At 37.8% G+C, this 72,089-nt stretch overlaps 1 protein-coding gene and 2 long non-coding RNA genes across 7 annotated transcripts; 1 reads left to right on the top strand and 2 right to left on the bottom strand.

The window, feature by feature from the left end:
- The first annotated feature begins 1,098 nt into the window (after positions 1-1,098).
- On the top strand, positions 1,099-3,695 carry LOC113071869 (uncharacterized). Its single transcript, XR_003280255.1, has 4 exons — positions 1,099-1,227; positions 2,181-2,201; positions 2,308-2,367; positions 3,682-3,695. It is a non-coding gene; the product is annotated as an uncharacterized LOC113071869 (long non-coding RNA).
- A 28,302-nt stretch (positions 3,696-31,997) lies between these two features.
- Positions 31,998-36,818, bottom strand: LOC113071870 (uncharacterized). Its single transcript, XR_003280256.1, has 5 exons — positions 36,711-36,818; positions 34,151-34,217; positions 33,980-34,051; positions 33,516-33,572; positions 31,998-33,106 (listed from the first exon to the last, which is right to left on the bottom strand). It is a non-coding gene; the product is annotated as an uncharacterized LOC113071870 (long non-coding RNA).
- A 2,056-nt stretch (positions 36,819-38,874) lies between these two features.
- Positions 38,875-53,155, bottom strand: LOC113071872 (regulator of G-protein signaling 14-like). 5 transcript variants are annotated; one of them, XM_026245167.1, is made up of 10 exons: positions 52,697-53,103; positions 52,303-52,470; positions 50,801-50,879; positions 50,353-50,456; positions 49,657-49,872; positions 43,526-43,599; positions 43,156-43,282; positions 42,974-43,055; positions 41,983-42,057; positions 38,875-39,406 (listed from the first exon to the last, which is right to left on the bottom strand). In XM_026245167.1, the coding sequence occupies exons 1-10, from the start codon at positions 52,754-52,756 to the stop codon at positions 39,243-39,245; spliced, it is 1,149 nt and encodes a 382-aa protein (XP_026100952.1). In that variant the 5' UTR covers positions 52,757-53,103; the 3' UTR covers positions 38,875-39,242. The 5 variants fall into 5 exon arrangements, with proteins under 5 accessions (XP_026100952.1, XP_026100955.1, XP_026100953.1 ...); XM_026245170.1 differs by having other exon boundaries at positions 39,252-39,406; positions 42,996-43,055; positions 52,697-53,114; XM_026245168.1 differs by having other exon boundaries at positions 39,252-39,406; positions 41,957-42,057; positions 52,697-53,111.
- Positions 53,156-72,089: the final 18,934 nt, after the last annotated feature.

The following is a 72,089-nucleotide window of genomic DNA, read 5'->3' on the forward strand; positions in this document are numbered from 1 at the left end:
AAGTATTACATTAAGGCAAAATCAAGCATCATTAAAAATTTTAAAACCTGTCCTCTGCACACAAATTTACATAATGTGGTCTGCACATTCCATACCTTCTGCACAGTGCCATTCAGCTATTTAAATTATATTTTTACACACACAATTATTAACTGTAGTGTCAGCAAAGTAAGTCTGACACCTGGAGAGCACTATCCATTAGCATCCATTCATCTCACTGGCAGTCTACCTGTGTGTTTGAGTTTATTTTAGTGAGTCAATGTGCCTATAAAAACAACTGATGTGCTGTTTCCACAGTCTCCAGATAATTAGCATTCAGTCCGTCAGCCCTAGCATGGAGCGCTACCTGGGAATTTCCGTCACTGTTTCGTCATCTGGTTTTCAGAATGGAGCTTACTGAATACTGCACAATACACTGTTAGACTTTGCCGCAATTTTACAGTAACTTACCACAAAAAAGCCCAGTAAAATACCATTTATATTATTTACGGTAAACTACTGTAATATGCACTGCATTGTGGGTATTTTGTATGAATTTTACAGTAACTTACTGTATATGGTAATTTACAGTACTTTACTGTTTACGCAAAAGCAGTAGTGCTACTGTAAATGAAGAAGACCGATTTCTATACATACAATTAAATTGTAATCACTGCCTTTGTCATTGTGTCCACAACTTGTATTTTAGGCCTATTAAAATGTCATATGATAATGTTTTATAGTTTTTTCTGTCTTGTTCTGCAGATGAAAATCATAAAATCATTCTCATTTCACACACTGGATGTTAATTTTAATAGTAGCATTTTCTCCAATAAAAAAAAAACTACAACAACAACAATAATGATAAACATAATAATAATAATAATAATAATAATAATAATAATAATAATAAACGGAGCATAAACAACAGGGTCCTCTCACCATTGGTGCTCCTATAGTAATAGTAATGGACAACTGGTTCCCATAGAGGCAAATTAGGCATTTTTTGTTTTATTTTTATGCCAGGTAAAAGAGCACAGGTGTGGTGATATTTAAATAGCAATAATAATAATAATTATAATAACTTTGCTTAAACCTCACAAATTTTAAATTGTTGCTCACGTGCAAAGCCCACGCAACAACCTGGCAGAATGTAAACTGATGTTTGTGTGACGTGTTGAGTGCGAGCAAAACTGACGTCTCTCAGAGTGGATCACTACCTAGACGCCAGCTGCGAGATTTTCTGAGGTAAGTACCTTTTACTTAACACATTTATTTTATAAGTTACTTTAACAACGTAAACCATTACCAATATCAATTAAATATAGCTAAATTTATGAAGAAAGTAAATAATACAATCTAATAGGCTATTACTAACAGGACAGTCTGAAGGAACTTTTAGTTTTCCTCAAAAACTGCCGCTTTCATATCCCATTATGTCATACAGTTAACTGACTGCCTTTTCCAGTTGGACCCAATGTAGTATTTACACAAACAATGGTTTTCCGTATTTTTTTACGACCAGTTATGGTATATTTTACTCGTCATTTAAATGAATGCCGTTAAATGTGTGACGTTAGGCTATTTAAAGTAACGTTGGCGCGAATTCTCAAACGCACTCTCTCGCAGTCTCTCTCCCACAGTCCACCGCAAGCAAGAGCACACACTCATATTGTTACTGAAATAATGTATTGACGCAATAGATTTGGCAAACGCTCCAGTGTATATTAGTGCTTATTTGTGTTCACTCTCTGGAGAATGGCAAATTAATCTTACAACGCGTTTTGCTGCGGTGAGCATCAATGTAGCCATTCACAGACATAACGTTAACGTTAGTTGTCTGGTCTCTTGAACGCAATGACCTATCAAATGTGTTCAAGTTAGTCAGAATCTACTCACTGCTCATAACGCCATTTTAATTCAGTTCCGAATTATGCAGGCTCGCGAATCCTCTCATCAACAAAGTCTAGACAAGATGTAAGAGGTTTTTTTGACCGACAGCCAACTGAATGCTGCAAACTGTCTGGTTCACCGTGCGATTCACTCTGCACGTGACAGAAATATGACATGTTAAAATAGTAACGCTTTTACAGCAATGTAAAGGCAGACCAATAGATTAACTGAAACATATTAATTGCAAAATATTTTAGATATTCTATGCTAATTATTGGTAAAACTGATATTCTTCTCCCTTTTTTCAGTGTTGATTGTCATCTGATTGTGTAAGTGATCCCAGATCTGTGATTTAACATGTTCATATAGTCATTAGCCAATAATCATTGACGAAAAATAATGTTTCTTCTTTTTCTCTTTTCCCTGTGTCAACAGGAGCTAACTACAGCCCAAAGGCTCTTTTAAGAGCCACAAGCACTGAGGATCTTTGGCTTTGTAAGTATATGTTTTGACTATCAGATGCATTACGTGATTAACATATTGTAATGCATAACTTGCAGGGCTTTACACTTACATTTCCTTTTAGGAGCACATTGGTCATTTTTTTATTTTTTTTATCTAACCTTAATAAAAATTAAATAAAAAATAAAGTAAAACCCTGCCCTCTATTTAATATTCAGTTTCACATGGAAATACTTCACAACACTGGAGAAAAGTTGTTTGCAACTTTCTGTTCACTGGGACTTTAATGAGGCTCTGAAGGGGCAAGAATGCATTTAAATTTATGATAACAATATGCTATGAGTTTAATGTTTTAAATGGAAGGTTTTTAATATAGAAATATTAAATGGTTTAATAAAAAATACTTTAAAAATTAAACTAAAACTGCCAGTAGGGGACGGCAAGTCATTGTCTTTGTCACTGAATGATTCATTCAGTCAGTTCATTCAAATGGCAGATTTATTCAGGAACAAAGCAAGCGACTTTTTGAATGGGTCATTGACTCACTAAATTTGTTTGAAAAGGCAGATTCATTCATAAACGAAACACCGCTGTGTAGTAGTGGGAAGTTTGGATCATTTTACTGACTCGGATATTTGAGTCTCGTTCAGCAAAATTAAACAATCTTTTTCGAGTCATTTCGTTCATTTCGGAATAATATAAATGAAATGGTTTGTTAAATATCCCAACACATCTAGAACTTACGAAAATGTTGATTACATTAGTAAAAAGAATACAAAATAAACTATAGGTTAATGCACCCAAAGCCAAATAATAAGAAACCAAAATGTTTTATTAATGATTAGTTGTTAGGTCTTAAGTTCAGTCTGACTCTGTTAGTTCACCTCACCTCCTGATCCGAGGCATTCTTTCCTTTGCAACTTCATATTTATCACGTTTGTTCTAGTTTGTTCAGTTGTCTGCTCGTCAGTGTCTGACTCTGATCTGTCTGCTGGCCTGTGCCATGTGTGAAACAGAAACGATTAGTTAATCTTTTCGAGTCTCGGGTTCAGGTCTGAGTCTTTCGTTCTTCCTCAGTCCCATAGAGGATATGCTGTCAATACCGGAAAGAGAAATGTTTCGTTCATATCTCGAGTCTTCGGGTTTGAGTCCTTCGTTTTTTTGTCACATGACCGCTGGTATCTCACATCACAACATTAGATTCGTATTATTGACTGCGTCTGACTGTATATTGTTTTATATTTAGGAATTAAAATACAAAATATTTGCAATAAACATTATCTGAAAAATAAAAGTTCCATCTATTTATCATTCAATATCTGAGAATCTTTTTTCTTTTTCTTTCAGCCAACCTCAACCAACGGTTGAGCAGGAGATGACATTGCCTACCACACCACAGGTGATCATGCTAGGTACGAGAAATAATTGTTGAGAATTCTATTACAAGAAACAATTTAGCTGAAGATGCCTTTGTTTTAGGGAGTAGTCTGCTGTTTGCAACCTACTGGATGGTCAGAATTGAGGGGAAGGTCTTCTATGAAGCTAACCAACTTCATAACTTTGCCAGTGCTTTCGCTGTCTTTTTCAGCTCCTTTTATGTGTTCAATCTGGAGTATCAGGAGCCAGCATCCACTACGCTGGAGACGGTACAGAGGTGAGTAATTCACCACAAAAAAACTTATGTTACTTATGGATTAGTTAACCCAAAATTAAAATTAATGTATATCATGTATTCACACCCCATGTCATTCCAAACCTGTATGACTTTCTTTTGTGTAATACAAAAAGAAGATAATTTGAAGAATGTTGATCGTATATATATAGTATTTTCCGGACTATAAGTCGCACTTTTTTTCATAGTTTGGCTGGTCCTGTGACTTATAGTCAGGTGCGACTTATTTATAAAAATTTATTTGACATGAACAGAGAGAGATGAACCAAGAGAAAACATTATCGTACCGCGAGAGGGCGCTCTAAATAAATGCGACCTATAGTCCAGTGCGACTTATATATGTTTTTTTTCCTCGTCATGATGTATTTTTGGACTGATGCGAGTTATATCTTATATCTGGTGCTGGTGCTACAATCTGTAGAACTTGCTGTGTGAGTGTGTTACTCCAAGGATGTAATTGTTTTGTTTTGTTTTCTTTATTTATTTATTTCCCCCTTTCTCCCTGTTTCTCTCTCTACATCCCATTTGCAGAAAGGAATTGATGCCACCTGACACCAGTGATCTGCTGTGATTGGTGGAGTAGAAGTTTGGAACTGTTTCTGAAGTGTATTTTTATTGTGATTTTTTTTATTTTATTTGTTTTGTTTTGTTTTGTAACTTAGTTTTGTTTTAATTAGATTATTTGTTTAAAATAAAATATTTTGTTTGACAAAAAAGCACAATAAAGAATATGTTGATGTACATGGACTCAAGTCACTTTTTTGGGAATTTGTTAAATTCAATAGCATTAATGTAAAATATAAATATTAAAATATTTTTAATAAATTACAATAAAATGACTAATATACTGTAAAATGAAATTGCAGTAAGGGAATCATACTGTAAAATTAAATCACGGTAAGGGCATTTTACTGTAAAATGTAATCACGGTAAGGGCATCTTACTGTAAAATGAAATTGCGGTAAGGGCATCTTACTGTAAAATGAAATTGCGGTAAGGGCATCTTACCGTAAAACACATTTACAGGTAAGCTACTGTAAAGGGGAACTTACAGTAACTTACTGGCAATAGTGCTGCCAGTAAGTTACCGCAAAAATACGATAAAAAGTCTAACAGTGTACTATATGCTGCATACAACCTTTAAATATAACATGAGAAACAGAATGTATTATACTTATATATAAACAAAATATAAACAGTACCTGTTGTTTAGAGCCAACATCTAAAGCCATGTCTTAGCTGGTTTGAGGGTTTTAGCTGGTCTCTTGGAAAATTTGAAATGGGTTTTGGGAACTTTTAAACTGGGTTTACGCTATGTTAGTTGTCAAATAAATTCAATGCAGATTTTACAGCATAGAAGAATATTTACACCACAATATAACATGCATGCTTGTATATGTTTAAAAAGTTCAGGTCTGTTCCTCAACACTTAACTAAAATGATGTGTTGTTTACTATATGAACTATATTTACTATATGAACAATACTTTTTTTGAGTGTTTTTGAGTGAATTGGCTATTTTTCTGAAATCAAAATACGTTTCTTGGAATTTCAACATTTTGTTAAAATATTCAGCTTTACAAAACAAATGCAGAAGGTTAAATACTTTAAAACTATTTTCCGTTGTGATTCATTGTCTCATTAACATATTTTAAAGAAAATAAAAAGCAAACTATTTGGTTTTTAAAATCTGCATTTTTCATGACACAAGGCATGTTGGGATGGCCCTGACTTATTATGTTTGTGTCATAAAGAGCCGTCTGTCGATGCAAATTTTCAAACTGCTTATTCAGCAAGATTTACGAAGAGCTGGAGATAATAAACATTCATGCTTGACTGCAGGACAAAATAACAAAATGTTCACCCAGATTCCTCAGAGACATGATGGCCTCAAGATAAAGCTTCATATAATTCTCTGAACTTGTTTTTGAAAATATTATGGTGATATGACCGGTCAGCTGCCTCCTATGAAGGTAAATCAGTAGCTAAACTCGAGAGGTTGAAAATCTGAATGTGAGAACTTGTCATATTAATATTTATATTTGTATGTTGAAATTTACACTCACAGCTCTTATGTGAAAAGCTGAATCTTTCAATTTGCACACACAGACAATGATCAAAACACCCATGTTTTGAGTAGGAAGTTGTAGATTAATAGTTACAAATGTGTAAAATTACATTCACACAAAGAAAATGACATACACCAATATTTACGACATATTTACTTTGGCACTTTCCTTCAGTTTTGCTGCACACGTGGCTTTCTAAGGAAAGATTGCTATCAAATAGCACACCTAGGTTCCTAACTGATGACGAAGAATTGACAGAGCAGCCATCAACTCTTAGACAGCGTTTCTAAGATATTACATGCAAAGTTTTTTGGTCCTACAACTTACACCTCCGTTTTTTTTAAATTTCGCAGTAAGAAATTACTTGTCATCCAGTTTTTTTTATATCAACTATGCATTCCGTTGTGTGATGAGTGGGGCGGGGCCGAGAGACGTGGGAACGAGGAGTGAGGCCAGGTGTAGTGATTGGAGATGCGCTGCACCTGCGCCCCACCGCCGGTCTCAAATCCCACGTAGGAGATGGAAGGATATAAAACTGGAGCGACGACCGTGAAGGACGACAGAGGACCGGCCTGGGCCATATTTTATGTGTTTGCTTTTTATTTATGCGCATCGGTCGTCCGTGAGGGGCTGGTGCGCTGTTTTGTGTTTATTTTGAATAATTAAAGTTTCGCTTTGATTGTGCGCCGGTTCCCGCCTCCTTCTTCCCAATGAGTATGGAGATTTTATTATTACAGTGGTGCCGAAGCCCGGGAGAAGGAGGGACGCGCTGCCGAAGATCCCTCGCCACTGTGGTGAATCCGCTGTGCCATCGAGCAGGCGAGGAGTGTGCCGCCATGGACGCTCGAGGCGGTGGGCTGGAGCGAGTTGCCGGGGACGGGCGAGCTCGCTGCCGGCCGCCCACGATATGGAGGGGCGGCTGCCGTCCGTGAGAGCGGAGGAGTCGGCGCCGTTCGCCAGGGGGCTGGAGCCTGCTGCCTCCGTGAAGGAATCCGGAGGGGCAGGGAACGGGGGACTCCTGCCGGCTGCCCAAAACCGGAGGAGCCGTCGCCATCCACCGGCAGTGGAGGAGTGTCGTGCCGTCCGCCGAGGGCCGTCCAGTGCCACCGCCAGTCACCGCGGAGGAGATCACCCAGCTGGTGGAGGGCCGAGCAGCAGTGCGTCTGGGAACTGGAATTTTTTTTTTTCCTCTCTCCCCTCTCTCGTCCCTGTCGCTCATCCTTCCATCTCCTTTTCTCTCACCTCATCTGTTCTACCCCCAGGTTTCCACAGGTCCCCGTGAGCGGTCCCCCCCCGGAGGGAAGGGGGGGGTAGAGCTCAGTCTCGAGGGTACACCCCGGCCGGCGAGGGGCGATGGGGGTATGTGACGAGTGGGGCGGGGGCCGAGAGACGTGGGAACGAGGAGTGAGGCCAGGTGTAGTGATTGGAGATGCGCTGCACCTGCGCCCCACCACTGGTCTCGAGTCCCACGTAGGAGATGGAAGGATATAAAACTGGAGCGACGCCTGTGAAGGACGAGAGAGGACCAGGCCTGGGCCATATTTTATGTGTTTGCTTTTTATTTATGCGCACCAGTCGTCCGTGAGGGGCTGGTGCGCTGTTGTGTGTTTATTTTGAATTATTAAATTTCATTTTGATTGTGCGCCGGTTCCCGCCTCCTTCTTCCCGATGAGTATGGAGATTTTATTATTACAGTTAGTTTTCTCAAATAGGTAAGTTTTACCGGGCCACAAACAAATGTAGAGCTGAGTATCATCAGCATAACGGTGAAAGCGAACACCTTGTTTGCTGATAATATCTCTCAAGGGTAACATGTAAAGCGTGAAGAGTAATAGTACTGAGCCTTGGGGTACTACATATTGCACTTGTGATCGATATGATACCTCTACGTTCGCTGCTACGAATTGATGGCGGTCATATAAGTATGATTCAAACCATGCTAATGCATTTCCATCAATGCCAACAAAGTTTTCTAGTCTATGCAAAAGAATGTTGTGGTCAATAGTGTCGAATGCAGCGCTAAGATCCAATAGCACTAATAGAGAGATACAACCACGATCAGATGAAAAGAGCAGGTAATTTGTAACTCTAAGGAGAGCAGTCTCAGTACTATGATACGATCTAAATCCTGACTGGAAATCCTTACAGATACCATTTTTTCTCTGAGAAGGAATATGATTGTGAGGATACTATATTTTCTAGTATCTTGGACAGAAAAGGGAGATTCGAGATCAGTCTGTAATTAGCTAGTTATTTGGGGTCAAGTTGTGGTTTTTTGATGAGAGGCTTAATAACAGCCAGTTTGAAGGTTTTGGGGACATATCCTAATGAAAATGAGTAATTAATAATAGTCAGAAGAGGATCTATGACTTCTGGAAGCACCTCTTTTAGGAGCTTAGATGGTATAGGGTCTAACATACATGTTGTTGGTTTAGATGATTTAACAATTTCATGCAATTCTTCCTCACCTGGTGGCCTGTATACAGTAGCCAATACAAACATCACAGGGGATTTATCATTAACACTTGTTTCTCTGGATAATGTTATATGAAGCACCATTACTTTAAACAAGTTATACTTGATGCCCGCCGTCTGAGAAATACTGAATACATTGTTATAAACACCTCCCCCTTTAACTTTTGGACGGGACTTGTGTTTATAACAGTAATCTAGGGGAGTAGACTCATGTAATCATAATAATGTATCAATGTAAAATAATGTAATCATCAGGTTTTAGCCAGGTTTCTGTCAAACAGAGTACATCTATAGATGACAGAAACCTATAGGTTATGATCAGTGATCATATCATTTTAAAAAAGTGCTTTTCATCTCTTTGTGCAGAGAATTAACTGACTTCTGTGACGTGAGGTGGCTAGCAGATGGTTGGTTTAGTCAGTCTGTCTGCTTCCTGACTGTCCAGTGACACCTAAACTCTTCAGGGGCTTTAATACATGATGATCTCCTTAGTAACTGTAATCACAAAGACACAGAGGGATCCCCATTGCCTGAAAAGTTAATAATTATCACAATCACGGGGCAGCTGATGAATCATTTCCAGATAATGGGTGTAAATTAATGATAAAAAATTTGAACGGGAATGTACCATCATTTTGCCTGATTTGACAGAAGTGCAGTTAATATTTAATTTGAGACAAAAGCACCATTAGTGACCAGTTCACTCCCACATTTGGTATACATTTGAACATTTTTGAAGAAAACACCAGGGTGAACATCAAAAATTCAAGTTTAATCAGAACTACTTATTGTTTGTTATTAATTTATAATGAAACAAAGCTGCTGAATCGTCACACATGGTTTTGTAAAAGTCTTGCAGTTAAAAGGGTACCATGTAAAAAATAATAACTTTTTGAACTTAGTTTAAAAAAAAAGCTAGAAGTTTTCTAGCTTGTTTTTAGAGGTTGCACATCAAACCATAAAAATACAATCCCCTAGATTGATTTTCAAAATCAATAGTTTAGCTAAAAAAATACAATCAATTCTGCTGGTTCCCTTTCAAGGGAACTTCGAACTGCATCCTCAAGGAGTCGCTATGGGGAACACCTCGTTGTGACCCATGTCTGAAGCATACATTGAAAAAACACCAACGAGTTGGCCGGCGACAGCCCTTGACGTCACTACCGGCACAACTATGGATAAATAGGGGCTGGGAGAACACGTCATTCTCTTCTTCATCTTCACTGACTGTTTTGTTTGAAGTGTGCATCTGAACGAACTGGTAAGAGCGATCTTTTTCTGTCTATCATAGCGACTACTAGCAAAGCATTTAGACAGTGTGTGCATCCGTGTCTGCTTGACACACAATGACACACACAGTGTGTAATTACTAAATTACAATATCACTTGCAATTGCCACTGGAATGTTGGGAAATTCAAACAAAAAGTAATACAAATTTCAACAAAATAAAAAATAAAGACTGCAAGTGATGACACAAGCGGAAGTGCAAGTGTCTGAAAGTGCAAGTCTGAGAATGCAAGTGCAAATGTGCAGCCAAACCCTCTTGGCATTATTACCACAGATCAAGTTGATGACTCTCAAATATATTGTTTTGGGATGCACCATTCCATCTATGAGCTGCTCTATTAGAGTGCCATGACAGCCCCCTCCTTAGAACAGTATTTAAAATCCCTGTTATGGTAAGTGTGCTGGTGAAGTCTTCGCACGCTAGGGCTCTGCATGCTTTCTAAAATCCTATGTGGTGAGGGCTTTGCACGGTTACTTCGTGCCCTTTCTTGAGTTGGTAAAAGTGCTTTTCATCTTGGGCCCCACTTCACCTGTGTATTCTCGGATACCTATCTAAATAGGGTGTTGCTACTAGGGATCTGTTGAGACAGATCCTTCAGCAAGCTTATGCAAGCGCAAGCGGTAGCTCCTGTGTGACAGGCAACACTTAGTATAAAATTCTAGGTTCTTTGCCGTATCCCTTTAACAGAATATTTCTTGATTCCAAGCCTTCAGCTCTACCAGAGGCCCTAACAAGTAAGTTGGGTATGTAGCCTAGGCCTTTGGCCGTAATGAAATGTGGGCCAAATGTTGGCCAGATCTGGGCCGAAACTGCTTGCTGTCTGGGATAATGTCAAGGACAGCCAGCTAAAGTCCCAGGGGCAACTCCCATGGAAATGGTAGAGTTGGTACGTAGTGTTCGCCATGACTCTGGCCTGCACTCCCCTCAGCATGACAGTGTGGGTATACTGTTCCCCATTGCGACCCCTAGAGGACACAGTTTGACGTTCCCTTGAAAGACGAGACACTGCATCCTCTAGCTCTCTGCCATGCTTCGGGCGAAAGCTTCAGACGAAGAAGTCAATGACATGTTCTTCCGATGCCTATTTATCCATAGCCATGCCGGTTGTGACGTTAGGGTCTGTCGCTGGCCAACTGGTGTTTTTTCAATTTATGCTTCAGACACGGGTCACGACGAGGTGTTACCCGTAGTGAACCCTAAAGGATGCAGTATCTCGTTCCCTAATCAGGGAACCATGGATACATTTGTAACCTGAGTCACTTTTTGTGTACTTGACTGTTGCATGCTAATTGTTTACATTCCTGGCCTACATTATGAACATATAAAAAGCCTTTTTGAACCCAGTGGATGTATTATTAATGTGTTTTTGAACAATATTGTGCTGCTGCCATGTCAGCAATGAGCTTTTGTTGGCAGGGTCACTTCTAATAAAACAAGCTGTTGAAGAAGTCATTCATTAGAGATTTATCTATGAGTGGAGTCATAGCAGAGGTGAAAACAGAGCTGCTCTGGATGATAACGTTCATTCCTGCTCCAATCAACAGATATCCTGACAGCCAGCCGAGAGTGTACGGGAAATCTAAATAAAGGTTAAAAATTGACACAAAAGACACAGCTATTGACCTACAGTAAGAATAAAGAGTTGTGTGCTTAAATGAAATAAAAATTACAAATGATTAGGAATGTAATAGTACAAAAAAATATGTATGTGTGTGTGTGTGTGTGTGTGTGTGTGTGTGTATACTGTACATATATACATACGTACCTTGGTTTTGAATTCAGGGTTCAGAATTCAGAGCAACAAACTGTGGCTCTGAATTCAAATAAATGTATTAATAATTACATTTTTAAAGAAAAAAAAAATCAGCTAATAGTGTAAATATATACACACTAAATGAGTTGACTTACTGTAGGTAAATTATTACATAAATGTAATTCTCTATGAGGTTTTGTTTGTTTTCACTTATACAGTGATCTGTCACACCACATCAAAGAGCATCAAAATGGAATTTATAGGATATCACACTGTATAATAACTAGTGAAGTTTTACTCACACATCAGCTGAAGCAGTGTAGACTACCATTGCACTGTACAATAACCCCTACTACACCTCTATTGTAAATACTACAGTAAGACTTGTCATTCTCTGGCTCTCCCACCTCCAGCCCTATGGCTGCTTACCTGTGTTGATGACCAATTCGATGACCTTTGCAACTTGAACTCTGTTGAAAGGGTTCAGGACTTTGACGATCAGCACCAGGCAGGTGCACAGCACCAGCAGAGAGCTGGCTAACAGAATGATCCCCAGATGGCCTGGAGAAACGAGAGGGGAAAATTAAGACAAAATATATGTATTAATGAACAGGGATGCATTAAAATTAATGGGTATCAGAAAATGCAAAAGCAAAGATAACCAAAAATGTCAGTGGTTCATGATAAAAGACTAAATAAAAAAAATGAATGATTGCTGTTTTTTTTTATACAAATACATGAATGAAGAATAATTACATAAAAGTACATAAAATGCAAATACACAAAGAAAAGGAATACATGGATATAAATAAATAAAATAATAAAGATAGATAGATAGAGAGAGACTGACCGACTAACTGATAATAAATGAAACTAATTATTAAAAACAAAATACCAATAAATAAAAAATCAAAGAAAGAAAAAATGTATTACATAAAAAGTACATAAAATATGTACTTAAGTACATAATGTTATTTAGTCATTTATCATTAGCTGAGATAGACCAACTGACCGACCGATCAATAGATAGATAGATAGATAGATAGATAGATAGATAGATAGATAATAAATTAAACAAATTAATAAAAAAATACAAATAAATATAAATAAAAAGAAAGAAAAAATAATTAATTAAAAAGATCATAAAATACAAAAAAGACTGAGAATAAAAAAATAGAATGTAAATAAATAGGTATAAATAAAAATATAAAAAATAATGAATACAAAAATAATTTAAACATATATAAACAAATAAGTAAAAATAACAAGGAAAGAGAAAAAAATTAAATTATTAGAAAGTACATGAAATACAAAAATTAACACCAGTAAAAATATAATAATAAAAAATATAAATACAAATGAATAAATATACAAAAACACACACACCACAAACACATCTACACACATACATGCACACTTATAAATGACATTTAAGAGGACTCTCCATAGACACAATGGTTTTTTATGCTGCAAAAACTGCTATTTTTCTATCCCGTTGTGTGTGTGTGTGCTCGGTTTATGGGGACACAAATGTGTCTTATGACTTGTGTATTACTACATAAATATTGTTAATGAGGTTTAAACTTCCTGTGTCCTTATAAAACAAAAGATTTAAAAACATACTAAACTGTGATTTTCATTTTTTTTTTTTTTTTTTTTTTTCTGAAGTGTGAATATTTCTGAAAGAAATGCCAGTAGTTTTGTGTGTGAGGGGGTAGGTTTAAGGTTAGGGTTAGGGTTAGGGTTATCCTGGACAGGACAAATTAGGCATTTCAATTTTAAATGACTCTGAAATTGCACGCACATTTCTCTGCATGTGTTGATATGCGAGGTGATATCACTGTACTTCCCACAATGCAGCTGCTGTCACATTCACTGAGGACTGGAGCAGATGACAAGTAGCAGAGTGACTGACAGCAGATCATCTGGAGAGGAGATGTGTTTTCTCAATAGTCTGTAAGAGCCTGAAAAGTCCTAGACACGACTGACCAGGAAAAGTTTACTCATGAAGCGTTGTACTGACTACAAAATTTAGTCTAGCACAAAATGTATAAGGGTGAAACTCATAAACCCTGTCAGAAACATGCCCAGGTCTCATTTCACCCCAAAACTAATAAAATGAGAAATATATATATATATATATATATATATATATATATATATATATATATATATATATATATATTAGGGGTGTAACGGTTCACAAAATTCACGGTTCGGTTCGATACGATACACTGATGTCACGGTTCGGTTCGGTTCGGTTCGGTACGTTTTAGATACAGCAAAATGTAAAAACATCTCAACTTTTCAGAATGCTGCAAGCGCACCGCGGGTCATGTGACAAGAACTAACCAATCAGCTTCATCCTTTCCTGTAACAACGTTGAAAACTCAGCCAAGATGAAGGAACAGCTGTTCACAGTTGTATATGGATTGCAATTTTGAAATAAATTTAGTAGCAGAGCTACTGCAAGCGATTTTTAGAGCTGCAAATCCATTTATCATTCGCTGAAATTTCCGCGTCTCATGGAGAGAGCACGTCATTGTTGCTTAGCAAAGACAGACGCCTCATGAGCGCTTCTGCCCGAGCGCTTTGGAAAGAAGGAGAAAGACGCGCTTAGCGTTTTCCATGCGTTTTTAGGCACGATATGTGAACGGCCCCTAAGGCGCTCGCTCACTCAGCACGCGCTGAAGGCTCGTTGCAAAATGTCTAATGCATTTAACAGACCAGAAATATAAGATCCTAAAATAACCAACAGGTCTGGTGTGGGTGCACTTTGGATTCCCTGTAAGCTATAATACCGGTGTCTAAATGCTGCAGGAATAGTTTGTTGCGTGCTTGTTTCTCATTTTTTTCGTCTTTTCCCAGATACTGACACAATAAGGTGATGTCAGCGTAAATGAGTTGACATGTTTCAAGTATTCCCGCTGGTGTTTTTTTTTTTTTTTTTTTTTTGTATTCCCGCTGGTGTACCCTGTCATGTTGCAGATGCGACATACCGTTGTTTTTTTATCCACCACTCTCTTGCCATCACCATTATAGCTTAAAGGGAATCCAAAGTGCACCCAAACACCAGACCTGTTGGTTACTGGAGTATCTTCTTTTTTCTGGTATGTTAAACACATTGGCCATTTTGCAACGAGCCTTCAGCGCGTACTGAGTGAGCGAGCGCCTGACTGAGTAGTACCCTAACATAAACATATAAGTTGGTGTTTTTTTCTTCTTCGGGAGTGTCAGGGGCGTTGCCTGTTACGTCGTTTGGGTTATTGGGCTACCTTGTTGAACGCATATCATTATATTTCTCTTTTTTTTTTTTTTTTTTTTTTTTTTTAATATAATGAATTAGTCCAACGAACCGTTCGGTATACATAATGCGTACCGCGTACCGAACCGAAAGCGTCGTACCGAACGGTTCAATACGAATACGCGTATCGTTACACCCCTAATATATATTCATAGAGAAGAAAAAGAAACTCCAGATTAATGGGAAAAATTATAGGTAAATGTTAAGTATGTTATTTAAATTAGTGAGGGGTGCAAATTAGGATCATGAAAAATGCTAGTGTCAGGAAAAAGTTACCACAAAGATTCTAGGCTTGCACCAGACTTTCACGAGGTTGTGATTCCTCATGGACTCGTCGTCAAGGGCAGGGCAAGATGCCACAGTCAGTATCAGACCCTCTGTGTCACTGTAGGCGAGTACTGACAGAAATAACAGCCTGACACAAAATGTTCTGCATATCTCTACACTCAAAGAAACATGAGCGAGTCTAAAAACATATTGCATGCGCACACACACCTGTATAATGAGTTTGGTGAAGGGTTCAGTGAGCGTCTTTAGTACGTAGATCAGATGCTTCTTCTCCGCTGTGCAGCTGAAAGCTGCTGACGGTGACTCTGGCCAGATAACTCACCTCAAACAACAGTACCAGCACAGACAGACAGTTAAAACAGTCACGGATCATCGCCCCAGCAAACGCCCTTGAAAACGAAGAGCACGGAGGTAAAACATTTTTTTTAGATAATAATAACAATAATGAAATAGGGTGAAACTCTGTGACAGAACAAAAAGGACAGGAGGTTGGTGGATTGACTGATTGATTGATTGATTGATTGATTGATTGATTGATTGATTTGACACACTCATGCAACCCCATACCATCAGAGATGCAGGCTTCTGAACTGAGCGCTGATAACAACTTGGGTTGTCCTTGTCCTCTTTAGTCGGGATGACATGGCGTCACAGTTTTCCAAAAAGAACTTCATATTTTGATTCGTCTGACCACAGAACAGTTTTCCACTTTGCCACAGTCCATTTTAAATGAGCCTTGGCCCAGAGAAAACAACTGCGCTTCTGGATCATCTTTAGATATGGCTTCTTTTTTGACCTATAGAGTTTTAGCCTGCAACTGCGAATGGCACGGTGGATTGTGTTCACTGACAATGTTTTCTGGAAGTATTCCTGAACCCATGTTGTGATTTCCATTACAGTAGCATTCCTTTATGTGATGCAATGCTGTCTAAGGGCCCAAAGATCACGTGCATCCAGTATGGTTTTCCGGCCTTGACCCTTATGACAGAGATTGTTGCAGATTCTCCAGATCTTTAGATTATATTATGCACTGTAGATGATGACAACTTCAAAACTCTTTTCAATTTTTCTCTGAGAAACTAATTTCTGATATTGCTCCAATATTCGCCGCAGCAATGGGGGAATTGGTGATCCTCTGCCCATCTTGACTTCTGAGAGACACTGCCACTCTGAGATGCTTTTTTTTATATAATCATGTTGCCAATTGACCTAATAAGTTGCAAATTGGTCCTCCAGCTGTTCCTTATATGTACATTGAACTTTTCTGGCCTCTTATTGCTACCTGTCCCAACTTTTTTATAGCTCTCATGAAATCCAAAATGAGCCAATATTTGGCATGAAATTTTAAAAATGTCTCACTTTCAACATTTGATATGTTATCTATATTCTATTGTGAATAAAATATAAGTTTATGAGATTTGTAAATTATTCCATTCCTTTTTTACTCACAATTTGTACAGTGTCCCGACTTTTTTGAAATCGGGTTTGTAAACTAATGGATACTTTAAGTGATCAGTATGGTTGCATGCCAGTTTGATATTGATGAAAAAGGTGAAGGTGTAAACTCGTTCTCTCCTGCCTGCATCCGGGCAACAATGGTGTTGGTGACAGATGTGCCGATGTTGGAGCCCATAATGATGGGGACGGCTGACTTCACTTTAAGCACTAAACACACATACATCACATAAATCATAAAGCATGAGCAATAGTGATGCTTGCTTTAGCAAATACAACTAAATATCATCCATCTCCTCTGTTCTGTGATGGCAGATCATCATTTCTTTCTCATTTGTTTCTTGAATAATCATTAGAATCAAGTCAAGTCTCCATTCAGAAACTATGAATTGGTAGTTTAGCATCAGTAATTGCAGTAATTACTGTCCCTTACACTGCTGGGGTTTACAGCTGGAGTAAAACATGGCTCATGTTTTAGCTGAAGGGTGAATAGACGCACACCCACTCCTGACATCCATCAGCTTCAATTCATTTACTCAGAGAAAATGTGCTTAAAATATATACTAACACTCAGGCCATGCAAGATGTAGATGAGTTGATTTCTTCATCAGATTTGGAGAAATGTAGCATTACATCAGTTGCTCACCAGTGGATCCTCTGCAGTGAATGGGTGCCGTCAGAATGAGTCCAAACCGCTGATAAAAACATCTCAATGTAATCCACACCACTCCAGTCCATTAATTAACATCTTGTGAAGTGAAAAGCTGTGTGTTTGCAAAAAAAAAAAAAAAAAAAAAAAAAAAACCCATCATTAAGATTTTTAAACTTTAAACAATTCCTACTGCTAAAAATATGAGGCCATAATCAATAATATCACTTCCTCCAAAGAAAAAGTCCATCCTTTGTTGTCCACACACATCAAAATCCAACAACATATTTACCGGTATTTAGAACTGTTCCGGGCTGTTTTCACTTGTAAATAGTGCTTGATCTGTGCATATTTCTCAGAAAGTTTTTTCACAGAAAGCTATATTTTTGGATAAAGCACTCATATGTTAGCCAGAAACCATGGTTTAAAGTTAAAATGTCTATTCCTTTAATCCATTTACTATTTGAGTAAAAAGTAGCATAGTAGCATCTTTATATTAAACCCCTTTATTGTGTCAAACATAAACTCATTAACCCAAACAAAACCTCCTAATTAAATTGTTGCATCTGTTGTGGTTCCACCTGAACCCTGATGTTTAGTTGGAATGAGCTCTGACAGTCACACTTCACAAGCTTCTCAGACTCTGAGGCCACTGCTGCATATGTCCAAACTAATTAGCTCATGCATGAGAAATGCCACTTGATTAAAGCAGGAATACGTCTAGATTCGATGATATGAAATAAAAACAAATAATATATTTACTTAAGGAAATGTTTTGTCTAAAATAAATAAATATTTTGAATTGCCATATCATGGCTCAGTCAGTAAGATTTTTTTTTTTTATTTTACATGGAAACAAATCACAATTGACCCCAAAAATTTGCTTAATTGTCATGACAATATAGTGTAAAAGTAAAAAAATAAAAATAATAATAATAACCTTTAATGTTTTTAAAAAACATTAAAGCAAGTAAAATGCCAATGTGCTTGAAGAACAGATGTGGTTAACAGATGCAAAAAGTGTAGTAAAGGACCATTAAGGATGAATAATTACCTCCAGCCAGCTGAAAAGCAGAGCTTAGTACATCCAGTGAACACACAAACCCATAGAGCAAATGCAAGAGGAGAGGAATCCTCAGTAAACTAATGACCTGTGAAGACATTCTTTCCACGTTTGTCCTCGCTGGTTTTAGTGGGCACTACCAGAGCAGAATAAAAACCTCTTCAGATATACTAATATATTTTCTGACTTTTTCAAAACAAACTTTAAATGAAATGTTTTCTTGTAAAGTGTGCTTCTATTCTATCTTCTATCTTATTTTTTGTAAAATAATGCAACAACATGGTGACATATTAAGTGTGACAATACTTTAAGGGGGCCTGACATGTGATATATGTATATGCCCATACGGAAATGCAATATGTCATGCTCTATATTAAAATTTATATTGCCATACACAGGAAAACTTAAAGGGGGGGTGAAATGCTATTTCATGCATACTGAGTTTTTTACACTGTTAAAGAGTTGGATTCCCATGCTAAACATGGACAAAGTTTCAAAAATTAAGTTGTACATTTGAAGGAGTATTTTTGTTCCCAAAATACTCCTTCCGGTTCGTCACAAGTTTCGTAAAGTTTTTTTCTAGTATGGCTCTGTGTGACGTTAGATGGAGCGGAATTTCCTTATATGGGTCCTGACGCACTTCTGCCGGAAGAGCGCGCGCTCCCGTATAGCGAGGCTGAGCAGCACAGACATTTCACTGATCAGAGCGATTCACTGATCAGGTCGAGAGCGTCGCGAAAAGTCACAAAAGAAGTGTGTTCTTGGTTGCCAGGGCAAGACAACCCTGCACAGATTACCAAAAAAAAAAAAAAAAAAACAGCATTAAGGGAGCAGTGGATGGAGTTTATTTTTACAGAGCATCAACGGAGCTGTGCAAGTGTTTTTGTTTGTTCCCTGCATTTCGAAGATGCTTGTTTTACAAACAAGGCCCAGTTTGACGACGGATTTGCGTATCGTTTATTTCTTAAGGATGATGCAATCCCAACGAAAAAGGGTCACGATCGTGTGTTGAAACCGCAGGCGGTGAGTAAAACTGCTTCAAATATCTCTGCCTCCTTGTTAGTGCGTCCACCTCCCATGCCGGAGACCCGGGTTCGAGTCCCGCTAGGAGCGAGTCGTTGCTGCTGCTGCTTCCCCCCCCCCCCCCCCCCCTTAACAGGACACATAGGAAATTGAATGCATGTACAGTACATTTGCCTATGGATACTTTGAGGTTTGGGGACAGTTAAGATTTTTGTATATTTTTAAAGAAGTCTCTTATGCTCACAAAGGCTATATTTATTGTATTAATGCATCCAGTAACTGAAATATAATAATTATTGAAATTTAAAATAACGTTTTCTATTTTTATTTTTATTGTAAATGTATTACTGTGATGCAAAGCTAAATTTTGAGCATCATTACTCCAGTCTTCAGTGTCAGAAATCTTTTTAATATGTTGATTTGCTGCTTAATAAACATTATTATTGAAATCCTGACGATTTAACTTGAAAATAAATGTCAAAATGTTTCTGACATCTTATCATTGAAGCTGATAGTTTGCTCTGCAGTGGTGATTCTGACTGGCAATGAGGACATGTTGCAGTCTGTGTAGAGATCAAAATATATCCCATGACCGTTTCCATTTGTTGCACATTGATCTTTGACTAGAAGGTGTTCAGTTTTTTTTGTTTTTTTTTCAGTTAAAGGTTACAGTAACAACAAAGAGGATTTCCATGTTTAAATTAATTTACAAATGATAATAGTCTTCTACAGCATACAGATTTGGAACAACAGGAGGATGATGAATACATAATAAAATGCTAGCTTTCGGTGAACAACTATTTTTTCAAACATAAAAATGAATAGCCTGCTATTTTTTCAGGTCCATTATTGTCTACTTAATCTATTGCTTATTTGCTTTTTCCTGACGATCTTTTATATAAGTGAATGCTTGTCAAGATACTGAAGAAGACAGCACATTTGTGGCATTCCCATCTGAATGCCTCCACAGCCATCAGCTTTGTTTCACAGGTTCTCTGTTTTAATAACAGGTAAATGTGCTTTTTATGTCAAGGTTACTGTCGAACACCCAGTCTGTCTGGAAAGAGCTCTCACAGGAAGACATACTAATGCGTTTCTGAAAGCAGGAGCTCTAGAATGTCAGAGCAATTAAGGTGAATGACAGATTATGTTCTTGTTCAGTGGACACAACATCATCACAGGTGCCACTTCTTCTGTTCGTGGCTGTTCTTCTGTTCAAGGAACACATTTATTCAAAGTTTTAGTTTAAAGGCACTGTATGAAAGTTTTATTATACAATGAAATCTCAGTTTCAACGTCGAATAACTTCTGCTTCTTTCCCGTTCTCTATGAGGCTCTGCCCCTTTATAGAGGTGCACTCGTTGTATTCTGTATAGCCTACTCCATTTGTATTTCCACAACATAAAGGGAAGGTCATAAAAACTTATGAACTGTTCATTTTAAAACTTCTTGGTTTACTGAAAATTTTCATGACATCCGTTTCAAACATCGCAGTGCTAATATCTTTCATTAAACCCTACAAAAAGTAAATCTACTTCACCATCTAATTACTCTAAAAGGGTAATTCTGTAGAGCTACCGCAAAAATTTTAAGTTTGCAGCCAGAATTCAAAGATTGGCTGCACAATTGTTTCTCCAGCACATAAGGTATCTATAACATCTAATCTGGGACGGGGATTATGTTTGTCAACAGGGTAAGACATTAAAGCAGTCTTTAACTGGGAAATCAAATATGCCTTGATATTTTGACATAACAGTCACTACAAAAACATCCTTTAAGTTTCAAAACTTTTGCATAAGTAAAAAACAAAACAAAAAAAACTTTTTTTTGAAACCCACTTCAGAAAACTACTCATTTTGGAATGTGCTATTTTATGACGATATGATGTGGCTAAGCCCCACCTCCACAGAACAAGATCAAAGCCTCTTTAGCCCCGCCCACTGATACGTGCTTGTAATAGCAGAAGAGGAAATACTAGAGACACAAACCCAGGATTACTCCAGCAGAACCATACAGATGACATTACTAGATAAAATACATTGTGGGTCAGGGTTTGGGGATGAAGGGATGAGGCAAGGACTCACTGATGCAGGAGATTGGATTTTATTAATAAAATAATACTAAAACTATCCCATGGAGGAAAAACATTCTGGCGTGACAAGGGAAATCAAAACACGGAAACAAAGAGGGGAAGGAGGGGAGCCAAGCCAGTCAACAGGAAAGCCCAGACAATCCTTAAAAGGACCAGGGAGGGACAAGAGGGTTGGCTGTTCAGGAGTTCTGGCTGAAGGGAAATACCATGAAGGTGACAGTCCCAAGAGGAGTTCTGCCAGTGTAGTGGGCATGGGTCTGGCTAGCCTTCAGAGAATGCAAAAGAGACATTTTGGAGTAATAATGAACTCTTGAGGCCCGGGGCTGGAGAAAACTCTGGGACAGCATGTGTGGTCATGACTGAGAAAACATACTGCTCTGGGACAGCCTCTATGTCCACAGAAGACTCTGGCTGGCAGTCTTGTCCATAGTCAGAGGAAGACGTGTGCATTTTCCAGGCAAGCAGAACAGCCTAAACACAGGTAAAGACAGCCCTCTTGGCCATGGTAGGACTGTCTGGGATAACGGGTGACTCTGGAACAACCTCCAGGCCGGGAGCGGGCTCTGGAATGGCCTCTGGAGCACCAACAGGACTGGAGGAAGCCAGCTAAACAGTGTATGCAGCCCAGACACACATATAAGGAGGCTGTCGAGGGCATCTCTTTCGACAGTAACAGTGGGCTGCTCAGGGACCACCTCCATGGCCATAGAAGGGAGCTCTTGTACTACTACACTTGAGGGCTCTGGGACTACTGGTGTCAGATCCTCCTGTACCCCCAGATTAGGGGAAGCTACAGGAGTCCTCTTTTTCCTGCGCTTGTGAGGGCGAGGCGGTGGCATGGAGCTTACCACCTCTGGGGATACTGCAGCATCTTCAGCCACCACTAGGGGCACTGCAGCCTCATCAGCATTTCTAGGGGTGTTGCAGCAATAGATGGTTCATCGGATGCACATGTCTTGCCCCAAAGTTAACTTCCGGTCTGTGTTTGTTTATCAGTCTGGATATGGCACCATCTACAAACGCTGTTAAAGTTAAGGTGATAAGTAGACTGAAGTTGGGCTCAGGTTGTTGTGCTGTGGGATGTGCTTTCCATACATTCCCACTACTGTTGTTTTTAATTTTATTTGGAAGTCTACCCGGAAGTTAAGTTAGGGCCATAAAAGCACGCATGTACAGGTACGTTTGTTCATGTTGCTGCCATGAAAACCATCTATATCAGGCACCTCAGGGGGGGGGGGGGCTGCCTCTGGTGGTGCTGTGGCAGGTTCACAGTAATGGGGAAGATGAGGAGGACCTGTTCTTCCTCCACTGTTGGTGGGTCTAGATAGTTTGTGAGGGTCAAGAGGAAGGAGGCCACCCACTTCTCGAAACATGGTAGACATACCCCACAAACTGCCAGAAGGACAGTGTCCCCAGCATTTGCATCTCCCAGGCTTGGGCAGGCTCATTAAGGCTGGTGTTAAAGATGTCCTTAAGCTCTGCATCACTGATGTTGAGTCCCTCCGCTACAAACAGGAACTGGTATGCAAAATCGTTCACACTGGATCCCCCTAGCTGAAGAGAAAGGAGCCTCCTGCGTTAAGCAGCTATTTGATGAGCAGAGTGTCGGAGATTGGAAGAGGAAAATGCCCATTGTTCAGCTGAGTCCTCTATTGGCCAGTTCATACTGTCAGGGTTTGGGGATGAGGCGAGGACTCACTGATGCAGGAGATGGGCTTTTATGAATAAAATAAAACAATAACAAAAACTACCCCATGTGGGAAAACCCATGTGGGATGGCACACAGAAAACAAAAACACAAGCACATGGCAAGCAAAACAATCACAAACCATGTGCTTGAACAAAACATGACATGAACATACAGCTAATGAGAAAACAGGACATAAAAGCATGCAACCAATAATACGAGCTGTCTGCAACAACAACACAAGACAACAATAAAAGCATGCGGCTGAACACAAACTGTGTGCTACACAAAACACAACACACATGGACAGAAGAGCGTGGTCGAGCAAACTCAAAACCGGAACTCAACAAAACATGAGTGCCGGGATCCGAACTTTTTATACATTTTAATCTGGACTACAACATGCTCTAAAAGATATTGTTTGAAAGTGTTTTGATTCTTTATTGTTCATTCACACTTTACATTGGGGCTTCATTAGTTAACATTAGTTAAAGCTGTGGTAGGGAACTTTTGACGCTCTAGCGGTTAATAAACAGAACTGCTTGCGTCTTGCGGAAGAACATTGAAGCCGGATCTACTTCTCTCTGTTTATGTCTATGAAGAATCACAAAGGTACTGGGTTACTCCGCCGCGGTATCCCCGAAGCAATCTAAAATAGTCCGAATATAAACACTTATTATAGGTGAACCCTAGTGATTCAGGACAAGCTAAAAACACGGTTTGGAAAATGGATTCATGGTGTACTCGCTTATTATATACATTTTTCTACATTTTGAACACAAAAAAAAAGTTACAAACCGGACATCTTATTGGTTGTTTTTTACCGGGAGTGATGTATTTCTGCAACTGGCAATAGGAGCACTGGGAGGAGCCAGAGGAGCTTGATTTTTTTTCACAGATTATCTGTCTCATATTCTACTGTCAAGACATAATGACAGGTTTAACAAATATGTCAAAAATATATTTTTACAAAAGTTACCTACTGCAGCTTTAATTAATTAGTTAACAAACTGCCAATGAAAAATTCGTTTTTTTTTTTTTTTTAACAAAGATTAATAACTTCTGTAGCAAATGTAGCTATTGCTCATTGTGAATGTTAATGGTTAACTAATGAGGTCTTATTATAAAGTGGTACCTATTGGTCTTTATAGTTATTTTGCACTTAATTCTGTGTAAAACTTTTAACTTTATATAGTTTTTCTGTATTGCTTTATTGTATTTAAATGTTCAGTTATTTTTGTTATTAGAAAAAAATATATTAAACATGTTATACTGCATTATGACCAATTGCATTATGATAAATTTCAATACTGTGATAATACCATGATAAAAACATGAGCAATTAATTGCAACATGAAAATACCGGCATATCTCTACTCACAATGTGTGTTTTTTGTTTGTAATTTCACAGCTGAATTTCAGCTGAATTTACATGCCTCTGTTGGGTCAAAAAATTTAGCCAATCAGCATCGAGTGTTCACTCTTTTGAGAAAAGAAATATATATATATATATATATATATATATATATATATATATATATATATATATATAGGGGTTAAAGTGGGCCTTCCGGCACATCGGTTAAATGGTAAATGGACTGCATTTATTAATTTAATTTATATTAAATTAATAAATAAATAGATTCATTCATATCAATGACAGAGCGATGGTACGCTTCATGTGCACTGTCAAATTGCAGTGCAGTGCTTCTGATCTGTAGGAGTCTTTAATCATCAAGTAATATCACCCCATGGCCCCGCCTTCCCAAACACGCTTCCCGACCATAGACAGTAAAAGAAATGGACACAGCGACCCCATTGGAACTCAATTGAGACAATTGAAGCCCATTTTTAGCGTTTTTTAGCACTTCCGTTTCTGACGCGCAGACTCAAACGAAGCTTGACAACGTCAGCAACCTGTCTGACAGATGGAAATCTTCTAGTAGCTGTGCGTGCAAACTGCCATCGTTAATTTTGCAGAGACGGCGAGCTTGAGTGGGGAGATCTTTAGCGTGAGTGAGCAGGAGTAAGTATTCTGATTCATTATTTTGTATAGTATTTTAAAATGTAACGCCAGTACTCCATATTAAGTTAATTGCCTGTGAGCTTCTCCACCTGTCTGTCCGGTAATGTGACAGAGAGTCAAATGGTTATGACGCAATCGTTAGCCTATTTTTTACAAAAACTTTTTATACGGGGCCATAATGTAACATAGAAGGTAATGGAGCCCTTTATACGTTGTCGTGTATCTTTAGAAATAAATAATGGACAAACGGAGTCTTTAAACGCCTCAGATGTAAAGTTATACGCTCTCAAAGTGACGCCAAAATGAATGGGAGTCAATGGGAATGCTAACGCAAGTGAAGTTCTGCTACAAGATGGCAGCTCGCAGCCGACTTCAACTTCTGGTCGACTTCCTTGCCGCCTGTTTCCGACGTGTGTTATGTTCTCAGTCAAGGTTCTCCTGACTGATTTGAGGTTCAACGCAAGTCGTGGTGTTTACAGTTGCTGTTCTAGCCATAGCTAGTGGATGTTGCAGTGGAGTTAAAAGTGTAAGGTGAAGTAGGCTAATGTCACATTTCCATTATTTAGACAGGGCAACAAACACTGTCAAAGAACGAGCAAGGCTCAGAGTTAGACTATAATTTGCAGGGCAGTATGGCTCTGTTCATCAGCTAGTCAATGTGGAATTCACCAAGGATATTTTCATAAACAAAAACTGAAACTAAGACTTAAACTATTGGTCAAAAAAAAACATTTTTTTTCGTAAACTGTAATTTAAAAAAAAATCACAATAAATGAAAAACTAAACTAAACCAACAACAGTAACTGAAATAAAATATTAATTAGCAAAAATCAATAAACTTTTTCGTTATTAACAAGCTCTTAACTGTGGCAGAAAATCTGGCCTGTGGCTGAGGCGATTAACCGCTCAATGAAGGAACTTTAACCTTGAACACATCGCTAACGTTGTTAGTCCTAAACGGCTGATCATAAAGGATGCGTCTCTGGCAGGGATACTTTTTCAGGATTCTTTGATAAATAAAACCTCAGAAAAGAACATAATTTATTTAAAATAGAAATATGTTTTATCACTACACTACCTTTTTTTCTTACTTTTATTCAGCAATGATGTGTTAAATTGAGTGATAAAGAGTGATAGTAGTACAGATTTAAATTGTAAGAAAATATTTATATTTGCAATAAACCCTGTTCTTTTTAAGTTCTTATTCATCAATGAATCCTGAAGAAAATGAAATAATTTATTACAGGTTTAAAAAAAAAATCCTTTTTAAAATTTGTATTAGTTTGCATGCATGTCAGCTTATGACCAAACAAAATGTTTATATTTATGTTTTTATATGAGACCGTTTATATAAATATAAGTTTTTAACCCAAAGGACCCATGTTGTTTTCAGAGTATGTCACAGCAGCAGACTTTGAGTTTCCCTACCCCAACAAATACAGTATATTTTAAGATAAACCAAGGCCTAAACACTGGTACATTCCACACATTTGCAGCAAATGCATGATAAACTCAAAGACATCCTTTCGATTTTCAGCTGTGCCACTGAATGTGCTCTGCATTTGGAGCCGGTGCTCTCACAATGACCTGCTTTTGTATAAATGGAGCATTAAAATCTCACCCTTACCAGCACAAGAGCACAGCAAGTGACAAAATAGCAAGACGGCTGATGCAATGCCATTCTGAGCACTGGACCGGGCTCTCCATTGTGACCCTGAGAGCCAAATATGGTTTTATTGAATACAAGCCTGCCGCAACACTGCATGAACTCAATCAGGCATACGTGCACAGAACAACAAGAGCGCAGAGAGTACTTTCTTATAATAAATGTCACTTGTCTGTTAATGAAATCGAGACGTTTTAAAGTGTACAAATACGTTTTAGGGTCACTATATACACTGAAAACAGAATTACAAAGAAACACCACGTAAAACATGTAATTAAATGTGACATTTTGAAGTAGAAAGACTACAATAGTATTTTCTTGCAAAACATATTTCGATAATCTATTTTATTTACAACTTTTATTTTAAAAAGTGTGAAATGTGACAGTTTCCTTATCTCCTCAGTGGATCGTAGAGAATATTTAAACACTCTGTTTTAGTCTAATTTATTTACTTATTTTAATAATATTTTAATCATAGTTTTTTTTTTTTTTGTTAAAGTTTTTATATAGTTATAGTTGAAGTAGTTATTTTGTTGTTGTTTTTGTCATCTTTGTTTTTTTTTCAGTTTTAGTTATTTTAGTACTTCATGTTAAATGAAAATGAGAAATAAACTGCTGAATTTTTTTTATGTATTTCAGTTTAAGTTTAATTCATGTAAGTTTGTTTTTAGTTTGAGGTTAGTAAAAGGTGATTTTTATTATTTTTTATTATTCATTAAATAGAAAGACTGAAAGTAAGTGTACAGTACAGTAGACAAAAAGGTTCAATAAGATTTACAGAGTCTGACTAATAAATACAACAATCAGTAAGTCATTCTTCGTTAGCTATTAACATTGACAGATTAACCTTAAGGTCACATTGAATTTTAGCGTTTAGGGGGTCCTTATTTGAATCTACAGTGGTTGATGGGGCTCTTAAATTGACAGTCTGCATTGTAAAGGAGGTTAATACGGGAAACCCTATCACGAGGTGACCTTCTCTAACTAATTAACTCATGGGGCGTCAGAGTTCAGTCAGATCATAGACAGTCAAATGAGCAAAGGCCTAAAATGCAAGGTCCGTCAGAGGCGTCTTGCCCATTCGTGCCCCCTCAGATTTCTGAGCCAAGTGGATTTTGAATGCAGCTTCCAAAAGACAAAAAATAGGCGCTTAAGATTTTCTATATTTAATACAATTACACTGGCTTTATTATAACGTTCAGTGCATATCATCAGTAGCTATATTCAAATCTGGCTGGCGAGGAGCCAGATACAGACACGTTTATACAGCACTGCGTATTAACCAATCACACACAATGCTATTGAGCTTATGAACAAGTATAGGTCTCTGCAGGAAAGTAATGGGAGTTACGAGATCAAGGTGTTTTTACACCATGATACCTGATTGGTTGATGTAATAGTGACGTTAGAGGTTTAGGGGTGGGGTTGGGTAAGGGGGATCATTTAGATTGCATGATTCAGAAACACCCAGCAGTTTGAAAACACCCACATGGTGATATAAATGTAATGACCAATCAGAGGTGTTCTGATGAGTCATCGCTAATATGCTGGTGTTTTCTTCACTCGTGCGCTGACTGGATGATACCTACCTCTTTCTGGCGACTTCTCTTGTCAGAAAAAAACAAAGTGCAAATGTTTGTACGAATCTGTAAGATAGTAATTCCGTAGTGTAAATATAGCTTTAGTGATTGTAAAGGATGTTTTTAATAGTGCCTGAACTTGACTGTCAGTGAAAATGTTCTTTGCTCTTTGTCTGTACAATTGAATGTAACTTAACTTGTAATATTTTTATTCAACTTTAAATTTCCATGTTAAATTCACATTAAATATAAACTCAGTCATATTAAAAATGTTACAGAATGTCAACCATATCTATTAATTAATTAAACAGACATGTTTTTATGAATAGTTAGCCTAATAGATAACATTATTAGGTTACTTTGACCATCACAGATCATATAATCTATAAAGGTTAGAATCAAGATATGTTATGATATAGTTAATGCGTTTGGGGATGTTTCAAATAAAAAGAAGGAAAAAAGTGCCGATGTGGTTGTGTGCCCCCTCAAAAATAATGAGTGCATGACGCCGCTGGAGTCAGTGGTTCATAAACTGCAGTGTTGTTAAACTTAAACATACATATCCTAATCAGATGGACTGTTCTAAAGATTCTATTAGAAAACTGTCCGTTTCTGTTTCAAATCTGACTGTTTGCTCACACTGTGGCATCTCTTTAATGTAAAATCATGACATCTTGTGGTGAGACGCCAGAATCTCTCTCTCTCTCTTTTTACAGTGCACACATCTCTTTGAATGTTTGCTATCTGCCTTTAATATAAAGTTTTTATATTTTAATATGTGTCAAATGTCTCTCTATGTTTCCATAGAAGTTGTATAAAACAAAGATTATTGGAGTACCTTTTTTTTTTAACTTTTAAATACTATTTCAGTATTTCTAATTCAAAAATTCATGTTTAGTTCAATGTGACCTGTCATTTCTTTGTAATTAATTGTGAAATGTACTAACTTCTGATTACTAATTTCTGAATCAAAATTGGTTCTCCGCCAGACCTTTCTCTCTGGTAAACTCTGGTAAACTCATTGTAAAAAAAATATATATATATATATACATATATACATATGTATATCAATCTTCCTGACAAGGTTACTTAGTAAACAATGACATCTTTTTTTATTATTTCAAGCTCTTCTAGTTTACCTGGCTTCCTCGAGCTTGTCAACATAGGTAAACTTTTGAGACTCTGCCAGCTTGCATTAGTGCCATTACCTCAGGGCAACAAAACAAGTTTTTTTGTGTATGATAATTACTTTTGTTGAATGTGTTTGCTGAAACAACAACAACTACTAAACTTGAAATTAGTTACTAAAGATAAAAATTGGGCCAATATGAATGATTTCAGCATTAGCTCTTGTGGCAGTGATCAGCTGTCAGTCATGTGGTTTGTTCAATAATCAAGTCTAAAAAGGGGTTGGAGAGTGTTTAGTATTGTTGGGGCCAAATTCACCGTACACACAGAGTTTGATTATTTATAGAACAGGCAACCATATTTAAAAACTGAATTTACTTCAAAAATGCAGGTCATGAGAAATTAGTTCATTAAATATGTGTGTAAAGAACTGAACTGAACAACTAGTTATTAATGCATTGACATAGAAGCACAAACAGGCTTCTTAAAAGCAGTGTTTTAAAGGAATAGATCACCAAAAAATGTATATTTGCCAAAAATGTATTCACCCAAAATTTAGTTGAGTTTGTTTCTTCATCATAACATATTTAAATTCATTTAGCATTACATCACTGGTTCACCAATGGATCCTCTGCAGTGAATGGGTGCCGTCAGAATGAGAGTCCAAACAGCTGATAAAAACATCACAATAATCCACACGACTCCACTCCATCAATTAACATCTTGTTAAGTGAAAACATGCATGGTTGTAAGAAACAAATCCATCCTTAAAGGGTTAGTTCACCCAAAAAATTATGTCATTAATGACTCGTTCTAAACCCGTAAGACCTCCGTTCATCTTCAGAACACAGTTTAAGATATTTTAGATTTAGTCCGAGAGCTCTCAGTCCCTCCATTGAAACTGTGTGTAGGTATACTGTCCATGTCCAGAAAGGTAAGAAAAACATAATCAAAGTAGTCCATGTGACATTAGAGGGTCTGTTAGAATTTTTTGAAGCATCGAAAATACATTTTGGTCCAAAAATAAGAACAATTACGACTTTATTCAGCATTGTCTTCTCTTCCGGGTCTGATGTGAACGCGTTCACGACGCTGCATTGACGGGTTTTAAACTACATTGACATTGGCGGGTTTGGAACAACATGAGTTATTAATGACATAAATTGGATTTTTGGGTGAACTAACCCTTTAAAACATTTTAATTCAAACCATCGCTTCTGGTCAGAATCCAGAATAATACTTTCTCAAGTGAACAAGTACATCACCTGTTGTCTTCTTACATCTAAATCCACACACGTATTTGTTTAGAAGTTTTTTTTTTTTTTTTGCCTGTAAATAATGCTTGATCAGTGTTTCTTACAAACATTCAACTCTTCACATCATTGATGGACTGGAGTCCTGTGGATTAATACAAAGTTCTGTCGTGAAACTCTAGATGGTGCAGGCCGATAGGTTGTAACTCAACATTCAAATACTTGGCTAATGCTTGCTAGCAGTTGCAGTGCGCCTCAGAATACTGGTATGCAATACTAACCTTAGCCAATGTAATACTAACCTTAGCCAAAGAAAATGTATTTAGGTGGGGGGGGGGGGGTGTGAGTGAAATGCTCGTTTTCACTCAATATCCTGTTAATCTTGAGTACCTATAGAGTAGTACTGCATGCTTCATAACTCCAAAAAGTCTTGCAAAGTGCAGTTTGATGACAACATCACATGTTGTTTACTTGATGTGCTTGCGCGCCGATAGCTAAGTTAACAACACAGAGATATTTGATGCAGTTTTACTCACTGCCTGCGGTTCCAACACACGATCATGACCATGTTTTATTGGAACTGCATTATCCTTAAGAATTAAACGATATGCAAATCCGTCGTCAAAATGGGCCTTGTTTGTAAAACAAGAATCTTCGAAATGCAGGGAACAAACAAAAACACTTGCACAACTCCGTCGATGCTCTGTAAAAATAAACTCCATCCACTGGTAATCTGTGCAGGGTTGTCTTGCCCTCGCAACCAAAAACACACTTCTTTTGTGACATTTCGCGACTCTCTCGCTCTGATCAGTGAAGTCTGTTGTGCTCTCAGTCAGTGCTCTGCTCTACGGGAGCGCACGCTCTTCCGGCAGAAGTGCCCTCAGGACCCATATAAGGAAATTCCGCTCCATCTAACGTCACACAGAGCCATACTCGAAAAAAACTTTCCGAAACTTGTGACAAACCGGAAGGAGTATTTCTGGAACAAAAATACTGCTTCAAACGTACAACTTAGTTTTTGAAACTTTGTCCATGTTTAGCATGGGAATCCAACTCTTTAACAGTGTAAAAAACTCAGTATGCATGAAATAGCATTTCACCCCCCCTTTAAGAAACAAACTCATCTACATCCTAGATGACCTAAGAGGGAAGTAAATATCAGAAAACGCATCTTATCATTTGTTGATGGTAGTTTAATTTTACTTTGCTCTCAAATTGCTTGCACTAAACAGACTGCACAGTCTTCATGTATCTTGTTTACAGCTGTGAGAGTGACTCCTGTTTCTGAAATTCACTCAGTCACTGAACTTTAGCATGATGAGTGGTCAAAAGTTTATTAGCACAAATGGTTTAAACTGTACTATAAACACTTACACAACATCTTAAGCTGACTCATACAGTATGTCAGCTCTGTGATTCAGCTGATGCCAATAAATATGTCGCCGGATGAGTATTTAACACTATTTGACTCACATGGGCCCAAAAACATGAGAGCTGGAGTGTACTACAAACATCCCATTGTAGAAACAAGCCCGCAGTAAGTGTTTTTATCAAATAGAAAAAAGCATTTACTCATTTTGATATGTGAGGGAAAAAATTGCAAATCGTGATTATGTTCGCTTGCTAACTTTGCTTTCTGTCACTTTTGTAATGCAATATGCAAACGCATTCAGTACAAAAGCAATGTAATTCTTTCATCTCAGATTTTTTCCATCAACAAGTCCCTTAGGGTATCTGTAGATTTATAATGTCAAACATCAAAACTATTAATATGACAGCCAAAATTTACACATTGACACCATCTGCTGGTTGTGCAGAAATTATGATTGGGTAATAAAAGAAAGATACTATTCACACACACAAAAAAAGTAATTAGCATTTTCACTCTATCTATGGACGAGCTCAAAGCTATAGACTAAAAAGCCACAAAGTTCCAATTTTAATCAAACCACTGATCTAATTTCGCTTGAGCTTCTTTAAATGTGAAAGCACACATGCCCTGATGTTCATAGTGAAAGCACTGAGTTTATATAAACAGCATGTCAGTGTACAGAGATGCAGCGCAGACAGACTTAACATGCTTCAGGTCGACGTGTTTCGTGTTTCTGCGTGTGTTGAGCTGTACTGAAAATCACCTTACAAAAGAAAGAGCTAATACTTTAAATCAAACCTTGTTTATATATAAAAACAAGCATTTATCTTTATGTGTGTGTTTGTGTGTGAGATAAACACAGATGAATGGCTGCATCACTTCAGCTCTTCTGTGGATGATGCTGGAGTCACATTTTCTTCTGGTCCTTCCTGAAACATACAGAACCAAGAGATAGACACACGGTTTTATATCATGCTAGATATATTTTTATATTAATTATTCTGTTCTATATAAAATATTTAATATCCAATCTATATTCCAATCTAATGAAATAGCCTTTAATAAAAAGCCCTAATTTGCTAGAAATTATTATAGTGAATTATTTTAACTAAAAAAAGAAAGATTACATTTAACTTAATTTGCAAATGTATTTATATATAAAAAGTTTATGCCAAATGCACATATGCAAAATATTTATTTTTCAACTAAATCAATTATTTGTTTGTTTGTTTTCTAGTCAGAATCATTTATTTCTCAAATCTTTAAGCAGTTTTTTTTTTTTTTTTTTTGCTATCATTATAATAACATTCAGTCATGACACACAAAGTCAACACTCACCTTCACCTTTTCCAGCTCTGACCCTCCAGGCAGTGATTTCTGGGGTATGTGGAAGGCCTAACATTAATCAAATAGTTATTCAATCAAATAATGCTTGGCAGTGCATTGCATAGTGGTCCATAAACAAGCGTTCTTGCAGCACTGTTGTTAATAATCCTCAATACTCAAGGGAACATTTTTTCCTTTAAATGTCTGATGCATCAAACCAGATGTTTAATTATTCAAATAGCTGCAATAAACATGTCAAAGGTTCAAATAACTTTTGAGTCTCTTTGAACTGATATCAAAAATCATTTTGTCCTTCCAAAATAGTGGCAAAAATTTAATTGAGCATCCAATTGGAGTGTTAACTTCACCAGATTAAAAAATAAAATAAAAAATCAGCTGAAGGAAAGTAGAAGTGCATTTTTATGTATGCAACTATCAATTATACATTCATTTGTTGATGTAGAGGTTGTCTCCACCTTTTTAGCTTGCTGGACTTCCTCTGTAGACTTTGACCTGCTTTTCACCGCATGTCTCTGGGGTGAAGTGGGCTGCAAAGAAGCATCACACACGCAAAGAAAATGCAGCACTTTAAAACTAGCACATCAGCAAAAGAGCCATTTTCTCCAAGCTCATCAGGTTTTCCTTACCTTCTGATCCATGATTTAGCCGTGAGCTCAGACTGAGTGTCTCCTCAAACACAATCTACCCAAGCAGCTGCCAGTAAGACAGAGAATGAAGTGATTATTATACAGTAGCCCACGTACAGTACATAGAGCTGAAGTGTTAGTGTCTCCTTAACACTAGAGGGCACCACAGTGTCTAAAGAGAAACAATCAACGTTCAACAAGTGAACCCTGTAAAGCCTGTAAAATAATAGTCTGTATTATTTTCAGGGAAGATTTTAAGAAAATTTAAAATTTGACAGCTTTTAGTTTAAATCAATAAGATCTTCATAAGAGTAGTCTATAGTATAGACTACTTAGGCCTACAGTACAGACCAAAAGTTTGAACACACCTTCTCATTCAAAGAGTTTTCTTTATTTTCATGACTATGAAAATTGTAGAGAGATGGCCTGGCCTCCACAGTCACCGGACCTGAACCCAATCCAGATGGTTTAGGGGTGAGCTGGACCGCAGACAGAAGGCAAAAGGGCCAACAAGTTCTAAGCATCTCTCGGGGAACTCCTTCAAGACTGTTGGAAGAACATTTCAGGTGACTACCTCTTGAAGCTCATCAAGAGAATGCCAAGAGTGTGCAAAGCAGTAATCAAAGCAAAAGATGGCTACTTGAAGAACCTAGAATATGACATATTTTCAGTTGTTTCACACCTTTTTGTTATGTATATAATTCCACACATGTTAATTCATAGTTTTGATGCCTTCAGTGTGATGAAAAGTCATGAAAATAAAGAAAACTCTTTGAATGAGAAGGTGTGTCCAAACTTTTGGTCTGTACTGTACATAAATTTCAGTTATCACTCTATATCTCCTAATTATGTTTTAAGATGATATGTATATATATATCAAGTATTCATTAAACACTCACAACCCACCACCTGTTAAGCAACGATTGTCACACTGTAAAGTGTGCGTGTGAGAAGTTAAAGTGAAAGCAACGAGTGTGAATGTGAGAGGTTAAACCCTCGATGTTCTGGTGTCACTGTGAAGAGCTCTGTGGCTTGAGAGGAGGAAGACACACTTCCTATCGATTCATCCACGTCAGTGAGTCAACAACACTAAAGGTGACGTTTCTGAGCCAGAGAGAGACTGCGTTACAGCGACGCACGCGCGAGCTCTCAGATGAGTGGATATCTGAATGATCTTCATGATTCTAACATTGCTCTGTGAGCCGTGCACAAGTCTTTGTCCCTTTAGCTCTCTAGGACACGCTTTTCAAGAGGCCGCTGTGGTTTCTAGGGTGTTCAAGGTGGTTGCTATACCACTAGAGTGTATAGCACTAGCATCCGAGTGTTTCTAGGATATAAAATAATAAATCTATCTATTTATTTATTTATATTTAACTGTATATTCTAAAATATAATACGAATAAATTATTATTATTAGCCTATTAATCTAAATTTAAATATCTCTATACTCTAAAACATATATATATATATATATATATATATATATATATATATATATATATATATATATATATGCATGCAATAACAAAGATTACATAAACTACAATTATATAACACTAGTAATCAAATCTCAAAAACATAAGACAAAAACGTAACTTGAAATGTATTTCGTCACAAACTGTAAATACAAAAGAAGAACTTATTGAATTGTACTATGATTACATAATAATGTGTTCAGTTATATATATATATATATATATATATATATATATATATATATATATATATATAAATATAATGTAACATGCTAAAAAGGGTCAATAACAATTAAAATGTTTCTCATATTTCATAACTTTATATTTGTAGAGTTATTTATATAATTCCCTTACTACTAGTCTACTTGCACTACAACTATTATTAATAATAAAAATAAACTGTAAAATGCTTAAAAACAACATGTAACATTGAAATGTATAATTGTATAACTATTGCATAATTAAAGATTACAAAAGACAGAAGCTGAAAAAAAAGAGGCTTAAAACCAATAAAGTGATTAAGACATGAAACAAGAGTGAGGTGCGCTGTGACCTCAAACTATGATTCAATTAAGACAGCTAATGTAAAATCATTTTTGGGTGAACTGTCCCTTTAACATCAGTCCCAGTCATGTCAGTCATATTCTCATGCTGTGATGATATTTCTGTGAGTCAGACCTGCAGTACATATTTAATAACACACCAACACCTTCATTTGTTGTTCACAATGAATTATTAAAAGAGGGGAGGACAGAAATAAACACATCATCCTCTTTCATAGACACTAAAGAGCAAGTAATTGCTGTCTAAAATAATGACATCAGAATCAGGGCTCTGATTGTCAGGGAACAAACCAATTTTGTCCATTTTAACTCATACTGAACACAAATAATCAGAATAAGGAGCCGTTTGAGTCGATTTGCCCTTAAGTGACTCTGGAACAACTGCTGAATACAAATACACCAGTGTAACCCAGACACATACTGATGTTAAAGACAAGAGCTCATTACACAATACTCATGCAAATATAGTAAAACCTTCCTATTAATAATCTGATTGTATTGCATAGATGATAAAAGACTTACCCTTCTCCTTGTCTGTCTGTGAAGGTGAGCAGCCAGTGACTGAATCCTACTCGTTTCACGGTGCAGAATAAGGTCTTTCCATCCCTCCCTTTCTCTCTCTCTCTCTCTCTCTCTCTCTCTCACACACACACACACACACACACACACACACCCCAAAGCCCATTCATAATTTTACAGACAAGCGAACACAGCAACCAGCCCAGTCATAAACACACACTACTGATGATTGTTATGAGGAGGATGATGAGGATGAGACAGATAGATGAAGGGTTGGAAACAACTAAACCCTACAATATATAGAAAATGGTGACCACATTCTTGTCAATATTTAATGGCAAAGTGGCCTTTTAATTATTCAAATCAATGGTTCTGATTAAAACGTCAAAATAAAGTATCAGGATTAAATAATAATAATAGTATAATGATGTAAAATGAATCAAATGTTAGGCGAGTAATCAAGAGCAGTGAGGGACAATGATGCTTAAAGCAAATGGGAGACTACATGTTTTGTATACCTTTAGGGATAAAGTCAAGCATACGAGGATAAAAAAAAAAAAAACTAAAGAAATAAATCATATTTATACACATATATACACATACAGTGATTAAAGAAAAGAATCACCTCTCTTTAAAATAATTGCATTTTGTTGCTTTGCACCCTGAAATGAAGACGGACACATTTTTTGTTTTGTCCAGCTGTATTTACTTGATTTTCCTCAAGAACTTGACAGTATTTTTCCCCATTCATTTTTCTATTAGTTTCTTTTTTCATTCTCTCTCTCTCTCTCTCTCTCTCTCTCTATACACACAAATACACACACACACACACACACACACACAAATAAATACATTTTTATTTTAAAACAAATAAAGCAAGCACATTATAATTAGCATAAATTTGTTTGAAAATTTGTAAAAGTTTTTAATAATTTTGTCATGCTTTTGTCAAATTGGTTATTTTTCCATTCATTTTTTTTTTTACTTCAATTTTAGAAACTTGCTTAAACATTTTAGTTCAGCATTTCAAATTTTCTTTTAACTATCGTCTAATGTTTACATTTTTTGTCATCAAAATATATTTTATCAAAAATTATTTTTAATAGTTTTAGTTAATGACAACACAGTAACGCTGGACTGATCAGCTGTTTTTGAGACACACAAAACACATCCTAGACAATCACATCAGAGAGGAAGTGGCACGTTCTACAAAAAAAAAAAAAAAAAAAAAAAAAACACGGCAAAAAAGTCACATTCATTGCTAAAGTTGAAATGACTACATGATTCAATCACAGTTGATATGTATTTAAAAAAAATCAATCATTTACTTTCTTTTGTATGAAAAAAGGAAATATTTGGAAGGTTCACACTGCTCTTTTCTCATTCAGTGAAAGCATTAATGCCTTGAGAAAACCTGGAAAACGGAAGCTTGTTCACTCTTGTTTTAGGTAATTGGACTCTCACAAGATATAAAGTCAGATTTGCAAGATAAAAAGTGTGATAAGTGAAAAAAAAAAGATATGTTCAACCTGTGAGATGTAAACTCGCAAATGTGAGAAAAAGAGTCTGAATTGTGAGATAAAGTTACAATTACCTTTATTTTTTATTCCGCAATTGCAAGATAAAAAGACAACTGCAAGAGTCAGAATTCTGAGCATATATCTCACAATTTTGAGAAGTCTTAATTGTGAGATAGAAACTTGCAATTATTATAATTTCTTTTACTCCCATTGCAAGAAAGTCAGAATAGTGAAATTTAAACTTGAAATTCTAAGAAAGGTCATAATTGAGTCTCAATTAACTTTTTTTATTCCTCAACCATTGGAAATTGAAAATTCCAAGTGTCCAATATGCTTTAATTTTACAGAAAAGAGCAGCACTGACCAAATATTACATAAATAATTTAAATTAATGATCTAAAAGGAAAAAAAAGTCATAGTTTTGGAAAGTTAGGAAATTACACTTAATTTATGAAATTCAAAATAAATTATTTCCTTAAAAACTAAATATAACCTTGCTTGTCTCACTTCATATCAGATTGTCTATTGAAGTGCATAAAATTACACAAGCCACACAGTGCAATTTTCCACACCAGCTCACATGAAACCTTTTTTAACCAGAAATTAAAACTCACCATGAACGAAAGACAATATATATATATATATGTTCCCCTGCCAAATATGTCCTAATAAATAAGAGCACACTTGTTTTGCACACAATATAATCTGATATGAAAATAAATACAATTGTTTTAGTAGGCAAATGTAGCTTGATCTTTTTTTTTTAAGGAAATTTCCCATAATTCTGCATTATTTAATTGATGGTATTTCTAAGAGCCCTCCATGGCAGTGTCTATAATATACAATCTATACACATGTCTCAAATCACTTCCAGCTTAAGAAATCTCAACACACTCGTCCATACATACACACACTTGCCATAACCTTATCAGAGTTTCTCTCCTCCAGTCTGCCATACAGCTAAATCTTGATTTGAGTCTTACGTTGCTTGAATAGTGCTTGAATGGTTCTCTGGTCAAAGGAAACAATCCTCTTCCTGTGTCTGGTCACAGGAAGTCTGCTTTTCATTCTGTGTTTCCATCTGCAGGAACTGTGGTATTTCCAGCTGGTCTTTGGTGAGTAAACCACGCTGGTCATCCGCACGACTACACTGGGCACGGTTCAGCAGCTCAACGAGATCTGAAAGAAAACAGTCCAATGGATTGGATATGCAGATAAATAGGGTCATATTCATAAGAGAATTCAAGCTACGGCTTAGTGTATTCTTTGTAGTACACTGACTATTATGCAGTATGCCTTATAATAAAACAAATACATTTTAAAATAATAATAACAAATAACTTCAAAATAAAAGTAATAAAATGTAAATATTAATAAAAATTAAAAAGGAACTTAATGACCCACTGTACATAGGCATGGGCAATTATTGTATAAAGCTGCAGCTCATCACAGTGTGAGCATAAAAAGGCAGCAGATGCAATGCATACCAGCTTTTCGCTGAGCAGCCGAGCCGGTGACCCAGCCACTCAGCGGTAGTACAACAGCCATGGAGACAGGATCTGACGCCTACAAAGCATATGTAATAGAGACGTTCCCTTTCAATCGGTCACTCTCAATGTTATGTTGGTGACCAACGAATTGGGATCCTCTACCAAAACGCCATGGATGCTACCCCTTCCAGTGCCCTGTCTGCACCCCTTTTTGGTGTAGGCCGGGCTCGAGAAAAGTAGTCCATTCACTCAATTAGATTGTTTCTCAGTGAGATAACACTGGGGAAAAAACGTACCTGTTCCACTTGGAACAAGGACGCTGTGGAAGCCCCGTCCTTCTCGAAGGAGCACTAGCTGCTAAAAGGAAATCAGTACCCTGATCGTGCATCTTCGCGGGTCTTCTCGACGAGAATCCCTCCACTTGACGTAAAGGATCCACTTCAAGGTGTAAGCATGTCTCATAGACTGTGCTCTTGCCGAAGTGTTGGTGTCCACTACCTCTTGAGGTAGGTCACCAAGAACCTCTGTGTCCCATCTAGGAACCAGACATGAAGTTTACAGAGGTCTGAACGCAAATGCCCCATGGTGCCCCGTCTTTGAAGTAGTAGATCCTTCCTCAGAGGAATCTGCCAGGAAGGGGCTGTCGTGAGGTGCACTAGGATCAGGGAACCAGGTCAAACTGGATGAACACAGCGCCACAAGCAAGACCTGCTCCTCGTCCTCTCTGACCTTACACAGCTTTTGTGCGAGAAGGCTCACTGGGGGAAACGCATACTTGTGCAGGCCCCGTGGCCGTGCAGAGTGTTCCCTTGGTCAGGGAATAGAAAAGCTGTCAGTGAGAGGTTTCTGAAGAGGCAAACCGGTCTACCGGAGCGACTCCAAAACGTCTCCAAATCAGCTGTACCATCCAGGGATGGAGTTGCCATTCTCCCGGGAGCGTAGCTCGAGAATGCTCACTGGCCATATGGTTAAAGAGGCCTGGAATGTGAATAGCATGAAGTGACCTCAGAACTCTTTCCGACTCCAAAGGAAGAGGTGGCGGGCGAGTTGCAACATGCGGCAGGAGTGCAAACCACCTTGTCGGTTGTGATGTTGTCCGATCGGAACCCGATGTTGTGCCTCGCAAGAGCCCTTTGAGAAAGGCAAGGTGCACTAATAACTCTAGGCAATTGATATACCAGTGTAGATGGGGGCCTGTCCATACCCCAGACACTGCGTGCCCATTGTACATGGCCCCACAGCCGATGGCGAAGGCATCTGTGTAAACCACAACATGCATGGAGACCTTTTCCAGGGGGCACTCCAGCCTGGAGAAACATAAGATCTGACTGCGGGGTTTCCAGCAGTAAAAGGTGCCGTGCATGACCTGGTGAGCTCCTCATGCCCTTCCGGGAAGAAAGGCACCGGGGCACGGCACTGAGAACCAGTGCAAGCCACCCCGAGAAACCAATCATCCAACCTCGAAGGCTCGGGATGCGGTGTAAGTTTCTACTTGAGCCCTACCTTGAGAAAAAAGCATAGCTGTCATCTCTGAATCCGATTCAGTCATTGCCACAGTCTTGGAGGGTATCAGCTGAATCTTTCTCAGAGTGCTCTCCCTCCACTGCAGTGTTTGACATTCGGTCAGGTTCCCTGAGTGGTTTGCTACCACTGTAATACACAAACCACCTGTGCTACTGCTGGAAGTACTGCAGAGGCAACGGATCTCTGCCCAACCCTTTTCTCAAGGAAACGGAGCCAGGTAATGACCGAATCCAGAAATGCACGGATGAAACAGCATCTTTAAAAAGATGGTCTTTCATCTTTACAAAGATGCAGACTTGAAGCTCTTTTAGAGAAATGGCTCTTTCAGGGAAAGGCTCTTTTAGTGCTGCAGCTGAATTCAATAATTGCATGCCAATGTGCATTGGCTTGTTTAATTTACACTCAAAGTAGATTGGTCACCAACGTGACATTGAGAGTGACTGACTGAAAGGGAACAAACGGTAAAAACTAAAATAAAAATTAGAAATACAAAAACAAAATGTAATTTAAATTAGTAGTACTAGTAGTAAAATAAATCTTGGGAGCACTGCATTGTGGGATACAGTATTCCATGCAGTGCACTTGTTGCATGTAAAAGCACAGTATGCATTCTTCTTTTGAAAACACAAGGTGGTTTTCACAGGAGATCACACATAATGTGTATTTTTCTGGCTTTGACATTGGTGAAGGTTGCATAATTAGGATGTTATTATACACTATAATGTAAGACTTCTGCATTACTGTCCATGTCTTGGTGTTTTCTGGTTCTTGAATTTGCTTTGGGTGTTGGTGAAGTAGCTTGAGTCTCCAAACCAGCTAAAACACAGAGATGCACACCATTAAACAGTCTGATTTGTGAGGAAATGAGATCACTGAAAAGAGAGAAGCTAGATCTCATGTCAGTTAACACCTCCCCCATAATCCTATTTTTAAAGTCTGGTGTAATGTGGTGGTCCCTCCAGCCCTCTCCGCTCCATCTGAAGAGCTACAGCGAGAAAATTAGCTTTAAAATTCTTCTCTAAAGCCCGCGATAACCCCTGGGGTGGGGAGGTTTCATTTGTGCTGGGCAAAAACACTGTGACAGGAAATTACAAAAAGCCTAACACAAGTTGACACGAGAGAGACAGAAAGAAAGAAAATCACAAGCGGTTTGCATAACTAAACTCAGAGATATTGATTTAAATCCGGGCAGGAAGATACTAGAATCTTTATGTATTTAACACACTCTACAGTTTGTTCTGTTCCAACTTATCTATTTATTTATTTAACTTCTATTATAGTTTCGCAGCTAAATTCAAAATTAGGCACAGCTTATATCAGTCTACAGACCAAATGCATTCTAAACTTTTGCCTGATAATGCACATACACAAATATACATAAAATAAAATGATAGATAAGTGCAATTATAATTATTTAAATAAAATTACCTAAAAAACATCAAATATTTTTTAATAAATTATTTAATAAGACGTTTTTATAAAAAAAAAAAAAAAAAAAAAATAATAATATATATATATATATATATATATATATATATATATATATATATATATATATATATATATGTATATATATATATACACATACACATACATACACACACACTTATTTCTATTTAAGTTTAATTTTATTCTTAAATACATGAAATAAATATTTTGTAGATCAATATAAATTGTGCCTAATTTTACATTTCTCTCCAAAACTTTTAACTGCCTTTTGCGAATAACGCACCTTTAACTTTGTCCAAACGCACCGTTTTTCCTGCTAGACGAAACACATCTGTGCTCATGTTTAGAGGTTCATTCGAGCCACTCTGGAATAAGAAAAATATGAATTTCATATACTCCGTACATTCACAAATCTCTCACTGTTCACCATGTCTCACATCCTTTTGACATGTGGGATAAACACACCAGAGTAACCTGCACATCCTGAGGTCGTAGCTGGTGTTTCTGTAGGACAGCAGACAGCGCATCACCCAAATTCTTGCTAGACTTTGCGACGATTCCTAAAGTTCTTTCTGAAAACACAATATCTAACCTGCACACAAACAAACCTGTCAACATATCTGAGCACCAGGGCTGTTATAGGTAACTAAAATATAGAAATAAAATAAATGTTTACAGAGACAACCATTTGGTATTGTTATTAGCTGATGCTATTATCATTACAATGGTGTAGCCCTAATGTTAACGAGGTATTTTTGTGATTTAATGTTTATTTTAAACTATTGTTTTTATGAGATCTTCTATGATCTGTGTGTGTTCAGTAAGTGTGACTCACGCAAATGTAACTCTGAGCTCCAAACGGAGCTGCTGATCTCCAAAAACAGAGCTGTCCTGATCCAGAGAAAGAGGCTATCGAGAAACAGACACATTATTCATTATCCACACAGATACGAAGGTATAAAAAATAACAATAAAAAAACATATGAATATTCTCTTAACACTGGTGCATTCAAAAGCTCAGAAGACAAATATACTGTAACATAATATAATAATGAAATGTATTAATTTGCCAATACAGCCAAAAAGAGTTGTACCTTTACGTGAAGAAATATTTTAAGAGTGTTTCAGCTGTGGCCATTTGCCAAAAATAAATAAATAAATAAACATTGAAAACAATCGCATGTCATTATAGTTACATAATACAAAAACCATAAAACTATTTAAATAAAATAAACTTTAACTGATAAAAATGATGTTGTTTTTTTAAACCTGATGCAAAACTTATTTTATTTAGCTTCTTGACTCTCTAATAAGTGAAAGTGAAATAAAAATGGCATAGATTTATATGTAAAAAAAACTTTCAAATTAAAAAATAAAGAATCAAAATGAAAACTAATTAAAAATATGAATAAAACAATTAAAAATATCCCTTCTGTGAGTATTCTGAAAGTTCAGAGTTACAGCTCATTTCACGTGTAAAGCAGTTAGCCAATCACAGCATGGCTCACTTACATAATGTTGTCTTACACAGGATGTTTTTGCTAATTCGGAGTCAGAAAGAGGGCAGAAAATGATCTAGCAAAAAATTAATTAGACCGTTTTTACAGCAATGGAATAAAAAAAATAGTATATAACAGACATAGAGAAAGTATGTGAAAATGCTTTGCACAATTATTGAACTAAACTAAAACAATAGATTAACCGAATAATGAAACATTGAATAATGACACTACGGTCACTTAATAATAGAATTTTAACACAGTGGTGGAATATTGCATATATTTTACTGTATTTATTAAAACTTTCAAGATAAACAAGGATAAAAAGTCAGATTTTGATTGATTTTTTAAATCCAGTTTTTATTTGAAGGTCTGTAACTTAGGACCTGTTTGGTGCATTTCACTGCGGAAGGTTTCTTTTGAATCCTCTATGTGGCAGTAAACGGGGACAAAAAGAATCTTCTTGATATCACCTTCTAAAGAAAAATAATTTAGATTTAACTGAAAGAAGGAAAAATGAGTGAGGTATGAGAATGTAACAGTTCTTGTATTTTATTGTACACAAAGATAATAAACTTCAACAAAATAAATTAAATGTTTTAGAGAAATGTGCAAAAACAATATACAAATCTAAGATATAAAATAACTATATACAGCATATAGTAACTATAAAAAGTCAACAAGTTACTATAGAAGAAAGAAGAAGAAAAAACAAGCGCAACTTGTAGTTTTTTGTTTGTTTGGTTGGATTGCAACCATTGATGAAACGACAAGACATTATTTAGAGTGTCCATCAGTGTGCCATTTTCTAAAACAGTTTCTAGATGGCACCAAGCACAAGGGTACATTGCACTTTATATAGTACATAGGAGTCTTTACTTTGAGGCCTGAAAGTTTGCACAAAGCACAAACTCTCCTCCCACTTGCGGCATCGGACCCAAAGTACTCTGGAAAACATTGTGGACGGCTCTGGGGCATGAGATGTGGATGCAGATGGCTCTGGGGCATCTGAAAGTGCTGGACTATGTGGCCAGCTCAGACACAAGTCTCTCTCTAAACTCCTTCTAGCTGAGAGGACTTTTGTTCTGAGATTTGCAGAGGTGCTGGTAAAGAATGAAACTGTTTCCCACTGCAATGTCTACAAAATGGGAAAAAAAAGCCTTGTACCATTTCGACGTTTTGTGTAGGACATTATAATACCCAATGAGGGCATCTGACAGGTCCACACGTCCCATATGTTTATTATAGTCTTTCACTGCCGCTGAAATCGGGACTCTGTGCCTTTCCCATACACCCTCTGGATTCCTGACACGCCTGAGGACCTCATCACCTTCATATGCCTTGTGCATTGTCGAACACATGGTCACCTCTCGTGTGTCCATCCACTTAACAAAGAGAAGTTTCCCGTCTCGGAGCCATTGAATGGTTCCCCTTTGGGCTCTGCGGCTGATGTCATTTGCCTCGGTTTCGGGGAAGCCCTGCCGGTTGGTGCGTATTGTGCCACATGCCAGAGTCTTCTTAGAGAGCAAGTCCATAAAAAGGCATGGGCTCGAGTAGAAATTGTCCATAAAAAGCTGGTAGCCTTTGCCAAGAAGTGACAGATCCAGGAGCTGCATGACAGAATCATAACTGAGCCCTTTTACATTGGCCGGAGAAGATTTGCCTTCATAGACGAAGAAGTTCCATGTGTAGCCACAGGCAGAATCAGCCAGCACGTAGAGTTTGTAGCCCCACTAGGTTGGCTTGTCTTTCATGTATTGCTTGATGCCGATTCGCGCCCTTGAAACCACCATCCTCTCGTCCACTGCTAGCTGTCTGTCTGGATGGAAATAGGTTTTGCATGCCGAGACGATGTCATTGTACAGGGGCTTGATCTTGAAGAGTCTGTCATAGGATTCAGTCCCCCTTTTTCCTCAAGATTGCAAAGATGCAGGTTCCAAGAAATGGCCTGAAACCTGGACCTGGACATGACTGATTTTGGGAAGGGTAAGTGGTATATTTCTCTACCAGACCAGTAATCAATGATGTTTTTTGCACCGAGGAGCCCCGTGTAGATGACAAGTGCGATGTAAGAATACAGTTCCTCTGCATTCAAAGGCAACCAAAGGAAACGTTTTCCAGCCTCCAACCTCATTTGTGCAAAGCTGTTGGTGTTCTTCACAATGGTGTCCAGCACAGAGCCTGTGAAGAAGAGCTAAAAGAGCTGCAATGGGGAATAGATCATGTCCATTACAAGCTGCGCTCCTGGGTTTCTTTTTGAAAGGAAATTTGGTAGGGCTGGAACCTCATCCTCCACACTACAGTCCTTCCATCTTTCTGTGACACCATCCTCTGAAATCGCACTTGCTGACCTTTTTGTCCCCTGTTCAGAATGATACCTCCCTCTGTTTTTCTTGCTGGGAGTTCCAGCTCTATGTGGCCTCACAGAATCACCAACAGAGGGTGTGGGGGTCTTGGAGGTGTGAGGTGGGCAAACAACCTCCTTGCTGCTGGTGCATGGCAGATCTGGCTGCCTTTCATCACCACTGTCCAGACTGCAAAACAAAACAAATTTGTGAGAATTGATAAGAATGTAAAATGTGTACCTTGAAATGCAATGTAAATGCATAAATGTAAATGTATAAATCCACATTGCGATTCAGAAACGCATGCTAATATTACATGCACAAAAATAATTCACATATGCATATAACGGATACAAGAATATAATATATTTGCATATCCACACAAGACAAATACATGTGCAAAAATTTATGAGCACCACTCATGCATGCACAGATTCAAATATCAATGTAACAGAAACATGTAGAATCCAATTCATGAATAGTTAAAAAAAATTATGCACATAGGCATGCCATAGGTCAAATAAGCTTGCTTTCTGACACACACACACACACACACACACACCAATGCAACTGATGAACAAATATGTGCACACATGATGCATCAATGCAAGTGATGCATGTGCTTTTACAGGTACCCTTTATGAATATATGCATGGGCTGTGTTCTTTTATTATTGCAAAAAATCATTCCAAAAATGCATGCAACAGACATGCAAAAACATTTACGTGATGCACAAAAAAATATGCACGTGCTTAGCAATAGGGCTTGGGCGCCAAATTGCATTCTGGGACGTGGCGGCCATGTTGCCAGCTTCGCGAATGTAAACATACAGCAAGTTGAACGAGAAGAGCAGAGTTGGGAGAAAGAAAAAAAGATGTCAAAATCGGGAAAAGGTTGTGGGATTTATAGGGATACGCTAAATAGGGATGCCAGGGACCGGTATGTGGACAAAATCGGCACTATTAACGGTTTGGATCCATATGAAATTCCCAACAAATAGTGGAGTACCGGAGACTTCTTGTCGCACTTTTGCATTACAGAGATCTTCAGCTACCTTGTTTGTTTTGTGAGCGCCTACACTTCAGAATAGTTCCGAAGCTACAAGTCATTGAAGTCTCATGTACAGTTCACAAATGGATGGGTTCAGCAGCTGCAAATCATAGAACCCCGGAACATGGGCAAACAGTATACAGTAATCCGGTAAGCTGCGCTCTAACGTTACCTAGCTGCTAGTTTAGTAACCGTTAGTGCTAACAACCATTCACACATAGACTTTTAATAATGTGTTTCAAAGGTGTAGTTAGTAGCTGTCAACCCTCCCATTTTTTCCGGGGTTCTCACGTATTTGAGCTCTTTCCCCGCTGTCTTCCCGTTTTAGTATTTTCCTGTAAAATATCCCGTTAGCCCTCCAATCGGACCTGTCAAGTCTCTGTGTTGTTGTCCTGTTGCTACTCCTTGTCCTTCCAGCGAAACAGATGTTTTTAAAGCATCGATTTTCTTACTTGAAAGCAACCTTAGCGTGATGTTGGGCTTTTTAAGATAGCGTGGTTGTTGTGAGAGCACGATTTCACGCCAATCTGTAACTAAAGTCACTTTAGACCTAGCTTCACAAATCGCTTAACGTTAGTTAATGCAGCAGTTTTACGAATTTTTGCAACAAAAATGTTGAAATTTCCCGTATTTTGGATGAGTAACTCGAGAAATGTCCCTTATTTTCAATGTTGACTTTAGCTATATAAATTAATATTCAGATGTTATGGTCTCCGTAGTCGCGCCTCCAAGCAGGAAAGCGGTGTAAAGTTAATCCATTCTCATTTTATTTTCCCCTATTATGTGTTGCACTATTACACCCCACAATACAGCAACGGTTGAAAATGGTTAAAATAGATTTTTAATTAATCAAATTAAGACACACGGATGAGAGGGAGTATGTCTAAACACTGCGCAGTAGTCCGAGTGGCAGTAAAGGAGGCAGTCAACGTGGCAGCCACGCCAAGTAATGACGTCACGACGCCCAAGCCCTATACCAACCATGCTCATTTGAATCAGCGCGTGCATGGGTTGTGATATTTCTCGATTTCTGGTGCATCCATAATTTGTATTGTTGCATGCATTTGTCCATGAAATACACAGATACAACGTTTATAAGTTCGAAATGTGTACTTACTCAAATTCAGGATCTTCGCCAGCATTGTAGGCAGCTTGTCTAACAGAATCGAAACTGGCATCACTGCAAGTTTCAGTGTCACTCTGATGATCCAGGTCCTCCAAGACAGCATCCACACCGACAAAAAACTTTCTTGAAGCCAGTGTCCAAAGACAAACCACTCCAACCAGTTGTACAAACCTCGCAATTACTCGAAAAAAACACTGTCCAAACTCTCCAACTAACCCAAACTCAACGGCAACTCATCTGCGATGATCTCTGACTGCCGCGAAAAAATCATGCCCGCCTCCTCAACTTTCCAAAAGGAGATCTCGGGATGTGAATTGTCTAGAAGCATGATCGACATGTCCCTGGATAGCTTATTAGAACCTCAGCTTTTCTGACGTATGACACAATACTTGATGACCTCATCGGAAATCGCGACTAACAAACACAATCCAAACTAATAAGCTGAAAACTGCATCACATGTTTTGATCTGGACATCGGTGCATGCCCATAGACATGTGAAAATGGTTTCATTTTGAAGAAAACAAGCTAATGAACCAGCTGATATAGCGTATGAGGCTAGTAGCTCCACACGGAGTTAGTGATCCAAACAGGAATATGACTCTGAGGTTCTAAGCTTTCAAACAATACCATATATATATATATATATATATATATATATATATATATATATATATATATATATATATATATATATATATATTTTTTTTTTTTTTTTTTTTTTTTTTTTAAGTTTGTGCTGCACAACTTCTAGATTTTTTTTAATGATTATGATTATGCAATATTGGACCCACCGGTGGGTCCAGGGGTGGGCCCAGAGTTGATGTGGATAAATGTTACTCAACAACGCTTGACATTTTTAACGATTCTGAGTCATAATCTGAAGTCACTGGACAGATAAATGTGTGAAGGCAGATAGGTTGCCCTCATTTAGGCTGGCAGACTGACCTTATCTTTGCCGAGTAGGTAGATGAAAACATCTTTCAGAGGAAAGCCCCTCTTCTCACACAGGCTGCTCAGCATGTCTCTGAGGCTCAGGCCGGGTCTGGCAGGGGCCAGGCTGGCGGTCCCGTCCGGCAGGTAGACACAGCAGTACTTATCTGCTGTAGGAGAACCAGAACTCAAGGCTTCCGGATCAGAGATGGGCACACTGCAGCGTCCGTTCTGACAAAGACATGAGCGCTTCACTGAGGAGCAAAAACTATTAAAACGTAACACTTTCGGTTTTTCATTCTAACATTTTTCTGCAACTACTTAACTAACTACTATAGTTTTGAGACTTTTAGTTAAAGTCTATTATCTTGTTTGCAGGGATGTACAGTATGCAAGCTTTAGTCCACAAAAACAATGAATCAGCTCTTAGCTATGTGCATTTGGAAGCAGCTTCCAGGAGAGATCAGATTCTAGCCAGTATTTGAGTGTTAAAGGGCAGCTAATAAAAGCAAGTAGTAAATCATGCTTTTACTTGGTTGTGATAGTTATTGGCTGTTTAAAAGAGGATTAGCCCTTTGATACTTTCCAGCAATATATGTCATTATAATACTCAATACAGTGTTATATTTTTGCAGTCTTACACAAACTTGCGCTGCCTTCATGAAATGCAAAATCTCGTTCTTGCAGCAATATTTGGTTGGATGTAGGTACCTCAGCTCGCCCGAATCCAGAGACTAACTCCAGACTGCTGTTAGACTTCACTGAGATCTGAGACTCATTACGAGACACCGCCACATGCTGATACGACTGGTCAGCTGAATTAGGAACAGTTCAGGTTCAAAGCCACACAGAAGAAAACCATGCAAACAGAAAAGAGACATTAAAGGGGTCATGAAATGGAGAGACGAAAGGTTAGTGATATTTAAACATACGTATGAGATGTTACACTTCAATAAAAACATACTGCAAGTTTCCGAACTCAAAACTAACTGTGGCACAGTGGACATTGATATTGAAGTATCACAGCAGAAACGCCCCTTTCACAGTTTACAGAACTGTGCATGTTCATGGGAGCGACTCTTTTTGAGACAGTGACATGCACTGCAAAGTCGTCCACAAAGATACCGCACAGATAGAGAAGTGCTGAACCAAACTGTACCTCCCCATGAGCCTCTCTTCTCTAACCTCTTCTTCCTGTTGGTCTTGCTGTCTGATGAGGGCACTTTCAACTCAACACTCTGTTCCAAAACAAAGAGTAATACACATAAGGACTTTGTTAACTCACTGAGACAGCATCATATTCCACCATGGAGCGACATAACTTTCTCACAGAACTAGGCCATTGCTCACATCTGAACTATATGCAATCCAGATTCATTTCAGGATCCATATTAACGGCTTTCACACTACACACTAAACTCAACACACGATATAATGAAAAAGCACTACAGATATTTTGCAATATAGACATTATGAAGCAACAAACCATAGGAAAAAAAAAAGCATTGTTAGAAAACAAAACAAAACAACTTCTGTCAACCCTGATTCAAGATACAAACACTTTATATCCAGCACAATCTGAATCAAGAAAAATGAAGCATTTATAGCTCAAGTCTGGGGTTTAGTCTGTTCAATGTAGGTTAACTACCATATAGATGCAGATGTGATTAACTCCTCGTGCAAACTAGACTCCATGATGGTACGTTTGTACTAGTCTCAATAGCTCACTCTATTTTAATTGAGTATTGCCAACCAGTGTAATAACATCAAGCCCTGCACATTTTTGAGATTAAAGTTGCTAAGCACCGTTTTGTTCTTTTCTGGCAAGATAAAGGCAGTACCAATCAGAAATGTGTAATGTTTCCACAAAAATATTAAGCAGCACAACCGTTTTCAACACTGATAATAATAAGAAATTATTTAGCAGCAAATCAGCATATTAATGATCTCTGAAGGATCATGATTCATGTGACACTGAAAACTGGAGTAATGATGCTGAAATTCATCTTTGCATCACAACAATACACACACACACACACACACAGACAACAGTTATTTTAAATATACTTTTGAATGGTAGTGTAGAAATACATTTTAAGAGCTGAACTGTATATTTCACAGTATTATGTCTAAAACAATTAGTAGTTATTACATTTGAACAGACTGAACTAGTGTATGACTGTTACCTTGTTTCAGATTTTATTAGGGCTGCAGCTGCACAGTAAATTATTATCACCTGTGCGCTTCCACATGGAGCAGCATTTACTACACCGTTGTTCACTGACAAGCTGTGCGAAACGTGCAAAATATGATTGTGGTTTTGTCAGTAAGCAACGGCTTTGTGTAGTAAATGCTGCTCCATATGAAAGCGCGCAGGTGATGGAAATTTACCGCTGATAACAGGACCAGCTTTACTGACGAGATGTGCATTAAATATCGCATGCGATTTATCATGAAACCCTAGTTTTTATGATCCGTTTTGACTTATTGTCAGCTCTAGGTAAGAGTAAGTCTCAAACCTTTTGCCTTTAGTCAACAGACTGACTCCATATGGGATAGGCCTTGTGACACAGGAATGACTTTAAAATATATCTAAAAACCAAACCATCCCAAACTTTAGGTAAATAACTTCATGTCTAGAATGGATTTTAAATGTGTTACCTTTCTGTTACTAGGTGGCGTTGCACTCTTTTTATGCATTTTGCTTTTGGGCTCTGGGGTTCCAATGTTGGGAAGAGGACGACCCTCCACACAAGCCAGCATGCAGTTCTGGTACAGCGTAGAGCGGACAAACCTCGTGTAGCTGTCCATTTTCATCAGCTTGAAGATCTATGGCAGAGGAAAAAATTAAACCACAGTTACAATAAAAAAACGATTTCCATTGTCGGAACTTAAGTGAAGTAGTTGCAGTGCCAAACTTTACACAATTTCTGGTCTCTAAATATCTTTTCCTTATAAAATTTACAGCAAAAAAAAAAAACTGACTATGTTGGGTAATTTTATATGACAGTATTGGCATGTCATTTTTGTCATACCACCCACCCCTGGCGTGTACCTGTGCCTGTGCTTTATCGAACATGTTGGGTGTAGGTGTCTCCAAGGCGCTCTCTTCCATCTGGGCCGTATCGTCAATATTAACCGCATGCAGAGAGCTTTCAGAAAGAAAACTGTCATAGATGGAACGCGCCTCTTTCTTCAGCTGATGGGAGATATACAACAATTTTAGGATGATATCGGTCTTTGATTTCTAGTTATGACTGAATATTCAGATCGTACGGAGAAGAGTCAAAGTGCAAATGCAGATGACAAATACTCAAAATTAAATCAATGTGCAAAAATGGCATGTCTTGTGGATATAACCCTTTAAGCAGGGCTACTGAAACAGCAAAAAGAAATGCTCAGGTCAGATTCAAACCATTAAATAAGGAACAAGGATCTGTTTTACACAAGTGATGTTGCACGACATATAATAAACGTTACATAGCATCAGTTGCTTACAATGCTGATGGAGTGTCATGCTGTGTGAGTGCTACTGTGCCCTTGGAAAAGGCATTTACCCCAGAAGTTTCAAGAAGACTGTCCTGCCTTATTAATAGTGTACCATAAGTCACTTAAATAAAATAAAAGTGTCTACATAAAATGCAGTTAAGACCATGATGCATTCTACATGACTGAATGTAGAAAAAAATTATACAAATGTCTTAGTAACTAATCTTTTTTTAGTTTATGTTTATGTTTAAATGGGTCTAAATAAGATTCCTATTTATAAAATTTCTAAATTAGATTTTCAATTCCATTAGTATTAAGTAAAAAAAAAAATCTATCAATAATAACTAGATAATAAAGTTTGTTTTCAAACTTTAAGTTGGCTTGAAAAAGCCTGGCCAGAAAGTTAGAAAAATGTAGAAAGTTTGAAAAGCTTAAAAAGTTTTAAAAATGTAAAAGTTTGAAAAGTTAAGAAGTTTAAAAAAGAAAGTGATTAACATATTATTAGCATTATAAGCAAGTGACTACCATGTCGTTAGCATGATTAGCAAAGTTGTTAACATGTTTCTAGCATGTTGAGAGCATGATTTTAGCATGATTAGCATTTTGCTAGCATGTTTCTAGCATGTGACTAGCATGTTTCTAGCATGATTAGCATGTTGCTAGCATGTCACTAACATTTTGCTAGCATGATTAGCATGTTGCTAGCATGTTTGTAGCATGATTAGAATGTTGCTAACATGTCTCTAGCATGATTAGCATGTTGCTAGTATGTCGCTAACATTTTGCTAGCATGATTAGCATGTTGCTAGCATGTTTGTAGCATGATTAGCATGTTATTAACATTTTAGTAGCATGATTAGCATGTGGCTAGCATGTCTCTACCATGATTTTCATGTTGCTAGCATTTTATTAACATGATTAGCAAGTGACTAGCATGTCGTTAGCATGTTTGTAGCATGATTAGCATTTTGCTAGCATTTTGCTAGCATGATTAGCATGTTGCTAGCATTCCACTAGCATGTTTGTAGAATGATTAGCATGTTGTTAACATTTCGCTAGCATTTTGTTAGCATTATTAGCATGTTGCTAATATGTTTGTAGCATGATTAGCATGTTGCTAGCATGTCGCTAGCATGTTTGTAGCATTATTAGCATTTTGCTAACATGTTTCTAGTATGATTAGCATGTTGCTAGCATGTTGCTAGCATTTTTGTAGCATGATTAGCATGTTGTTAGCATGTAACTAACATTTTGCTAGCATGATTAGCATGTTGCTAGCATGTTTCTAGCATGATTAGCATGTTTGCTAGCATGTTTCTAGCATGATTAGCATGTGGTTAGCATGTTGTTAGCATGTTTCTAGCATGATTAGCATGTTGCTAGCATGTTTCTAGCATGATTAGCATTTTGCTAGCATGTTTCTAGCATGATTAGCATGTGGTTAGCATGTTGTTAGCATGTTTCTAGCATGATTAGCATGTTGCTAGCATGTCGCTAGCATTTTTGTAGCATTATTAGCATTTTGCGAACATGTTTCTAGGATGATTAGCATGTTGCTAGCATGTTTGTAGCATTTTTGTAGCATGATTAGCATGTTGTTAGCATGTAACTAACATTTTGCTAGCATGATTAGCATGTTGCTAGCATGTTTCTAGCATGATTAGCATGTTGCTAGCATGTTTCTAGCATGATTAGCATGTGGTTAGCATGTTGTTAGCATGTTTCTAGCATGATTAGCATGTTGCTAGCATGTCGCTAACATTTTGCTAGCATGATTAGCATGTTGCTAGCATGTTTGTAGCATGATTAGCATGTTGCTAACATGTTTCTAGCATGATTAGCATGTGGCTAGCATGTCTCTAGCATGTTGTTAGCATGTTTCTAGCATGATTAGCATGTTGCTAGCATGTCGCTAACATTTTGCTAGCATGATTAGCATGTTGTTAGCATGTTGCTAGCATGTTTCTAGCATGATTAGCATGTTGTTAGCATGTTTCTAGCATGATTAGCATGTGGTTAGCATGTTGTTAGCATGTTTCTAGCATGATTAGCATGTTGCTAGCATGTCGCTAACATTTTGCTAGCATGATTAGCATGTTGCTAGCATGTTTGTAGCATGATTAGCATGTTGCTAACATGTTTCTAGCATGATTAGCATGTGGCTAGCATGTCTCTAGCATGTTGTTAGCATGTTTCTAGCATGATTAGCATGTTGCTAGCATGTCGCTAACATTTTGCTAGCATGATTAGCATGTTGCTAGCATGTTTGTAGCATGATTAGCATGTTGCTAACATGTTTCTAGCATGATTAGCATGTGGCTAGCATGTCTCTAGCATGTTGTTAGCATGTTTCTAGCATGATTAGCATGTTGCTAGCATGTCGCTAACATTTTGCTAGCATGATTAGCATGTTGCTAGCATGTTTGTAGCATGATTAGCATGTTGCTAACATGTTTCTAGCATGATTACCATGTGGCTAGCATGTCTCTAGCATGTTGTTAGCATGTTTCTAGCATGATTAGCATGTTGCTAGCATGTCGCTAACATTTTGCTAGCATGATTAGCATGTTGCTAGCATGTTTGTAGCATGATTAGCATGTTGTTAACATTTTAGTAGCATGATTAGCATGTGGCTAGCATGTCTCTAGCATGATTTTCATGTTGCTAGCAGTTTATTAACATGATTAGCAAGTGACTAGCATGTCGTTAGCATGTTTGTAGCATGATTAGCATGTTGCTAGTATGTCTCTAGCATGTTTTTAGAATGATTAGTATACAATTAGCATGTTGCTAGCATGATTAAAATGTGACTAGCATGTGGCTAGCATGGCTAGCAAGTGACTAACATGTTTCTATGATAATCGAGCTAAAACCAGTTGATTCAGTTAGAAACCAGCTAAGACCAGCTTGACAGTGGCCAAAACCACTTTAAACCATGTTAGAAGTATGTTTCTAGTCTGATTAGCAAGTTACTAGCATGTTATTAACATGTTTCTATGATAATCTAGTTAAAACCAGTTGATTCAGTAAAGAAAACCACCTAAAACCAGCTAAGACCAGCTAAAGCCAGCTTGACAGTGGCCAAAACCACTTTAAACCATGTTAGAAGTATGTTTCTAGTCTGATTATCAAGTTACTAACATGTTGTTAACATGTTTCTATGATAATCTAGCTAAAACCAGTTGATTCAGTAAAGAAAACCACCTTAAACCAGCTAAGACCAGCTAAAGCCAGCTTGACAGTGGCCAAAACCACTTTAAACCATGTTAGAAGTATGTTTCTAGACTGATTAGCAAATTACTAACATGTTGTTAATATGTTTTTGTGATAATCTAGCTAAAACCAGTTGATTCAGTAAAGAAAACCACCTTAAACCAGCTAAGACCAGCTAAAGCCAGCTTGACAGTGGCCAAAACCACTTTAAACCATGTTAGAAGTATGTTTCTAGTCTGATTAGCAAGTTACTAACATGGTATTAACATGTTTCTATGATAATCTAGCTAAAACCAGTTGATTCAGTAAAGAAAACCACCTAAAACCAGCTAAGACCAGCTAAGGCCAGCGTGACAGTGGCCAAAACCACTTTAAAACTTGTTAGAAGTATGTTTCTAGTCTGATTAGTGAGTAACTAGCATGTTGTTAGCATGTTTCTATGCGAATCTGGCAAAAACCAGCTAAAAACAGTGGATTCAGTAAAAACCAGCTAAAACCCAGCTAAGACCAGCGTGAGAGTGGTCAAAACCACTTAAAAACCAGTTTGGGAGACTAGCCAAAAAAACTGATCAGCTTAGGCTGGTTTTAGCTGTATTCTAAGTAGAGAGTTTTTAAGGTTTGCCCTGGTAGTAGACAGCTTAAATATATTATAAGCCTTATTTTTCAAAAGTTTGTACCCCCGCAATGAAAGTCTATGGGATTTAAGGTGGTTTTGGTAGTCTGGTTTACGAAAACCATAAGCAGAATCAATTAGAAAAGATATAGCAACCCGAGTCAGACCAGTCTGAAGGTCTGACCCGAGTTTGGTGGTTCTAGCTTGAAAGCTCTAGGAGGAGATAGTGTTTAAAATTTGGCTCAGAAGAATAATAATAATAACTAGATAAAAAAGTTCGTCAAGACAAACTTTAAGTTGGCTTGAGAAAGCCTGACCAGAAAGTCTGAAAAGTTTGAAAAGTTTGAAAAGTTTAAGAAGTTTAAAAAGTTTTAAGTTTGACGGTTTTCAGTCTGAGATAGATAGATAGATAGAGTTTGAAGATAGATAGATAGATAGAGTTTGAATATAGATAGATAGATAGATATAGTTTGAAGATAGATAGGTAGATAGATAGAGTTTGAAGATAGTGTTTGAAGATAGATAGATAGATAGATAGATTAGTTTTAATATAGATGGATAGAGAGATAAACATCTAACATTACCATGTTGCTAGCATGATTTTAGCATGATTAGCATGCGACTAGCGACTAGCATGTTGCTAGCATGATTTTAGCATGATTAGCATTCGACTAACATGTTGCTAGCATGATTTTAGCATGATTAGCATGCGACTAACATGTTGCTAGCATGATTTTAGCATGATTAGCATGTTGCTAGCATGATTTTAGCATGATTAGCATGCGACTAGCATGTTGCTAGCATGATTTTAGCATGATTAGCATGTTGCTAGCATGATTTTAGCATGATTAGCATGCGACTAGCATGTTGCTAGCATGATTTTAGCATGATTAGCATGTTGCTAGCATGTCTCTAGCATGACTAGCATGCGACTAGCATGTTGCTAGCATGATTTTAGCATGATTAGCATGTTGCTAGCATGATTTTAGCATGATTAGCATGTTGCTAGCATGATTTTAGCATGATTAGCATGCGACTAGCATGTTGCTAGCATGATTTTTAGCATGACTAGCATGTTGCTAGCATGATTTTAGCATGATTAGCATGTTGCTAGCATGATTTTAGCATGATTAGCATGCGACTAGCATGTTGCTAGCATGATTTTTAGCATGACTAGCATGTTGCTAGCATGATTTTAGCATGACTAGCATGTTGCTAGCATGATTTTAGCATGATTAGCATGCGACTAGCATGTTGCTAGCATGATTTTAGCATGAATAGCATGTTGCTAGCATGATTTTAGCATGATTAGCATGTTGCTAGCATGATTTTAGCATGATTAGCATGCGACTAGCATGTTGCTAGCATGATTTTAGCATGATTAGCATGTTGCTAGCATGATTTTAGCATGATTAGCATGTTGCTAGCATGATTTTAGCATGATTAGCATGTGACTAGCATGTTGCTAGCATGATTTTTAGCATGACTAGCATGTTGCTAGCATGATTTTAGCATGATTAGCATGTTGCTAGCATGCGACTAGCATGTTGCTAGCATGATTTTAGCATGATTAGCATGTTGCTAGCATGATTTTAGCATGATTAGCATGCGACTAGCAAGTTGCTAGCATGATTTTAGCATGATTAGCATGTTGCTAGCATGATTTTAGCATGATTAGCATGTTGCTAGCATGATTTTAGCATGATTAGCATGTTGCTAGCATGTTGCTAGCATGTTGCTAGCATGATTTTAGCATGATTAGCATGTTGCTAGCATGATTTTAGCATGATTAGCATGCGACTAGCAAGTTGCTAGCATGATTTTAGCATGATTAGCATGTTGCTAGCATGATTTTAGCATGATTAGCATGCGACTAGCATGTTGGTAGCATGATTTTAGCATGATTAGCATGTTCATAGCATGATTTTAGCATGATTAGCAGGCGACTAGCATGTTGCTAGCATGATTTTAGCATGATTAGCATGTTGTTAACATGATTTTAGCATGATTAGCATGTTGCTAGCATGATTTTAACATGATTAACAGGCGACTAGCATGTTGCTAGCATGATTTTAGCATGATTAGCATGTTGCTAGCATGATTTTAGCATGATTAGCATGCGACTAGCATGTTGTTAGCATGATTATTAGCATGATTAGCATGTTGATAGCATGTCTCTAGCATGATTAGCATGCGACTAGCAAGTTGCTAGCATGATTTTAGCATGATTAGCATGTTGCTAGCATGCGACTAGCATGTTGCTAGCATTATTTTAGCATGATTAGCATGTTGCTAGCATGATTTTAGCATGATTAGCATGCGACTAGCATGTTGCTAGCATGATTTTAGCATGATTAGCATGTTGCTAGCATGATTTTAGCATGATTAGCATGCGACTAGCATGTTGCTAGCATGATTTTTAGCATGACTAGCATGTTGTTAGGATAGATAGATAAGTTTGAATAGATAGATAGATAGATAGATAGATAGATAGATAGATAGATAGATAGATAGATAGATAGATAGATAGATAGATAGATAGATAGATAGATAGATAGATGAGTTTGAATATAGATAGATAGATAGATGAGTTTGAATATAGATAGATAGATAGATGAGTTTGAATATAGATAGATAGATAGATAGATAGATAGATAGATAGATAGATAGATAGATAGATAGATAGATAGATAGATAGATAGATAGATGAGTTTGAATATAGATAGATAGATAGATGAGTTTGAATATAGATAGATAGATAGATGAGTTTGAATATAGATAGATAGATAGATAGATAGATAGATAGATAGATAGATAGATAGATAGATGAGTTTGATAGATAGATAGATAGATAGATAGATAGATAGATAGATAGATAGATAGATAGATAGATAGATAGTCAGAAGAAAGATAGAGTTAGATGATGATAGATAGATAGATAAATAGATTAGTTGTAATATAGATAGATGAGTTTGATGATAGATAGATAGATAGATTAGTTTTAATAAAGATAGATAAGTTTGATAGATAGATAGATAGATAGATAGATAGATAGATAGATAGATAGATAGATAGATAGATAGATAGATAGATAGATTAGTTTTAATATAGATAGATAGATGAGTTTGAATATAGATAGATAGATAGATGAGTTTGATTATAGATAGATGAGTTTGATTATAGATAGATAGATAGATTAGTTTTAATATAGATAGATAGATAGATAGATAGATAGATAGATAGATAGATAGAGTTTGAATATAGATAGATAGATGAGTTTGAATGAGTTTGAATGGGTTAGTAATAGTACATAGGTTAGTCTGATTGAGTCTAATGGGCTTCAGTGTGTTTAGATTTGAATTTTTGACAGTTGGAGTTCACGGAATGTTCAGATGAGCAGAGGCTTTTCAATGCAAGTCTATGGGATTTTTATGATTTTTAATCTTCAGTTTTATGAAAAGTATAAGTCCGATCAGTTAGAAAAGATATAGCACACCCGGCGAGATCAGTCTGAAGAGCTGGTCCGAGTTTGGAGTCTGTAGAGTTAAAGCTCTAGGAGGAGTTAGAGTTGATAATTTTGTCTCAGAAGAATAATAATAACTAGATAAAAAAGTTCGTCAAGACAAACTTTAAGTTGGCTTGAGAAAGCCTGGCCAGTTTAAAGAGTTTAAAATTAAATTTTAAGTTAAGTTAAAAAGTTTGATAATTGCTATGCAGTTGCTAGGGTACCCGGAGTGGTTGCTAAGGTGTTGCTATGCGGTTGCTAGGGTACCCGGAGTGGTTGCTAGGGTGTTGCTATGCGGTTGCTAGGGTACCTGGGATGGTTGCTAGGGTGTTGCTATGCGGTTGCTAGGGTACCCTGAGTGGTTGCTAAGGTGTTGCTATGCGGTTGCTAGGGTATCTGGGATGGTTGCTAGGGTGTTGCTATGTGGTTGCTAGGGTACCCTGAGTTGTTGCTAAGGTGTTGCTATGCGGTTGCTAGGGTATCTGGGATGGTTGCTAGGGTGTTGCTATGCGGTTGCTAGGGTACCCTGAGTGGTTGCTAAGGTGTTGCTATGCGGTTGCTAGGGTATCTGGGATGGTTGCTAGGGTGTTGCTATGCGGTTGCTAGGGTACCCCGAGTGGTTGCTAAGGTGTTGCTATGCGGTTGCTAGGGTATCTGGGATGGTTGCTAGGGTGTTGCTATGCGGTTGCTAGGGTACCCTGAGTGGTTGCTAAGGTGTTGCTATGTGGTTGCTAGGATACCCTGGGTGGTTTCTAGGTTGGTTTGGATAGTTGCTAGAGTGTTGCTATGAAGATAGATAGATAGATAGATAGATAGATAGATAGATAGATAGATAGATAGATAGATAGATAGATTAGAAACAGTCAGATTATAGATAGATAGATAGATAGATAGATAGATAGATAGATTAGAAACATAGATAGATTAGAAACAGACAGATTATAGATAGATAGATAGTTTAGAAACAGACATATTATAGATAGATAGATAGATAGATAGATTAGAAACAGACAGATTATAGATAGATAGATAGATAGATAGATAGATAGATAGATAGATAGATGATAGATAGATAGATAGATAGATAGATAGATAGATAGATTAGAAACAGACAGATTATAGATAGATAGATAGATAGATAGATAGATAGATAGTTTAGAAACAGACAGATTATAGATAGATAGATAGATTAGAAACAGACAGATTATAGATAGATAGATAGATAGATAGATAGATAGATAGATAGATAGATTAGAAATAGCTAGATAGATAGATAGATTAGAAACAGACAGATTATAGATAGATAGATAGATAGATAGATAGATAGATAGATAGATAGATAGATAGATATGATAGATGAGTTTGAATGAGTTTGAATGGGTTAGTAATAGTACATACAATATGTACATAGTACATAGACTATGAGTTTAATGGGCTTCAGTGTGTTTAGATTTGAATTTTTGACAGTTGGAGTTTGACGGAATGTTCAGTTGAGCAGAGGCTTTTCAATGCAAGTCTATGGGAGTTTTTATGATTTTTAATCTTCAGTTTTATGAAAAGTATAAGTCCAATCAGTCTAAAAAGATATAGCAACTAACTTCAGATCAGTCTGAAGAGTTGGGCTGAGTTTGGAGTCTGTAGAGTTAAAGCTCTAGGAGGAGTAGCAGTTGAAAATTTTAGTCTCAGAAGAATAATAATAATAACTAGATAAAAAAGTTCGTCAAGACAAACTTTAAGTTGGCTTGAGAAAGCCTGGCCAGTTTAAAGAGTTTAAAATTAAATTTTAAGTTAAGTTAAAAAGTTTGATAATTGCTATGCAGTTGCTAGGGTACCCGGAGTGGTTGCTAAGGTGTTGCTATGTGGTTGCTAGGGTACCCAAAGTGGTTGCTAGGGTGTTGCTATGCGGTTGCTAGGGTACCTGGGATGGTTGCTAGGGTGTTGCTATGCGGTTGCTAGGGTACCCTGAGTGGTTGCTAAGGTGTTGCTATGCGGTTGCTAGGTTACCTGGGATGGTTGCTAGGGTGTTGCTATGCGGTTGCTAGGGTACCCTGAGTGGTTGCTAAGGTGTTGCTATGCGGTTGCTAGGGTATCTGGGATGGTTGCTAGGGTGTTGCTATGCGGTTGCTAGGGTACCCTGAGTGGTTGCTAAGGTGTTCCTATGCGGTTGCTAGGGTATCTGGGATGGTTGCTAGGGTGTTGCTATGCGGTTGCTAGGGTACCCTGAGTGTTTGCTAAGGTGTTCCTATGCGGTTGCTAGGGTATCTGGGATGGTTGCTAGGGTGTTGCTATGCGGTTGCTAGGGTACCCTGAGTGGTTGCTAAGGTGTTGCTATGCGGTTGCTAGGGTATCTGGGATGGTTGCTAGGGTGTTGCTATGCGGTTGCTAGGGTACCCTGAGTGGTTGCTAAGGTGTTCCTATGCGGTTGCTAGGGTATCTGGGATGGTTGCTAGGGTGTTGCTATGCGGTTGCTAGGGTACCCTGAGTGGTTGCTAAGGTGTTACTATGTGGTTGCTAGGGTACCCGGGGTGGTTTCTAGGTTGGTTTGGATAGTTGCTAGAGTGTTGCTATGAAGATAGATAGATAGATAGATAGATTAGAAACAGACAGATTATAGATAGATAGATAGATAGATAGATAGATAGATTAGAAACAGACAGATTATAGATAGATAGATAGATAGATAGATAGATAGATAGATTAGAAACAGTCAGATTATAGATAGATAGATAGATTAGAAACAGACAGATTATAGATAGATAGATAGATAGATAGATTAGAAACAGTCAGATTATAGATAGATAGATAGATTAGAAACAGACAGATTATAGATAGATAGATAGATCGATAGATATATAGTTTAGAAACAGACAGATTATAGATAGATAGATAGATTAGAACAGACAGATTATAGATAGATAGATAGATAGATAGATAGATAGATAGTTTAGAAACATACAGATTATAGATAGATAGATAGATTAGAAACAGACAGATTATAGATAGATAGATAGATAGATAGATAGATAGATAGATAGATAGATAGATAGATAGATTAGAAACAGACAGATTATAGATAGATAGATAGATTAGAAACAGACAGATTATAGATAGATAGATAGATAGATAGATTAGAAACAGTCAGATTATAGATAGATAGATAGATAGATTAGAAACAGACAGATTATAGATAGATAGATAGATAGATAGATAGATAGATAGATAGATAGATAGATTAGAAACAGACAGATTATAGATAGATAGATAAATAGATTAGAAACAGACAGATTATAGATAGATAGATAGATAGATAGATTAGAAACAGTCAGATTATAGATAGATAGATAGATAGATAGATAGATAGATAGATAGATAGATAGATAGATAGATAGATAGATAGATAGATAGATAGATAGATTAGAAACAGACAGATTATAGATAGATAGATAGATAGATAGTTTAGAAACAGACAGATTATAGATAGATAGATAGATTAGAAACAGACAGATTATAGATAGATAGATAGATAGATTAGAAACAGACAGATTATAGATAGATAGATAGATAGATTAGAAACAGACAGATTATCGATAGATAGATAGTTTAGAAACAGACAGATTATAGATAGATAGATAGATTAGAAACAGACAGATTATAGATAGATAGATAGATAGATAGATAGATAGATAGATAGATAGATAGATAGATAGATATGATAGATGAGTTTGAATGAGTTTGAATGAGTTTGAATGGGTTAGTAATAGTACATAGAATATGTACATAGTACATAGACTATGAGTTTAATGGGCTTCAGTGTGTTTAGATTTGAATTTTTGACAGTTGGAGTTTGACGGAATGTTCAGTTGAGCAGAGGCTTTTCAATGCAAGTCTATGGGAGTTTTTATGATTTTTAATCTTCAGTTTTATGAAAAGTATAAGTCCGATCAGTCTAAAAAGATATAGCAACTAACTTCAGATCAGTTTGAAGATCTGGGCTGAGTTTGGAGTCTGTAGAGTTAAAGCTCTAGGAGGAGTAGCAGTTGAAAATTTTAGTCTCAGAAGAATAATAATAATAATAATAAGTTTAAATAGAATATCAGTAAGTTGGCTCTCTCAAGCCAACTTAATAATAACTAGATAAAAAAGTTCGTCAAGACAAACTTTAAGTTGGCTTGAGAAAGCCTGACCAGAAAGTCTGAAAAAGTTTGAAAAGTTTGAAAAGTTTGAAAAGATTGAAAAGTTTAAGTTTAAAAAGTTTTAAGTTTGATGGTTTTCAGTCTGAGATAGATAGATAGATAGACAGATAGACAGATAGATAGATAGATAGATAGATAGACACAGTCAGAAGATAGATAGCTAGATAGATATATAGATAGATAGATAGATAGATAGATAGATAGATAGATAGATAGATAGATAGACAGTCAGAAGATAGATAGATAGTTAGATAGATATATAGGTAGATAGATAGTTTGAAAATGTGAAAAGTTTAAAAAGTTTAAAAAGATTTAAGTTTAAGAAGTATAAAAATGACAGTGATTAACATATTGTTAGCATTACAAGCAAGTGACTATCATGTGACAAGCATGTACTTAGCATGATTAGCAAGGTATCTAGCATGTCGCTAGCATAATTAGCAAGTGACTAGCCATGTCGTTAGCATGATTAGCAAGTTACTAGCATGTCGCTAGCATGATTAGCAAGTTACTAGCATGTCGCTAGCATGATGTTAACATGATTAGCATGTTTCTAGCATGCGACTAGCATGTTGCTAACATGATTTTAACATGATTAGCATGCGACTAGCATGTTGCTAGCATTATTTTAGCATGATTAGCATGTTGCTAGCATGATTTTAGCATGATTAGCATGCGACTAGCATGTTGCTAGCATGATTTTAGCATGATTAGCATGTTGCTAGCATGATTTTAGCATGATTAGCATGTTGCTAGCATGATTTTAGCATGATTAGCATGCGACTAGCATGTTGCTAGCATGATTTTAGCATGATTAGCATGTTGCTAGCATGATTTTAGCATGATTAGCAGGCGACTAGCATTTTGCTAGCATGATTTTAGCATGATTAGCATGTTGCTAGCATGATTTTAGCATGATTAGCATGCGACTAGCATGTTGCTAGCATGATTTTAGCATGATTAGCATGTTGCTAGCATGATTTTAGCATGATTAGCATGCAACTAGCATGATGCTAGCATGATTTTTAGCATGACTAGCATGTTGCTAGCATGATTTTAGCATGATTAGCATGCGACTAGCATGTTGCTAGCATGATTTTAGCATGATTAGCATGTTGCTAGCATGATTTTAGCATGATTAGCATGTTGCTAGCATGATTTTAGCATGATTAGCATGCGACTAGCATGTTGCTAGCATGATTTTTAGCATGACTAGCACGTTGCTAGCATGATTTTAGCATGATTAGCATGCGACTAGCATATTGCTAGCATGATTTTAGCATGATAAGCATGTTGCTAGCATGATTTTAGCATGATTAGCATGCGACTAGCATGTTGCTAGCATGATTTTTAGCATGACTAGCACATTGCTAGCATGATTTTAGCATGATTAGCATGCGACTAGCATATTGCTAGCATGATTTTAGCATGATTAGCATGTTGCTAGCATGATTTTAGCATGATTAGCATGTTGCTAGCATGATTTTAGCATGATTAGCATGCGACTAGCATGTTGCTAGCATGATTTTAGCATGATTAGCATGTTGCTAGCATGATTTTAGCATGATTAGCAGGCGACTAGCATGTTGTTAGCATGATTTTAGCATGATTAGCATGTTGCTAGCATGATTTTAGCATGATTAGCATGCGACTAGCATGATTTTAGCATGATTAGCATGTTGCTAGCATGATTTTAGCATGATTAGCATGTTGCTAGCATGATTTTAGCATGATTAGCATGCGACTAGCATGTTGCTAGCATGATTTTTAGCATGACTAGCATGTTGTTAGGATAGATAGATAGATAGATAGATAGATAGATAGATAGATAAGTTTGAATAGATAGATAGATAGATAGATAGATAGATAGATAGATAGATGAGTTTGAATATAGATAGATAGATAGATGAGTTTGAATATAGATAGATAGATAGATGAGTTTGAATATAGATAGATAGATAGATAGATAGATAGATAGATAGATAGATAGATAGATGAGTTTGATAGATAGATAGATAGATAGATAGATAGATAGATAGATAGATAGATGAGTTTGATGATAGATAGATAGATAGATAGATAGATAGATAGATAGATAGATAGATAGATAGATAGATTAGTTTTAAGATAGATAGATAGATAGATAGATAGATAGATAGATAGCTAGATAGATAGATAGATAGAGAGATAGATAGAGAGATAGAGAGATAGATTAGTTTTAATATAGATAGATAGATGAGTTTGAATATTGATAGATAGATAGATAGATGAGTTTGATTATAGATAGATGAGTTTGATTATAGATAGATAGATAGATTAGTTTTAATATAGATAGATGAGTTTGATAGATAGATAGATAGATAGATAGATAGATAGATAGATAGATAGATAGATAGATAGATAGAGTTTGAATATAGATAGATAGATGAGTTTGAATGAGTTTGAATGGGTTAGTAATAGTACATAGGTTAGTCTGATTGAGTCTAATGGGCTTCAGTGTGTTTAGATTTGAATTTTTGACAGTTGGAGTTCACGGAATGTTCAGATGAGCAGAGGCTTTTCAATGCAAGTCTATGGGATTTTTATGATTTTTAATCTTCAGTTTTATGAAAAGTATAAGTCCGATCAGTTAGAAAAGATATAGCACACCCGGCGAGATTAGTCTGAAGAGCTGGTCCGAGTTTGGAGTCTGTAGAGTTAACGGTCTAGGAGGAGTTAGAGTCAGAAAATTTAGTCTCAGAAGAATAATAATAATAATAAGTTTAAATAGAATATCAGTAAGTTGGCTCTCTCAAGCCAACTTAACTAGAAGGTACATTTCCTGAAGAAAATGTGAGTGGTGCTTGCAGTGGCAAAACTCTGCGCCCTGTAGCCACCCATGATGCCTGTGTGATGTTTTGAAGCAGAGATAGAAGGATTTATATTGCTACATGGTTGCTAGGGTGCTCTATATGGTTGCTATGGTGTGACTATATAGTTTATGGGGTGATATTTAAAGATTATTTACCAGCCTGAATGCAAAAAGGCCAAGCCAGTGTTTCTATATAGTTATTTTTGCTGAGATACAGCTTTTAAATGTACTTAAACAGTTGCTAGGGGGCTAAAATTGGTTGCTAGGGCATGGATATGAAGTTGTTATGTCACTACTTATGGACTGCTTGATAGGCCGAGTCAAAAGAGCCCTCTCCCAAGCCTCTATGACTTTCTAATCCAAAGATATGATGTCAGATAGTTTTTCCAATGTTAAGTCAATGGGATATTTTGACACATTTTCTTCGCCCGCTGTACGATTATCGTAAGTCCGATTGCTTAGAAAAGTCATAGCACACCTCTCCTCAATATCCCGCAGGATTTGACACCTCATTCATGGGTCTGTGACAAAAAATGCGGGAGGAGTAGCGTGCCAAAGTTTTGACAAGGCGAATAGTAATAGTAACACTAGAAGGTACATTTCCTGAAGAAAATGTGAGTGGTGCTTGCAGTGGCAAAACTCGCCCCTCTGTTGCTAAGGTGTGGTTGCTAGGGTCCCTATGATGGTTGCTAGGGCCGTTGCTAGGTTACCCAGGGTGGTTGCTAGGGTAATCGGGGTGGTTGCTAGGGTGTTGCTATGTGGTTGCTAGGGTACCCGGGGTGGTTGCTAGGACGGTTGCTAGGGTCCCCATGATGGTTGGTAGGGCCGTTGCTAGGGTACCCAGGGTGGTTGCTATGGTAATCGGGGTGGTTGCTAGGGTGTTGCTATGTGGTTGCTAGGGTACCCGGGGTGGTTGCTAGGGCGGTTGCTAGGGTCCCCATGATGGTTGCTAGGGCCGTTGCTAGGGTACCCAGGGTGGTTGCTAGGGCCGTTGCTAGGGTACCCAGGGTGGTTGCTAGGGTAATCGGGGCGGTTGCTAGGGTGTTGCTATGTGGTTGCTAGGGTACCCGGGGTGGTTGCTAGGGCGGTTGCTAGGGTCCCCATGATGGTTGCTAGGGCCGTTGCTAGGGTACTCAGGGTGGTTGCTAGGGTAATTGGGGCGGTTGCTAGGGTCTTGCTATGTGGTTGCTAGGGTACCCGGGGTGGTTGCTAGGCAGTTGCTATGGTAACCAGGGTGGTTGTTATGATGTTACTTGGTGGTTGGTAGTTGTCACAGATGGTCACTATGTAGTTATTATAGAGTTCTTAGCCCATTTGAGCACTTAGCTAATCACTATTAGCATGTAGCTAATCACTGCTAGCATGACTAGCATGTTGGAAGTCCAGTGTGCTAGCATGAGTCAAAAAATCCAACCGCCATGTCTGTACGATGTTCTGATGCAGAGATATAGGTCGTGCAAAACGGTTGCTAGGGTACTCCATTTGGTTGCTATGGAGTGGCTTGGCAACTGCCAATGGTGATACTCCAAAGGCTGCTCGTCAATATAAAGCAACCCCCATGCCTCTTCGATGTTCTGATGCAGAGATATAGATCTTGCAAAACGGTTGCTAGGGTACTGTGTTTGGTTGCTAGGGAGTGGCCTGGCAGCTGCAAATGATGATACTCCATTGGTTGCTTGCTAATATAAACCAACCCCCATGCTTCTATGTCTTTCAGATGTCAAGATATCTATCTTTGGATTTTGGTTGCTAGGTAGCTCTTAATGGTTGCTAGGGCGTGGCTAGGTTGTCTTGAAGGAGATACATGATTGGCCGTTTGCTGCCCGAGTCAAACGAGCCCACCCTCATGTTTCTATGACACTTCTATCCAAAGTTATTCATTTTTTATTTTTCAATGGAAGTCTATGGAGCTTGTTGCTATGGTGCTCTATATGGTTGCTAGGGCGTGGCTTGATAGCTTCATAATGATCACGAGAGTCTGATTGGTTGCCTGATTCAAATGAGCCCACCCCCTTGTCTCTATGACTATATGATCCATAGTTATGCTCAATGCAATATCCCTATGTAATTTCCCACAGTAGGAAAAATACATTGTTTCATGGGCGATCCCTCACCATTGACTTAGTATGGGGCAACTTTGGGGGTCTCTAGCGCCCCAGGGGTACAACTTGTACCCCTCTGCGAGGTATGTTCTCGCACAGCCTGATAGCCTCTCCAAATGTGGTGATTCACATGTTTCTGCGAATTTCTCTCTCGGAGCTACGATCCGTCAAAGTTGGCCGTAATGCATTGTCTATGGGATTTATCGCCCGAATTATCGCCCGCCGGACGAACATCGTATGCCCGATTGCTTATAAAAGTCATAGCACACCATTCCCGTATAGGCCGCACGATTTGACGCCTGTTTCGTTGGTCTTTGACGAAAACTGCGGGACTAGTTACGCGCCGAAATTTGTACGGATCTATAAGAAGAAGCAGAATAATAATAAGTATGTGAGATAATAGTAGTAGTGCTTTGCCTCCGGCAAGCACCACTAACTAGAAGGTACATTTCCTGAAGAAAATGTGAGTGGTGCTTGCAGTGGCAAAACTCGCCCCTCTGTTGCTAAGGTGTGGTTGCTAGGGTACCCGGGGTGGTTACTAGGGTCCCTATGATGGTTGCTAGGGCCGTTGCTAGGGTACCCAGCATGGTTGCTAGGGTAATCGGGGTGGTTGCTAGGGTGTTGCTATGTGGTTGCTAGGGTACCCGGGGTGGTTGCTAGGGTCCCCATGATGGTTGCTAGGGCCGTTGCTAAGGTACCCAGGGTGGTTGCTATGGTAATCGGGGTGGTTGCTAGGGTGTTGCTATGCGGTTGCTAGGGTACCCGGGGTGGTTGCTAGGGCGGTTGCTAGGGTCCCCATGATGGTTGCTAGGGCCGTTGCTAAGGTACCCAGGGTGGTTGCTAGGGTAATCGGGGCGGTTGCTAGGGTGTTGCTATGCGGTTGCTAGGGTACCCGGGGTGGTTGCTAGGGCGGTTGCTAGGGTCCCCATGATGGTTGCTAGGGCCGTTGCTAAGGTACCCAGGGTGGTTGCTAGGGTAATTGGGGCGGTTGCTAGGGTGTTGCTATGTGGTTGCTAGGGTAACCGGGGTGGTTGCTAGGGCGGTTGCTATGGTAACCTGGGTGGTTGCTAGGCAGTTGCTATGGTACTTGGGGTGGTTGCTAAGGTGTTGCTAGGCGGTTGCTAGGGTGTTTCGGCTGGTTGCTAGGCAGTTGCTATGGTCTTCTGGGTGGTTGCTATGATGTTACTAGGTGGTTGGTAGTTGTCACAGATGGTCACTATGTAGTTATTATAGAGTTCTTAGCCCATTTGAGCACTTAGCTAATCACTATTAGCATGTAGCTAATCACTGCTAGCATGACTAGCATGTTGGAAGTCCAGTGTGCTAGCATGAGTCAAAAAATCCAACCGCCATGTCTGTACGATGTTCTGATGCAGAGATATAGATCTTGCAAAACGGTTGCTAGGGTACTCCATTTGGTTGCTATGGAGTGGCTTAGCAGCTGCCAATGGTGATACTCCAAAGGCTGCCCGCCAATATAAACCAACCCCCATGCCTCTACGATGTTCTGATGCAGAGATATAGATCTTGCAAAACGGTTGCTAGGGTACTGTGTTTGGTTGCTAGGGAGTGGCCTGGCAGCTGCCAATGATGATACTCCATTGGTTGCTTGCTAATATAAACCAACCCCCATGCATCTATGTCTTTCAGATGTTAAGATATCTCTCTTTACTTTGGGTTGCTAGGTAGCTCTTAATGGTTGCTAGGGCGTGGCTAGGTTGTCTTGAAGGAGATACATGATTGGCCGTTTGCTGCCCGAGTCAAACGAGCCCACCCTCACGTTTCTATGACACTTCTATCCAAAGTTATTAATTTGATCTTTTTCAATGGAAGTCTATGGGGCTTGTTGCTATGGCGCTCTATATGGTTGCTAGGGCGTGGCTTGATAGATTCACAGTGATCCTGAGAGACTGATTGGTTGCCTGATTCAAATGAGCCCACCCCCTTGTCTCTATGACACTGTGATCCTGAGTTATGTTCAATACAAAATCCCTGTATAACTTCCCATAGTAGGAAAAACACACTGTTTCATGGGCGATCCCTCACCATAGTATGTCTATGGGGAACTTTGGGGGTCTCTAGCGCCCCAGGGGTACAACTTGTACGCCTCTGCGAGGTATCCTCTCGCACAGCTTGATAGCCTCTCCAAATGTGGTGATTCACATGTTTCTGCGAAATTCTCTCTCTGCGCTACGATTCGTCAAAGTTGGCCGTAATGCATTGTCTATGCGATTTTTCGGCCGATATTTCGCCCGGTGTACGAACATCGTACGCCCGATCGCTTATAAAAGTCATAGCACACCATTCCCGAACAGGCCGCACGATTTGACGCCTGTTTCGTTGGTCTGTGACGAAAACTGCGGGACTAGTTACGCGCCGAAATTTGTACGGAAGAATAATAATAATAACTAGAAGGTACATTTCCTGAAGAAAATGTGAGTGGTGCTTGCAGTGGCAAATCTCTGCTCCCTGTAGCCACCCA

Source organism: Carassius auratus, unplaced genomic scaffold (assembly GCF_003368295.1).
Source record: "Carassius auratus strain Wakin unplaced genomic scaffold, ASM336829v1 scaf_tig00008356, whole genome shotgun sequence".
NCBI lineage: Eukaryota > Metazoa > Chordata > Actinopteri > Cypriniformes > Cyprinidae > Carassius > Carassius auratus.

Coding starts and splice junctions, on each gene's coding strand:
- LOC113071872 (XM_026245165.1), bottom strand. CDS start 52,756: ATGGAAGAGAGCGCCTTGGAGACACCTACACCCAACATGTTCGATAAA. Junction 50,880..52,302: donor CGCCACCTAGTAACAGAAAG/GTAACACATTTA, acceptor GTTTTGGAACAG/AGTGTTGAGTTGAAAGTGCC. Junction 43,056..43,155: donor AGGATGTGCAGGTTACTCTG/GTGTGTTTATCC, acceptor TTCTTATTCCAG/AGTGGCTCGAATGAACCTCT.